At 41.7% G+C, this 72,089-nt stretch overlaps 2 protein-coding genes, 2 non-coding genes and 1 pseudogene across 4 annotated transcripts; 3 read left to right on the plus strand and 2 right to left on the minus strand.

The window, feature by feature from the left end:
• Window positions 1-10,702: 10,702 nt before the first annotated feature.
• On the minus strand, window positions 10,703-12,644 carry LOC127785017 (30S ribosomal protein S18, chloroplastic-like). The gene has a single exon (XM_052312441.1). The coding sequence runs from the start codon at window positions 11,361-11,363 to the stop codon at window positions 10,872-10,874; it is 492 nt and encodes a 163-aa protein (XP_052168401.1). The 5' UTR covers window positions 11,364-12,644; the 3' UTR covers window positions 10,703-10,871.
• A 68-nt stretch (window positions 12,645-12,712) lies between these two features.
• On the plus strand, window positions 12,713-12,786 carry TRNAP-UGG (transfer RNA proline (anticodon UGG)). The gene has a single exon. It is a non-coding gene; the product is annotated as a tRNA-Pro (tRNA).
• A 126-nt stretch (window positions 12,787-12,912) lies between these two features.
• On the plus strand, window positions 12,913-12,986 carry TRNAW-CCA (transfer RNA tryptophan (anticodon CCA)). Its single transcript has one exon. It is a non-coding gene; the product is annotated as a tRNA-Trp (tRNA).
• An 8,326-nt stretch (window positions 12,987-21,312) lies between these two features.
• LOC127784346 (ribulose bisphosphate carboxylase large chain-like) lies at window positions 21,313-23,238 on the minus strand. The gene is given in 2 exon segments (XM_052311575.1): window positions 21,313-22,552; window positions 22,554-23,238. Coding segments are annotated over 2 exon segments (1,464 nt in total). The 5' UTR covers window positions 22,929-23,238; the 3' UTR covers window positions 21,313-21,463.
• A 21,671-nt stretch (window positions 23,239-44,909) lies between these two features.
• LOC127784698 (uncharacterized) lies at window positions 44,910-45,757 on the plus strand (annotated as a pseudogene).
• Window positions 45,758-72,089: the final 26,332 nt, after the last annotated feature.

Raw genomic sequence — 72,089 nt, forward strand, 5'->3', positions numbered from 1 at the left:
TTAGGAGTGAGCTCAATATCTTAGACTCTCGTAACATTAGGTGATGGGTGGTTGGCTAATTTTGTGTCTTGAGATCACTTCTTGTGTAGAAGATGGTCTTGATACCAGGAATAAAGCTCAAACATTTCCCCTCTTATCCAAAAACCCTTTTGTGAAAATTTGCAAAAATTTTTGTATGTGTTTTTATTGCAAAAATTTGGTTTTTATCCCTTTCTTGTGATGTATTTTGACCATTGTTATGAAATGTTGTTTGTTGGCTGGTCATATGCATCATAAGTCTCTCCATGTCCTTAGTTCTCCAATTCCATTCGTTGTTTTCTCGTCTATTCCTTTGAACTTTGGCCTGACTGCCCTCTGTTCTGTCAGGCCGGAAGTTCCGGTCCCCCCAGTCCGGAACTTCTGGGGGTCGGGGGTATAAATACCCAGGGGGAGCCCGAGCCTGTTATCTCTCTCCTCACTTCTTCTCCTCCCCGATTCCCAAACCCTAGCCGCCACTACAGTGCTCCTCTCAGCGATTTCCACTTCCAACCGTGGAAATTTGATTCTTCTCCGTGGAATCAACCACATTGGTGGCTAGGAGGTTCATCCCGCGATCGTTTTGCGATTTCCTCACTCAAGGTAGCACTTTTGATCTTCTCTTTTGGTTCATCATGTTTTTGCCCCGATCTCTAAATATGTGAACCTAGGGAGAAACCTTTTGGATAGAATTGTTCCTGCTACCTTGTAGATTGCCGATCTATAGGATTTTATCACATGCACTACCCTGTTTGAATCCACTGTTCTTCAGCCTTGCAGGCCAGAAGTTCCGGTGTTCATGAGTCCGGAACTTCTGGTCTCTGTCCAGCCAGCCAGCAATCTTTGATTCTTCCAATTTTTCTCCTAACCATTGCACTCCAACCTTGTTGATTCTTGTTGCAGTGGTCAGTATGCCTCGTGAGAAGAGACAGAAGCTGTCACAGGATGTTCCCACTAACTCGAGTCCCCTTGTTCGTGGTCCTAGGGGGAGATTGGGCAAAGAAAAAGTTGGAGATTTTTACAGTGGGAGTCAGATTCCAATTCAGTCCAGGAGGGCTAGTAGCATTGTCATTCGTGATGCTCCCCGCTCTTCCTTTCGAGTTGCATCTGAGTCAGACGATGGTGGAAATAAGGATGAGCCTGGTTCTGAGAGCAATTCTTTGAGGCTTTACAATAAGAGGGCTGTTGATCCTGATCCTAGCGTCCAAGGGTGAACTATCTGAAGAATTTGCTAAGGTGTACAAAGGATAGAATGGTGAGTGCTAATACAATGACTACTGACTCTCAGGATGACAGATTCAGGACCTTGGTGCAGGTTGATTGATACAACTCTGTGATCATGGGAAGATCTCATCCAGTGGTAGAGATGAAGTGGCTAGACTGGCAGTACATGTCCTCAAAGAACAACTTGGTTTTCAATGAGGTGCGCAAGGTGTGTGTCACGCCCAGAAATTTAGCCCAAATTTCTAGACTATTTTGTGTATTAAATCCCTGTCCAGGACCAGCCAGGGTACACAAAACGACAAGTAATAAACAGTTCCAAACGTAAATAAAGCGTAAAATACTTACAGAAGAGACACTTAGTCCTCACACCGAACAAAAGCAGCGGCAGCGGAAAAGACGATCCTAGCGGGGCTTCAGCTCCACTCCACAGGCAAAAACTCAACTGGGGTCTGAGCCTTGGTCTTCTAACTTCGTCTTCAGCTCAGAAGCACTACACTTCTGAAAAGGGGGAATAATAGCAAGGCTGAGTACAACCACCGTACTCCGCTAGCCACACCAACGATGCAGACGTGCAAGGGGATACAAGGACGATTGGTGGCTATTTGCATAAAGGCGGTTGTAAAACATTTTATTTAGCAAAACAGTAAAACTGTTGAGTAATTTAAGTAACATTAAATCTCCACTGATCAACGCTACACCACGTTGAACAGACCCAACCAACCCACCTGAACTACAGTGCATTGGGTCGGTTTATTAAGTGTGAGACTAATCACGGTGAATCTGGTCGACCGCCCATAACCGCGGCACGGCTATTCGAATAGTTTTACTCTGATCAGAGGTGTACAACTGTACCCACAAGACACAACCCCACGACACGTTACCGTGCGCCGACATGTCACCACGACATACCGGAAAGAGGCCATGACAGGACCCTTCGCATAACCCCCTCTAACCGATCGCACCACACCTTAGGGTTCGCCCCCATCCCCAGCAGGCAACGGGCAACCCCCCTTTCATGCCGCGGTGAATCCGGAAGCCGATCAACCGGACACCCCGGCCGACCCAACTCCATCACGCCCACCCTCGCCTTGGTACGTCGGCTAGAGAAAAGCTACACTACAAGCCCAGCCATTGCCCACGCTGGCTTGTGGTAAGCACGATAAATTCTTCCAGGGTTTCCCGTGAATCGGTCCTTAATTGCCATGGGCACGACTAGCAAAACCATGCACCCACAGCCCACCATGTAGTCGCATTTTAGTTGGATAATTACGACCATGAAGCATGGCTAGATGTCTCGAGCACGCAGCTCATCATGTCATGATACTAAGAGATCTAATACTGTAATTATCCCATCAATTGAGCTAGTGGTAATTAAGCATGGCTAAGCATATAGTTCTAGCTAGGTCACATAAGTAACATGAGCTAGTCGATTTATTACCCAAGCTTGACAAAGGACATATATCAAGTAAACATGGCACAAGCGAGCAGATAGGTAAAACCCTGACCCCATGTAATTAGCAAAACATGCATATTTATTTGCAAACAGTAAAACATTTGTAAATTGGGATCAACATGCTCAAGGGGAATGTGTGGCTTCCCTTGCTTCTTCAAAACAATCTTCCGAACTCTTTTCCTCGCGACCGCGGACTTCTAAAACGACGGAATCTACTCGCTGGCACGCAAAACAAGGAAAAGCTCTAATAAAAACCAGGGAAACAATACATAAAAAGTAAACAAACATGTAGAGCTGAATTTTAGATGAATTTTGCAAGTTGAACGGCTCAATTCGGAGTTCGAATGAGTTAGATATGAATTTTAAAAGTTTTGACACATTTAAATGAATTTCTAGAATTATTAATGAATTATTGCACAATAATTATTTATTTTCTCAAAGGAAAAAGCTTAAGCGCCGACGTCATCAAAGAGGCCGGCACCGACAGCGGGTCAAGGGAATCGGTCCACCGTGGACCGGGACCACGGGGTGGCGCGGCTGAGCACGGGCACGGCTCAGGCCGGCCCGGCCGAGTGACGGCTCGCGGCGGTACGGCTTCCTGCGGCGACGGCCAGCGCACGCGAGAAAGCGGCGGTACGGCGCGGCAAGGGGATCCGGGCGGCCCAGGCGAGCGGGGCGGCGGCAAGCCGGCCGGCCGACCTAACGATGGCGGCGCACGGCCCGGTGGTCGCCGGCGGCGGCCACCGGCGCGGCAGCGCGCACGGGAGACAGAGGAGGGAGGCAAGGAGGGAGAAGAGGAGCTCACTAAGGATGCTGTGACGAGGGGCGGGTAAAGGCGGGGAGCTCGGCATCGGTGCTCCTCGGGACGAAGGCGGAACGACGGCCCGGCGGTGTTCCGCGAGCGGGAACCGGCGGACGGCGGCCGGAAGGACCTGGGGAGGATGGGCGAGAGGTTAGGAGGGGGAGAGAGGGCTCCCAGCGGCATGAATCGCTGGTCGGAGGTGAGAACGGGCGGCGGATGCTCACCGGCGCGAGGGGAACCGTGTTCCGGCGGGATCCCGGCCGTGAAAAGCGGCGGACGAGGTGCTCCTCGGTGCTGTGAAGCGAGCGGCGGCGACAGCGCGACTTGGGGTGGCTAGGAGTGGCGCCAAGTGGCGGCTGGAGTCGGCGGCGGCAGTGGAAGGAGGTGGTGCGCGTGGCAACGGTGCTTCGGAGGCGGGGAGGGGAAATGGAGCACATGCCGGGGTGCGGCACGACGCGGCGAAGCCGCTGGTGGCGGTCGCGCGGAACGGCAGTGGTGGGAGCGGTTGTGGCGACCGGCTGGAGGGTCGCCGGCGAGCGGCGGCGGGAGGTGCGACAGTGGCGGGGTGGTTTTCGTGCACGGGAGGGCTCGGGAGAGAGGGGAAAATGGAGAGGGAGGTGCGGGGAATGTTTTTATAGGGGAGGGGAGGCCGGACCGAGCCCGGGAGAGGCGGAGTTGGGGCAGCAACCGCCGGTGGCGTGGGCGGCATCGTGGGGTGTGGGTGGCGGTTTTGGAGGGGAGAGGTGGGGGAAAACGGTGCGGACGTGGGCGGCGAGGTCCCACGGACGAGCGCGCGCGCGCGGGGTGGAGGAGGTGGGCGGAAACAGCGGCGTCGTGGGGCGGCTCGGGCGGCCATGGTGGCAGTTGGGGCTGGAGGAAGGGGATGACAGGTGGGGTCCATGGGTCCCACCTGTCGGGAAGAGAGGGAGGGAGAGTTGGAAGGGGGACGTAAAACAAACTTCGCGAGGGAGAGGGGAAACGGGTCGACGGCCCAAGAGAGGGGAGGGAGGCCGGCCGGGAGATGGAGAGAGAGGGCACGGGCCGCGGGAGGGGAAGGGAATTGGGCCGGGGCGGCCCAAAGACAAAGAAAGGGAGATTTTAATTTCTTTTCTTTTTATTTGAATTGATAAAATGAACTTTGTATTGTTAAAATTATTTCTTGAGCTCCGAAAATTCATAGGAAATTTCAGAGAGTATTTTAGGGCACAAAGAATATTACAAAATATTCCCGGCCAATGATTTTTAAAGGAAATTTTTAATTCCCTCTAATTCACTTGATTAAATTGATTTAACTTTTATTTAATTTCTAGAAAATGCATTATGAAATGATTTTTAATCCCGAACGAAAGTCAGGGCGTTACAGTGTGTGAGCACAAGCACGTGGTAGATCTGTTGGCCTTGCAGTATTCCTGGATTAAGGAAGTTATTGGTCAGTTCTATTCCACCGCTTTCTTCGGCACCACCAAGAAGGGAATTGATTTTGTGAAGTGGCCCATTCAGGGGCAGCAGTATAGGGTCTCTATGGCACAATTTGCTGCAGCTTTGGAGTTAGATGATGATGACTTGAGTCGTTCACATCTCTTTGCAGAGGATGCTTTGTCAGTGACCAGCACTACTTTCTTGTATGAGAAGGATGCTCCCAAGGATTGTTTGGGGACTACTCATGGGTTGCGTCCATACTATAGAGTGCTCTACTCTATCTTCAGGTGGTCTTTGCTCCCCAAAGTGGGAGATGCTACAACGCTTCCTGGTAGGCATGCACTTCTCCTCAGTCGTATGCGCTACAACAAGCCTGACTTCAGTATCATGAAGCTTATCTGGAATGAGATCTATGAGACAGTGTGTGAGCCAAAGAGGGGTTGCATCTATGCTCCTTATTCCATGAAGATGATTGAGGCAAAGACTGGGATTTGTTACTTCAAGGACAATCAACACAAGTCTTTCCGTCCTCATGCTCTCTCTACCTCAGCTACTCCTTCTGCCAGGGCGACTCGTGCTTCTACCTCAGCTGCTCCTTCTTTCTCTGCTGCACCACAGCGCTCTGAGTCTTCCTCTCCCATAAAGAAGGCTCTCCGGGCTATCTTTTGCATATGTGCTAAGACAGCTAAGAAGGTGAAGAAGATAGAGAGGCGTTAGAAGGAAGATTGGATTGCAGCAGGCAAGGATGTCTCTGATATTTCTGATGATGAGGAGTTTGTTGATCCTTTTGATGCTTGTGAGGCTGCTCGAGACATTGCTAGTGGTGAGGGTCCCTCTGGCTCTGATCATTTCTTCAATGAGGAGTCCTCCCACTCTGAGGAGAGCAGTGATGATGATGATGGTGGTGATGGTATCCCTGACCAAGAGTCCGATGCTCCTAGTAAGAATGTGCCTACCGATCCAGATGAGGTAGTGGACGCCGCCGGGCAAAACATTGACTCACCTCACTCCGGCGACACCGAGATCATTCCTTCTGATGGAGATGATGACGAGGCTTGATCTTCTTCTTCCCTTGTGGTTTTGTCCCTTTTTGGTGCCTTGATGCCAAAGGGGAAAAAAATTGCAATCGAAGGGGGTCAATTTTCTGTTTTTGCTGCTTGCTGTTTGCTCTACCTGTTTGTCCGGAAGTTCCGGATATTTTTATCCGGAAGTTCCGGACCTGGCAGTCATTTGGCCTCTACTCTTATGGACTTGTGGACATGTAATATTTCTCTAGTTGTGTGGATGTAATGTTTGTTAGCTGCTCTGTTATCCTTTATGCATCTCCTTATGCTTTGAGCTGCTTATTTTTATGTTTGTGATGTGATGTTGATTTTAAAACCTCCAAATTCCACTTGCAAGATTGTGTTTTCGAGGAGAGAAGTTTTTTGGTGGAGCTTTGGAAAATTCCACAGGCCACGTATTTTGTCCATTTGAGTTTATTTTTTTTATGGTTGGTTCTTATGTGTTCCTATGCATGAAAAAAATATCAAAAAAATAAAATAAAAATAAAAAAGTTACAGATCTCTCTCCTCTGCACTAGTTCGGAGAGAGATGAGAGGTGAGGAAAAATTCTATAGGTCACATATTATGTCCATTTGAGTTCATTTTTTCTATGGTTGGTTCTTGTGTGTCGTCCCATTGGACGACGGTGCCAGTCTCCTTGGCGCCCCAAAAAGGACCATTTCTGGGATAAGTTTTTCCAGGGGTCTATTTGTGAAATAAGTTTTTTAAAAGGACTAAAATGTAAAAAAATCTAGGATAAAACGGCACCCTCCCTGGTCGGCTAGCTCCGAGGCCTGCAACCCTAGCACCACCATTACTCCATTGAACCCCTTGATCCCCGAAAGCTAAGAGTAGAGCTCTAGGCCGAGTCAACCTCGGATTCGCCCTTATCCCCTCGCCATTGTGAGCCATCTCAATCCTCTCCCCTATTTAAACCCTCCTCGAGTTCGTCCTCATATCCGTTCTCATCTTCACCTTAAAATCTCAATATGCCCTACTTTATCCGATTATATGTCCCATCTAGCATCAAGGAGACATTGCGATAAGTTGTCATCCATTTTTAGTAATGCCAAATAAAATCTAGATAATGAAATATCCACCAAATTTGTTATCATTAAGTTATTATAAAAATAGCAAGACAATATGCCACTAGTTCAAGATGTCTCTTTAAGACCTAGGATGACAACACAGTCATCCATTTTTAGCATTGGCCATAAAACAGAAATGATAAGGTTATCCACCAATTTTTTTTGCCATTGATTTATTAAAAAGATGACATTTAGGATAAGTCTGAAATTTGGATGATATTAATGCTGCCAATATTAAATTCAGCTATCTATTGCAATTGTGCAATATATATATCACCAAGCGGAAATAAGAAGATACACAAGCTACAACCTTGTACATATTAAGCAAATGGGCAAGCAAATAAAGCACTGTAGCCAAGGATTCTTGGTTATGTCCTTGATTCCACTGGGATGTTTTACCATTCCTGTTGTTCATTCTCAAGGTGAAATTCAGTGTTTATTTTGAGTTATTTAATCGATCTCAAGTAGTCACTGTATAGTAAGAAAACAAATTTCCCCATTCCATTTTTTTCAATTTCCATGCAGGCCTTCTTCAAACATCCATGCACTTTGTATTTTTTATGTTTTCATTATAAAATTGTTTGCTTTAATCTTTAACATACAAATATGGATTACACAGGGATTGCAACATGGAATGGGGAAAGCTACGGGATCGACATCAATAATGTGACAGCTTGCATCAGAAAACCTTTCTCATCACAATTCTGTTGTCAGAACAAAAACAGCTCGAATCTCGGCAGGTGCTACGGCAGCGTGTCAGATTGCCAATCCAATTGCCCTAATGTTCTTGACCCTCATGTGTGATCGACTGCTCCTGCTTGTAATCTCAAAGGCATTATAACAAGATAATAATATTATCCAATATTCATCTATTCAGAGATTAAACTGTGTTTACCGATAAACTTTGATTTCTTGCAACAATCGGGCAAAAATGTAGACCCCGTACATCTATTTGATGAGTTGCATAAACGTAGTTACGACCTTTTGGCCTTGATTTTTGAGTTATGGTTTAGCAAAATAATCTATCTTGCACACTGAAAACAAAAGTTGTTCATAGATTTTCAAAGTGGGCTATGTATCGCTATTTCTTTAACACATGTACAAGACTTAATCTGGTGCCATTGATCAACATAAGGAAAATTGATCTAACATGGTGCCCGTTCATGACATGGAATCTTAACGTACCACCATGCATATTTTGAACATCATATTTAGAATCCAAAGAAAAGAGAAATTAGCTATGAAACTGTCATTTTTCATGTATTTGAAAATATTCATCATGTATATATCTCGTTTAATGATGTTCGATGTTCATTTTTATGTTCATGACCAAGACAATTTATGTTAGGCAATTTTTTTTTCAGGACATCATGACTTTGTGGTTTTAGTTGTAAGATACAGCACGGAGTCACTTTTGGAGGAATGCATTGTGTAAATGTGGTTAAATGAGTGGTTTCGTGCTAACGAGGCTGGAGTGGCCCACTTATTTACATGGCATGACCAAATTGCCCCTCCTTCCTCTTCCTCTGTTCTTACTTATGAGTGCATCAACCGGTGCTCAAAGACGCTCTCTTATCACTATTTGTTTGTTGATATTGTTGATTCTAGAAATCAGCAATAAGAAAAAAGGGTAGCGCACGAGATCTAAAGTGGATATGATGAGGACAAACCAGCTACACTTGACGTAAACAAAGGTGATCGTTTACATCATACATCACATGAAAAAAATGAAGATGACGTAAACCAAGTAGATGGATTATGTCTCAGCAAGAACGATCAAACAAATCATGGTCCAATTACGTGCAGCCGTACTAGGAGAATACAACTAGAGGTGAACTCATTCTTTGTTCAACTTAACTGAAATTTTAATGAGAATTTTATACTCCCTCTGTCCCACTTTAGAATTTTCTCCAATACCAAGGCCAGCAAGTATTTATCATCTAGTTCCTGATTTCCCCCTAATTAAGGGCATGCAGAATCCTATCTTACTATAAAGTTATCCCCACTAACTCCTTAAGCTTAACATGCAAAGATGTCATATCATCATCCACTAATCCACTGATTAATAAGATGCCACATCATTATTCACTACTCAATCATCACATTTAAACATCATGCAAACATGCTATATCTTTATAGTTTTTATAATTTAAGAGCTTTTCAAATACAAACATGTTAAATTATCATCCAACATAATTCACATAATGTTTCAATGTATATCTTTATTATGTTTTATGATATCCTATATACTTATATAGTTCATCCTCACTTAGTTCTTAAATGATTACTCTATGGTTTAAATTATCTTTCTCCTTTTTTCCTCTAATGAAGTCATATCACATCAATTTTTGTAGCCTTTAAATGACTAATCTACGGTCCAAACTATCTCTCCCTACTTTTTTTCTTCTATGAAGTCATACCACCTTACTTTTTATGTTTGAATCACCATTCAACATACACTGGTGGAGAAACCCTTTGTAGACCCGGTTCGTAACCCCCCTTTAGTCCCGGTTTCCAAACCGGGACTAAAGATCGCTATCTTTAGTCCCGGGTGAAATAACCGGGACTAAAGATCGATCTTTAGTCCCGGTTGGTAACGTAGTTCCTATACCGGTCATGTTTCTTGGATTATGTACAAGCGGTATTCAAGCTCTTATTTTTGCAACGTTAGCCGCAGCCTATATAGGTAAATCCATGGAGGGTCATCATTAGAGCAGGGCAATATTTCAAACTTGCATTCGAATTGCGAAATATTTATACAAAGGAGGAGAGATCAAGATAATGCAGTAGGGTTGGTTATCTAATTGGCTAGTCAAACATGAGGTGGTTCATAGATCTCTTAGTCAGCTACTTAGCCAACTTTCATAATTAAATGCCGTCACTGTATGGATAACTCTTATTGTGAAAAGAGCTATTTACTCTATAATGGATAGGTAGAGCCAAAGAATGTGAACTATACAAGTTCACAATACCCTTTGATGAAATGAAAGAAAGGGCTCCGGTGTATAGAGAGGGCCTCGCCGTTTAACAGGGAACCATAGAAACGATGGAACCCACTATTTTTTAGTATCATGCAAAATAACTGAAGGGAGTGAAGAGAAAATTGTGGTTGGGAAGGTTACAGTAGCAAAAGCCATTGGAACTAATATTTTATATATGGGAATAATTCGTTTTGTTATTAATGGGAAAAAGGATGGCTAAAAGAAGAGAAATCATTAGTTATTCATTAAGGTTAATTTGATTCAATGACCAGAGTTCCGTGAGGATATATAGCTTGGAGACGACGGGCAAAAATGCGTTCATTTGCCTCAAACTTTAGAGGGGCTCATTTAAGACTTAATCGAATGATTACTCAACAGGTAAGAAGAGCGTTTGTTTCCTCTCATCGAGATAGAGTCAGGCAAAAGAGGGATTTTCGGCGTTTGTGTATCAGTCGGATAAACGCAGCAACGCGGATACATAAAGTATTCGATAATTATAGTAAATTAGTACACAATCTTTACAAGAAAGAATTGATTCTTAATCGTAAAATCCTTGCACAAGTAGCTGTATTAAATCCAAATAATCTTTACATGATTTCCAATAAAATAAAGATTATCAATGAAAGGGATAAAAAAGTAATATATAGGAATAATTAAAAAAGAATTCCCGGAGAGGTAACTCTGGGAAGATACAATAAATTAAGATTAAGTGGTAGGAATCAACGAGCATGTTGCAATAAATAAAAAAACTATTTTTCTTCCCCATTGTTCTTTCTTATAACAAACCCAAGAATCTAAATTGGATTACTTTCTTTATATATAGTCTGGCCCTTTCGAATAAAACATCAACAATCGGAACTTAAGTTCCGATTGTTGTTTCTTAAAGTCTGGTTGGAGTTTCTTAAGTTTCGATTGGAATTGAACTTTTGTGTTAATGGAGGAATATGTCTATTTTTTCTGGGTCTAGGATCTGTAATTATTGAAATTGACTGGGCTTGAAATTGTTTCTCATTCTCATAGTTACGAAATGGTAAGAAAGATAAAATATGAGCCTGTTTTATAGCAAGAGTAATTAATCGTTGTTGTTTCAAGGTTAACCTATTTATTCGTCTCGATAATATTTTTCCTTGTTCACTAATAAATCGATTAATTAAACTCATGTTTCTATAATCAATTCGATCCCCCGGGCCAATCCGAGGACACCTACGAAAAGGTTGTTTGGGTTTGCGAAAAGGTTGTTTGAATTTACGAAAAGTTTGCTTGGATTTACGAAAAGTTTGCTTGGATTTATGAAAAGTTTGTTTGGATTTATGAAAGGGTTGTTTAGATGTATACATGATTTATTCCTTATTTTAAAATTGAAAAAAATTGATTTGTTTATTTTATTAATTTTGGATCTAGAAGAAATAGTCTCTCTTTGGTCCATATATTAGATGAATACCCTCGATACATATGAAATAATATCTAATGGAAATCAGACAAGTTGATTTGTATTTTGTATTCTATCTATGCTCTATATATGAAATAGGAATATTAAATAGGAAGTTCTTATTCTTTTTGATCTTTGGAAAGATCGAACACAAGATGCTCCTATTTCTTTATTTCGGCATGAATCGTATGCTTACGACAATAACGACAAAATTTTCTTAATTCTAATTGTCCGGGTGTATTGTGGCGATTCTTTTGAGTACTATATCTAGAAATCCCTGCCGACTCCTCATTGGCCCCTTTTCGAACACAACTCACACATTGCAAAATAACTCTGATTCTAACATCTTTCCCCTTGGCCATGAACCTCCTTTCCTTTTTGGATTGACTTAACTTAATTCTTCTACTTATTCTTTTATTCCTCTATTTTGAAACCGAAGAGGAAGAAGAAAATCCATTAGAATAAAAATTTTTGGAAAATTTTCAACTAAGTAATAAAAAATAGAGAAATAATTAAGGAATACAATCCTTGTCAAATTAGCAAGGATTTTGAAGCAAAATCCTTTCATTTTAGTAGCCAACCCAGCCTCTTTCTATGCTCTGATTTCTGAGGCCTGACTTAGCTTGGATACTGCTTTTAATTGAATTTCTTTTTTCAAAAATGAGATTTACCAAATTTTTCATGACTCTAAGGTCCAACCCAATATATCTTTTCTTTCTTTTTCTTTCCTATACTAAAAAGGGATTGAAAAGTGGGAATTTTTTATCATGTCAGGAAGAACTCTATTCCTCACATAGCAACAACTAGAATGAAAAAAAGGGGAATGACAAAGCATCTGGAAATAAACGATTAATCTCTATCAATAAACCTGCTAAAGCCCCAAACCATAGAGTACTTAGCATGGGTGCTACAGAGAGATATGTTTTTATATCCCGCATTGAAAATCCTCCTTCCTTATTGGAATACGTATATGATCAGATATTATTGCCCAAGATCATTTGTATTTCTTTTGTTTAGGCGAAATTCCGAACTAAAAACGAAAAAGACAATCCCTTCCTATAGATTACCAAGGAATAGTAATCTTTCTTTTATAGGTGAAATTAGATTGGATTTAGATATATACCATTCCTTGATTATATGAGACCAAAAAGAAGAAATGACATGAGGATTCTCTGTAGATAGAAAAAGACAAGAAAATTAGGATGTGGAAAACAAGATAGGAATTGTGTACAATGACATTGTACAACAATTTTGAAAAGGGATGTAGCGCAGCTTGGTAGCGCGTTTGTTTTGGGTACAAAATGTCACAGGTTCAAATCCTGTCATCCCTACCTATTACTTCTTTCTTCTTTATAGGCAGTAGTGAGGAGGTTGATTAAAGCGGGTATAACTTTAATTTGTGGATACTATACGTATGTGAGACACATTAGGAGTAGAAAAGGATTTGATTTTTGAAAGCGCTCTTAGTTTAGTTTGGTAGAACGCGGGTCTCCAAAACCCGATGTCGTAGGTTCAAATCCTACAGAGCGTGATTCCATCTATCTTATGTCCAAGCAGGGCAAAATAACTTAACAAAACAAATTGCAATTCCAATTTGACCTCCTCCAGACCAGAGAGGAGGGCAATCAAAAAAGAAATATTATTCAATCAAAGATCCAACTGATCCCCACGTCTGTATTGCAAATACGCAGTCACGAATAATCCCGCTAAAGTAATAGGAATTAGGCCTAAGACGATTCCAAATAGAAAAACTTCAATCATTTCGATTTGTTCGAGGGGATAAAAAAAAGAGGTACGATTTATCCCTAAATAGTAGTCTAAATTATCCACGAATCTCAATGACCAAGAAAAAAAGAATTGGTAATTAGTGCGTAGAATACCAGGAATCCAAAAGAGAGATTTTTTCTTTTCTGCCTTATTCATTCAATTCATTTCAAATAAGACGTATCTTGTTCAAGCCAATAAATAGAGCTAGGGTTAGAGTTAAAGCAGCTAATAGAAAACCGAAATAACTCGTTATAGTAAGCATGAAAGGGTTAAATTCCATTTTTTTTACTACACTACATATGTTGGTAAAGCACTTACCTAAGTTATGGAAAATTCATAATTCATCGGTTATTTTAGATAATACTAAAAAACAAGATAGAGTGAGATACAGAAGTGTAAAAGAAAATGGATTCATCAGATGGGGCATGAGTCCCTAATTCCGAATCAAGAGATTTGCTGTGTAATCTGTCAATTGAGTAAAGTAATAATATTAAGAACTAGATCAGCTAACCCCAGTGAAAAATAAAGAATTGAATTTGAAAAAGTTCTTTCTATTTTGGTCTTTTTCAATAGGATGATTTAACCTTCTTTTTGGAGCGAACAGTCGAATATTCCCCTATTCCTTCTTATTTTAATTGATTGTATTCCATATGGAATAAGAGGAGAAGAAAAGCATTCCACGACCCCTCGAGGGTCTCCTTAAAAAAAGGAAATCTTTCCTGAATTTACTTTTTTTAATTCCTTTTTCGAACCCCAATCAAAGTCGATTCGAAGCACTTCTTTTTCCATTACACTATTTCGGAAACCTAAGAACTGGCAAAGTTCCACGCTTGCAGTTTGGTCAAGAAAGTTAGTAAACAAGGCAAGGGTTGATTACGAATCTTGATTCTTCAAAGAATGTTCTCTCTTTCATAACAGATTATCTACTATTTGATTTTCTATTTATTAGATATTATATTATGCTAACCAATTAAATTCTTTAAGGGGAAAGGTTGGATTCGAAGGGATAGCTTTCGCATCTACTTCTCTTTGTATTGTGTCAGCATAAGAATATCTTTCCTAAATTCTTTATCCAAACCTGTTGATCATTAACTTAGATTTTCCCAAGATCTTGAGCCCTATTCCGAATTATTCTACTATTCCGAAGCCGGTGAAAATTAAGTAGGACCCTCAAAATTGAGGTTTTCTATTGATGCCTTGAATACCATATAGCTTACCCTATAGACAAGGAATAAAGAAGAGAAAAAAAGAATTCTGTTTCGAGACCAAGCGAAACAGGATTGCTGTGCCATAGGAAGGATAGCTATACTAATTTGGTATACTCAAAATACACCTTTGGTACAAAATGGACAATCTCACAAGGATGAAGTATCAGTAATTTTCTATTTACTGGTTGATCCCATCTTTTACGGAATCAATTCCTTTTTTGAATGTACAAAAATTTGGGGAGCTCAGCATGTCTGGAAGCACGGGAGAACGTTCTTTTGCTGATATTATTACCAGTATTCAATACTGGGTTATTCATAGCATTACTATACCTTCCCTATTCATTGCGGGTTGGTTATTTGTCAGTACGGGTTTAGCTTATGACGTGTTTGGAAGTCCTCGGCCAAACGAGTATTTCACAAAAAGCCAACAAGGAATTCCGTTAATAACCGACCGTTTTGATTCTTTAGAACAACTCGATGAATTTAGTAGATCCTTTTAGGAGGCCCTCAATGACCATAGATCGAACCTATCCTATTTTTACAGTGCGATGGCTGGCTGTTCACGGACTAGCTGTACCTACTGTTTTTTTCTTGGGATCAATATCAGCAATGCAGTTCATCCAACGATAAACCAAATTCCAACTATAGAACTATGACACAATCAACCCCGAATGAACAAAATGTTGAATTGAATCGTACCAGTCTATACTGGGGTTTATTACTCATTTTTGTACTTGCTGTTTTATTTTCCAATTACTTCTTCAATTGAGAGAAACAAAGAGAGTAGTAAGAATTCTCTTATCCCCATTTGGAAGGATACCATCCTTATAACTATCCATGACTGTTTTTGTCTCTAGCATGACCACTTGATAAAATGTGGTGGAAAGTAGGGGAAATGGCCGATACTACTGGAAGAATTCCTCTTTGGCTGATAGGTACTGTAACCGGTATTGCTGTGGTTGGTTTAATAGGTGTTTTCTTTTACGGTTCATATTCTGGATTGGGTTCATCTCTATAGTAATTGGAGGGACCAGGTTGTAAACATGAAAAAATAGGAACTTAGCGGGTCCTTACCCCCATTTATCTGATTAGAGCGGAAAGGACCCGTGGAATTCTTACTCTTATAACCTGACTTTTTTAATCTATTCCATAACCTACAAACGGGTTTCCTATTTTGATTTGTAAAAATAACAAAGAGAAAGCCTTTGCTCTGATGGTCAGAATCCCTCTATTTATTCGTTTTGTTTGTTAATTTTGTTTGTTAATAATGTTAGTGAAGTAATCCATCAGTTGATTTATAACCCCCTCGCCAATGAAATTAATTCACTTTTATGAAGCGAGGAGAAAGAAAGGATCAATCGAGGATCCAATATTTTATTCCCCGGAGGAAGTCTCCTGTAAATCATTGATTTAATTTAGAGTAATAAACTAATAAAACCTTAATTAAAACTACTCAACTAGCCTAAAAATAAAAAAAGCCTTCAATGGAAGAGTATCCGTTTTTTTTTGCAAAATTTCTGTAAGTTCTAAATTGAACTTAATTGAACAAGTCAAGCAATTCTATTTGGTCACAAAAAATTTGTCCCCCGCCATATTTTCTTTCCCTCTTTTTGTCCACTACATCGCCTGAACCTAAGCAAAAGAGGTTCAAGAGACAGACCCAAATAAAGAAGAAATAGTAATCTTTGCCGAATAGGAAGAAAAAAGATTCATATTTCGATACAAGAAGAATCGACACAAGAAAAAGGCAAAAAATTGCCTTTTTCTTGTGCCCAATAGAGGATTAAGAAGACCAGCAATCCCTCCTAAAAGGATTTGTTCCTTTTATTGTTCTCGCCCTTGCCTTGCATTCTCCTCGTTTTGCATGAGATGATAGAAATAAGGAATTGCAGACAAGACATCTCGCAAACAAAAAATAGTCTAAACAAAAAAAAGATTTCCAAAATGGATCATAGAGAATTCTAGCAATCGCCAATAAATCGCGGCTTTTTACCAACTTGATGGTAAGAAATCCCAGGACCTAGAAATTCATTTCGTACAATTGAACCTTTTCAAACTGTTTCTTTTTGAGAACCAAAAAAACTTGTGCCAAAATAACGGATGCGAAGAAGAACAAAAGGCCTTGAACGCATAATGGATCCTGAAGCACTATTTCTGCATCCCCCTGACCAAACCCTCCCACATTAGGATTACTTGTTAATGGTTGATCAAGCTTGATCGATTCCCCCTCTGAAACAAGAAGTTCTGGACCGGGAGGTATAAGATCAATCACTTGGCGTCCATCCGATGCATCGACTATGGATATTTCATATCCCCCCTTTTCTTTACGCAGTATTTTTCTTACTACACCTGTTGACGTTGCATTATAGACCGTATTGTTACTCTTGCTATCAGGATAGATCTGTCCCCTTCCTCGGTTTCCCCCCACATATATGGGATATTTTAAGAAATGAACGTCTTTCTTCATAGCAGGGTCGGGGGAAAGAATGGGAAAGACGATTTCACTATATTTCTTACCGGGAACAGGGCCTATCACAAGAATATTTTTTTATTGGGACGATAACTCTGAAAAGAGAGATTTCCTATCTTTTCTTTCAACTCAGGAGAAATACGGTCGGGCAGCGCTAATTCGAACCCCTCGGGCAAAATAAGAACAACACCCACATTCAATCCTCCCTTTTTCCCATTAGCAAGAACTTGTTTCAGTTGCATATCATAAGGAATTCGAAGAACTGCTTCAAATACAGTATCGGGAAGCACTGCTTGGGGAACTTCAATATCCACAGGCTTATTCGCTAAATGGCAATTGGCACATACAATTCATCCAGTTGCTTCTCGTGGGTTTTCATAACCTTGCTGCGCAAAAATGGGATATGCATTTGAAATAGATGTCCGAGTTATTACGTATATCATGATCGATACAGAAATCGATCGAGTCATCTTTTCCTTTACCCAAGAAAAAGTATTTCTATTTTCCATGTCCAATCACAGATCCCGGAATTTCTACAATAAATTAGATAGGTAGCTAAGCTAATCTAGTTCCCTATACATGAATCTGTTGTCATTCTACTGCAACAGTTGTACTGGAATGATGAATACCTTGAGCAGGTAGAAATAGAAAAAAAGAATTTTGCTAAAATGGAAAAAGGCTTTCTTTCTAAAGGAAAAAGGATGCTAATTTTGATTAATATCAGGAGATCAAATGAGTTTATGCTTCACTAATTGAATGATAAATGACTACAAGCGAAGGAGATAGGCGGTTTAAACAAAAAAAAGACCCAAAATTTCAAACATGTATCTAGAATCACAAGAAAACTACAAACAAAAATAGTGAAAATTAGCTCGTTAGGAACCCATCCAAGATCGTTATAGACCCAACGAATTAGTAGTTCCCAACCGCGGGTGGAGTGAAATCCAACAAAAAAATCAGTAACTAAAAGAATAAAAAAAGCTTTTACTGAGTCATTTAAGTTATAGAAGAATTCCTGAACCCAAGAATTCAAAATAACAAGTTCCTCTTTACCCAGAAAAAAAGAACCACTTAGAATAGCCAAACAGATTATATTTGTCGAGAAATGCAAAATGATATGGAGATGACCCTCATTATCTATTTTGGCCAATTGTATTATTTCCTTGCGTATTCCTATAGGGGGGTTTTGTACATGTGTATTCGGTTTCTCTTTTATCATTTCGTTCAAGATAAAAAGTTCTTCTAATTCCATGAATCTTTCTAGAACTCTTTTCTCTTGAATAGCAGTTAAGAGAGTTTGGGATTGCCTGGTATTCCACCAATTCTTAATCCAAAGTTCCAGACATTTGTTAAAAGAGAAAGAGACTCCCCAAGGCAAAAGTACGATAAATACAAGATATAGGAAAGAAGGCAATGCTTTCTTTTTTTTCATTTTTGATCTGTAAATTGAGTTGTTAATGAATCCTCTTTATTCGCTGACTCTATATGATATTTCTTTTTCTTTGAAGGAAAAATTCTATAACAAGGTTTGAGACCTTGTATCTATTCCTCTTTTTTCTATACTAGTAGAATTTCATTGCATTGAGTTCTTTCTTAGATCTAGATGGAGTGGAATAGAGAAATAGAAAAAAGTCCTTTCGGATGAAAATGGAAGAATATTACGCCATATATCCCACTTGGACAAATTAGAAGCAATTTTCTCTTATCCTCATTTGTTCCTTCCTTTAGATAAATACTCTAAATCCCCTTACAATAATGCAATTTCGAAGGGACCTTTTCCCTCATGTTGAGAAAACTTTTCTTCTTCCAATTCTTCTTCATTCAATTCATTTCAAAAAATTCAATTGGTACTCAAAATACTTCCATTGGTATGCGCAAGAAATAAGCCAATTCGGCAGCTTTTTGTTCAATTTCTCGTGGAGTAAAAAACTTCTCATCAGTACGAGTCATGGGAATGGCCCCCTGGCCCCGGATTTCCATATAAAGGATACGACGAGGAAAAAGACCTTCTTTAACCTGAATTCTAATTGATTGGATATCCCGCATAAGGAATCGAAGGAAGACGCGACGTTTTATTCGAGGGAATCCCCAACGAAAAATGCACACTACTCCCTCTTTTCTATCGAATCGGTCATAACCACTACCTACATTCCACAAAATAGTGCACCACAAGTAAGCGCTAATGAATAGGCCTGCGATTCCATAGAAAGACATCACGACCCCCTGTGGAAAAAAAAGAATTTGTTGAGATGGAAGTACAGATATAATATTCTTACCAAGATAACTGGAAGCCCCAACCACTAAGAATCCTAGTGAACCTAGAAAAAGAATACAGGCCCAGAAAAAATTACCTCTTTTTCGAGAACCTTTTAGAAGTTCTATCCATATGTGTTCTGATCGCCAATTCATATTAGATATACTAACAGCGGTCGATTGAAATTGAGAGAATAAGCTAAATGATTTTGACTTTACTTTTTTTGATTCTGAAATCGCCTACGCCAACTAGATACTCCTGTAAAATAATTGGTTAGATACATTGACTTTCTATTCAAAAAATATTTGTTGATCCACTTAAAAAAACTCGCTATACCCGGTTCCGCATATGCATGCATTTATGCTCGTAGCCTATATCCGCATCCATAATCCCCATCCATAGCGGGTTTGCATTTGTGTGTAGAAAGAGCCACATAACATACCATTTTATATTACTTACACTACAAAAGATCCGTATTATGATCCTGTGTGGAAATACATTGAGAAAATTCGGTCCCGTCGGTTCTAGACAATCTTATTTTTCTGCACATAAAGAAATAAAGAAGCCATTGCAATTGCTGGAAATACTAAGCCTACTAAAGGCACGAAAATAGAGGGTAAGTTAAAATCCATCATAGAATAGGTGTCTCCATTCAAATTTACTATTTCTATCTATTCGATTTGATCTATTCAAAAAATATCTTAAGATTCTTATGATACAATTAAGTATATCTATTATAACGAATATTGACTATTGTATTTTTGAGTTTGCAAAAAAAGATTTTTTATAGAATACTTTTTTTAGAATACTAAAGTATTCTAAAAAAAGAATCGAATGGATTATATAAATAATAAGAAAATAGCAAAAAAGGAGAAGCAATTAAAAAGATTTGATTTTTCTTTTCCGATCCTCGCGGCCTTTCTATCCTTCTAATCAAACTTCAAATTGGATTCAAAGTACGACTTAGTCGAATGCGTCTATTTCGAATCCAAAATCTTTTTCGTCTACTTCCTTCCACATGCAATACTTATTCAACCACTCTCGGACCCCACAAATCCGCTGTAAGGATTGATACATAGGACTTTTAGTTGATTGATATTGCCGTAAAGTTGAAACTTTTTTAGGCTTTTTTATTAAACTGTAATTTCCTCTCTGCATACGTGCTCTTCTAGAAGCATATACAATAATGCGCGGTAAAGGAGGGAAAATAGCATACTCAATCAAGGGACAAATTCTTTTACCTACTACAGATCTCATACTACCCCTTAGACTTTGTAAGGCCATATACCACCCCCAAAGGGTATGAAAATACCGGATGACCTTAGCTTTTCGACGAATCCTCGTCTCGTGCAGCGAAGTCCTGTTAGTAAGACCCCGCGCAAAAATGGATTATATAAGAATATAATTCCGAATATTCCTCCAGGTGCGTATAGTAGCATTGCGATTCCGAATCTTTTTTCTTTGTGAATAGAAAAAAATCATTGTATCGTTGGGTCGGAGGTTTGCTCCAGAAAAATTCGGAACAAAACGTCTACCGCGTTGAAGCCCATAGCCCCATGGAGTTCCGCGAAAGTATGATTCTTATCATCAGGAGCCTTTTGAACGTCTCTACGATGGGTCCAGATTCTATAGCAGTCCAATCTGAAATGAAAGACTTCTCGCTCTTGATTGGAGTCGTAAACTAAAACTACCTCTTCATCAAGGTTATAGAAAACTTCGTCATCTAGTTCTACCATCTTGAAAATCAATTCTCTTTTCTTACGAGCATTTCGAGTCACTTGTTGACTCACGATTGTGCCTGTTAAAAGTTTCAAAATGTCCTCTTTTTTGAAAGAGAGTCTTAGAAAGGGGTCTAACTTCCAAACTCTGTCTTTTTTCATTCATTCTCCTTTAGTTTTTTTCTCTATCTAGAAGTGGAATAGAATAACCCGGTTAAAGGGTAATGATCATACGTCTGTAATGCATTGTATGTCATTGATTCTTTCCCAATAAATGAAAACTTTTTCTGTAAATACTGCGTATTTGATTCCATTATCATATGATAATACTATATTTGTATTTATTTGTTGTATTATACCTTTATATCTTCTAAATATATAGAATAGAGGAATCCCGATTTGTCAAGTCTCATAATCGTATCAAAATCTATTTAAACTCAGCTCAATCTTTTTTCAGATTGAGCCGAGTTTAATTGCAATCAATTAGAAGAAAAAAGAAGAATTACTGCATTTTCGTAACTGATTTTTGATCTTTCTATTTCTCTTCTTTTTTATTTAGACCTTTTTTCTATCTAATTTTATCCACTTAGTCTAGCTATCTAGTTTATCTACCGGCTCGAATTCGAATTTGATCGCTTTCCATATTTCACAAGCTGTGGCTAGTTCAGGACTCCATTTGCAAGCTGATCGGATAATTTCATTACCTTCACGAGCTAGATCGCGCCCTTCGTTACGAGCTTGTACACAGGCTTCTAAAGCCACCCGATTAGCTGCTGCACCAGGTGCATTACCCCAAGGATGTCCTAAAGTTCCTCCACCAAATTGCAATACAAAATCATCTCCAAAGATTTCGGTCAGAGCTGGCATATGCCAAACATGAATACCCCCTGAAGCCACCGGTATAACACCTGGCATGAATACCCAGTCCTGAGTGAAAAAGATACTGCGAGCACGATCTTTTTCAATAAAATCATCGCGCAATAAATCAACAAAACCTAAAGTCATTTCGCGTTCCCCTTCTAACTTACCTACTACTGTACCAGCGTGGATATGATCTCTCCCAGACATACGCAATGCTTTAGCTAATACACGGAAATGCATACCATGATTTTTCTGTCTATCAATAATTGCATGCATTGCTCGGTGAAGGTGAAGAAGTAGGCCATTGTCGCGGCAATAATGAGCCAAACTAGTATTTGCGGTGAATCCCCCGGTTAAGTAGTCATGCATTACAATAGGAACCCCTAATTCCCTTGCAAATACAGCTCTTTTAATCATTTCTTCGCATGTACCTGCAGTCGCATTCAAGTAATGCCCCTTAATTTCACTGGTTTCGGCCTGTGATTTATAAATAGCTTCGGCACAAAAGACAAAACGGTCCCTCCAACGCATAAATGGTTGTGAGTTTACGTTTTCATCATCTTTGGTAAAATCAAGTCCACCGCGTAGACACTCATAACATGCTCTACCATAATTTTTTGCAGATAATCCCAATTTTGGTTTAATAGTACATCCCAATAAAGGACGACCGTATTTGTTCAACTTATCCCTTTCAACTTGGATACCATGAGGCGGACCTTGGAAAGTTTTTGAATAAGTAGGGGGAATTCGCAGATCCTCCAGACGTAGAGCGCGTAGGGCTTTGAAACCAAATACGTTACCCACAATGGATGTAAAAGGATGTAAACATGTTAGTAACATAACCCTCTTCAAATAGGTCTAATGGATAAGCTACATAAGCGATATATTGATTATCCTCCCCAACAACGGGCTCGATGTGATAGCATCGGCCTTTGTAACGATCAAGACTGATAAGTCCATCAGTCCAAACAGTTGTCCATGTACCAGTAGAAGATTCGGCAGCTACTGCAGCCCCTGCTTCTTCGGGCAGAACCCCCGGCTGAGGAGTTACTCGGAATGCTGCCAAGATATCAGTGTCCTTGGTTTCGTACTCCGGGGTGTAGTAAGTCAATTTATAATCCTTAACACCAGCTTTAAATCCAACACTTGCTTTAGTTTCTGTTTGTGGTGACATACGTCCCTCCCTACAACTCATGAATTAAGAATTCTCACAACGACAAGGTCTACTCGATATGGATTAGGCGTAAATGAAACCTTTGCAAAAATCTTAAAAAAAAGATATTCAATTAATATCAACTCATTAAAGAAAATGGGGGGCATGCTTAAGTTAATGAATATGTTTCATTCATATAATATGTTTCATTCATATATAACGGATACACCCTGTGTACATTCTATGCTATAGGAATTCTACTATAGGAATTCGATAAGAATTGAGTTGTTGTTATGGTAAGTTAACATGCTTCGTTATTAAACCATGGATTTGATTAACCAAATCCATCTTTATTGTATACTCTTTAATAGATATAGCACAACCCCAAATCAACTTCTAATCCTTATTAAGTTCTTAATAGACCCCCTTTTCTTATTTTGAGTGGAAATACCTAAATACTACGAAAATTCTCTGTTGATAGCAATCTATGCTTCACACTAGTATATATTTTGTATATCGAAGTCCTAGATAAGAAAGTAGAATAGGCACAAATCGTTCACAAAAGGCAAAATGTATATGAAAAAAAGATTGATTGAACTTTCCGACGGACTCATTCCATGAGTAAACGATTGAATGGGATTCGTTTGGGCAACGAAATCAAGTGCTGGTCCCCTTTTCTCTCTTATTGAATTAACTAATTCATTTCCTTTTGACTTTTGGATTTTTGGATATTTTTTTGGTGTTGATTTGGCATTATTCAACAAGAAAAAAAATCAAAATTTCGATAAATTCCTTTTTTTTGAAAATTATTTATGAGAACCAATCCTACTACTTCTCGTCTCGGGGTTTCTATAATTGAAGAAAAAAGTACAGGGCGTATCGATCAAATTATTGGACCCGTGCTGGATGTCACTTTTCCCTCGGGCAAGTTACCTTATATTTATAATGCTTTGGTAGTCAAGAGTCGAGACACTGATGGTAAGCAAATTAATGTAACTTGTGAGGTACAACAATTATTAGGAAATAATCGAGTTAGAGCTGTAGTATGAGTGCTACAGATGGGTTGATGAGAGGAATGGAAGTGATTGACACGGGAGCTCCTCTCAGTGTTCCTGTCAGTGGAGCTACTCTTGGACGAATTTTCAACGTTCTTGGGGAGCCTGTTGACAATTTGGGTCCTGTAGATACTAGTGCAACATTCCCTATTCATAGATCCGCGCCCGCCTTTATCGAGTTAGATACGAAACTATCCATCTTTGAAACTGGTATTAAGGTGGTCGATCTTTTAGCTCCTTATCGGCGTGGAGGAAAAATCGGACTATTTGGGGGAGCTGGAGTAGGTAAAACAGTACTCATCATAACACCAACTGGGACTAAAGATCGATCTTTAGTCCCGGTTGGTGTTACCAACCGGGACTAAAGATCGAGTTGACCTTTTTTTTTTTGCATGGCCCTGTTGCTGCATGGTTTATATATATATAAACCATGCATATATATGTTTCAGTACATATATGCATATATAATATATGCATATATATATATATATATTATATTATATTTATATATGTTTCAATACATATGTACATGCATAATATATAAGTATTTATACATATATATGTTATGCAAATGCATATGTATATATATATATATATATATGACCAAAATATATTTACATTATAGAAAATGTGTACACATGCATATAGAAACATATGTAGTCATGTATTAATTACAATCCATTATATATCCTAGCTAGCTACGATTTCGACATAGTAGTAGTTGCTAGCTCAGAAGCTAAGGACCTATGAATTGTGTTTCCGTCGTAGTAGAATTCACCCTTGGGATCAAGGATTTGTTCGTTGATGAATCCCATGAGTTGTTCTTGAACCGCCGCGATAAATTCCTTGTGCGTGGTCAGGTTATCCCTCATGCGAATAAACTATATGAATGTATGAAATTGATTAGTAATTAAACAAGAAATCGATACGTAATGAAATTTTGAATTTATTTGTACGTACATTGAGCTCTCTTGTGGTGATGATTTGGTCTGCAAGGTAGTGGCAATACTCGCACACGTAATAGCCGCACAAGTTAGTTCCCTTCTTTTACTTTGCCCACTACAAATAAATGACAAACAACGAGAGATCTAATTAATATACACTTGTATGTATTTGAATCGGAGAAATATAAATGTAGAGCATGTGTACTCACAGGAAATTTGAACTTCCGCCTAAGTCTTTCTCTCCATTTGCCGCGGACCAAATGACGGAACCGATACCAAGCCCTACATGGAGTTTAAAGCTATGATTCGTAGTAGCAACTAACATAACAAGAATTTCTTAATTAACAGAGGAACTTATGACGGTACCTGTCTATAAGTTCGAAAACCTTGTCAAACGTAGACTCTTTTTTATCCATTGAGTCATATACGTTGACGGTGCAGGCCGACAGGTCGAAGAATAAAAGCACCCAGTGGAATCTGCAATGTCCGTAGGATGCATTACATATGAAACACTTAGCAAGTTCATACGGGAATGAAATTTGGTATAGGAAGACAGTAAAATTAAACTAACTCTGTGTTGTATGGCAACAGTATGAACGTCTTGTAATGCTGCGCCTTCAGGAGATGGACGAGATTGTCCTCTGAGGCTTGCGGATATTGGTCGAGCATTGCGACGTTTACTTTCCGAGGGTCGATGAATCCAGTATCGGAAACCCCCCGCTGTCGGGCCCTTTGAATCTCAATTCTACAACGATAAAAGGGAGTATATTATTTTTTATAGTCTACTTATATACAAGGACCTAATTAACTAAAGGAGACGTAGTAAGAAATCTAACTGAACGATATACTTACAAAATCCAGCAACTCATAATAGAGACGTCGAGGGCGTCCAGCTGGTATAGTTCGTAGATTCCACTGAAATTGATCCAGAGAATGTCATCTCCTTGCAAGAAGTCCGTGTCCCTGATCCTCGCTCCGATCATCTCTCTACCGGTGGCGCTCATCTCCATGTACAGCTGATGGAACTTGTACATTTGTGTGGATAGGGACTGCAGCAACTCAGGCTTGACAAGCGGTTTACTGAGTTCGTACATGTATTTCACTTCCGCCTTTTCGATTGGTGCGACTCCTAGCAATTGATCCATAGTTAGACCGGTGTCAGTAATAAATTCTTCTATCGTCATTTCTTTATCGGTCACCAACGGCTCGATCTCCTGGTTTGGTTGCTCTCCAAGCTGAGGGACTGGTTTGGACTTTCTAGAAGATGCTTTCTTCAGCGTTCGCTCATAGTCCGATAGCTTAATGGCCTCCTTGGCAGGTGCAGACATACCCCTGAAGAAGTTTATGACACTCGGGTCTATAGGAATCTTCTTTTCTAGACTTCGAGGCTTGAATTTTCTCTTGACTTCTGATGCCACGTAAGCGTCAAGCTCCTCTTGCGTGCAATCGTACCCCGGGTCCTTGTTCTTGGCAGCGTCAACTTTCGCCTTCTTCGTTGCCCTTGTGTGGGCAGGCGGTGGAGCTTGGGGGGCCCTTGACTTTGAAGGTGCCGGAAGAGGAGCTTGCGGAGGAGTCGGTGTAGGAGCCCGAGGAGGAGTCGGTGCAGGAGCCTGAGGAGGAGTCGGTGCAGGAGCCTGAGGTAGAGACGGTGCTGGAGCATGAGGAGGAGACGGTGCAGGATCCTGAGGAGGAGATGGCGGAGCCGGAGGAGATGGTGCACGAGACGCCGCTTGTCGCCTAGGGAGGATGATGTACCGCCTGCGCCATAGAATAATGGCATGGCTTGTGTCTCGTAGATGCGTCTCACCGTCTCCTCCAGGGTAATCCAGCTCGAGGTCCTCGTACGCGCCTTCGACCAACTCAACTTTGACCTTGGAGTATCCTGCTGGAATCGACCTGCAGTGGTAAGTACCTGAAGGGTCCGTTGGGATGGCCATGCCCGACGCCACCTTCATGTGGTGAGAGGTTATTTATTAGTAATCAACATATATAAGCAGCAACTAGCCGAATGGGCAAATCTAAAATATATAAACTACGAGCCTACCTTTATTGATAAGTTCTTGAAAGGAATATGCAGCTCACATGGTGTCCGCTGAGTGATGTCATCAACGGGGCAGGTGGATTCGTCCTGGGTTTGCATGGCGTCCATGCTCTGTGATCCTACCTGCCCTGTTGAGGCGCAGCTGCTACGGTTTCCTGACGGGCTCACCATTGCAGGAGGAATGGTCGGCTGAGGATCATTGGACTGATGTGCGGCCATGCGTTCATCAACCTTCCTTGCCACCTCCTCTTGCATGCTGAGCTCGTAGCTCGATACCCTGAACTCAAGATCTGCAATCTTCGCCTCGGTATCTCTCTTGCTCCTCATCCGACTCCTGTACGTGTGGATGTCCTCCTTGAACCCAATCTTCCAAGGAATCACCCCTTTCCCTCATGTTCGTCCTGGATGCTCTGGAGTCTGCAGGGCAAGTGACAGCTCGTCCCTCTCTCTATCCGGTCGGAACGTGCCCTAAGAAGAGGCTTCCGCTGCGTCTGTTAGTCGACGCGCAGCCTCTCGTATCCGATCGCCGAAGACCAGTGAGCCATCAGCTGGGTTGAGCGCTCCACCGTGAGCATAGTACCAGAACTTCGATCGTTCCGACCAATTAGCGGTGGCTGGTTCGATACCCCTCTCAAGCAAGCTAGCCTCCATCTCCTCCCACTTCGGCATCGCGATGCTATAGCCGCCTGATCCCAAGTGGTGATGGTACTTCTTCTTGGCGGCATTTTCTTTGTTTCTTTCCATCATCGCCTGCCCTTGTTCACCTGTCTTATATGCAACGAACTCGTCCCAATGATCCCTTAGCTTTGGGAATGTGTCGTAGTTCGGTGTCTGCCCCTTTAGGATATATTTCTTGTACAGCTCTCCCTTGAAGCTCTGAAACTGTTCTGCCATTTTCTTCAGAGTCCACATTTTCACTTTGTCCTCTGTACCCGCGGGAAGGGTGAATGTCTCAAGCATTGTAGTCCACAACATCTCTTTCTCCGAATCTGGGACAAAGCTCTCATGATCTCCGCGTGCCCTTGTTCTTCGCCAGTACACCGTACTGACAGACACGTTATCCTGCACAACCCAACCGCTGTGACGTACATAGTTCTTGGCGACTTCTGCTAGGGCACTAGGTCGTCCATCTTCTTCCACTTCCGTTATAATGTGCCGACCCTCAAGCTTCTTCGCGGCACCTCATTGCCCGCGTGCCCTCTTCTGTCCAACGGAGGGTTGACTTCCACTAGCCTCCTCCTCCTGGTTGCCCTCCACATCCCTTTCCACATGCCCCTCCTGGTTCCCCTCCGCATCCCTCTCCACGTTCCCTTCCTCGTTCAAATACTGGTTTGGATCCTCGTTCCCCTCTTCTTCGTTCCAGTACTGGCTGCTTCCCTCCGCGATTGAATCGTACAATATCTGTTCCTCATCGCGATCAGCCATCTGTTCATACAGGAAACATCTGCTAAGTCATGAGACATTTATGTTTTAACAATCTTATATTAAAACTCAAATAATCTTATATGCTAAGACTAAATGAACAGTCATGTATGCTAAGTGTAACTGTCGTATATTAGAACCCTATACAATCTTACATGCTAAGTCTAATTACAAATCTAATAATCTTATACTAAAACTCAAATAGTGATATATATGCTAAGTCTAGGTGACGTATATTATAGGACCCTAGCTAGTCAATAATTATATACTAAGTCTAATTACAAATATAATAATCTTATATTAAAACTCCAATACTCTTATACTAAAACTCAAATAGTCATGTATTCTAAGTGTAACTGTCGTATATTAGAACACTACACAATCTTATATGCTAATTAAGTCTAATTACAAATCTAATAATCTTAATTGCATTACAAATATAACAATCATATATATATAATTACGTCACTTGCCTGGGCGAATTCCTTCGAGGGCTAGCTCTACCACTCCGGCTTGAGGGACGACTCCGACAACGTCTTTTCTACAAGATAAAAAAGATGTATTAGGATAAACGCGAAGTAACATATATTGCATTTGACGTTCACGTTTTGTTCACGATATCGTTCACGTTCGCGTTCTCGTTAAGGTCACGTTTCATTCACCTACGTTTGTTCGTTCACGTTCATTAACCTGCCTATAATTGCATTTCACGTTCACGTTCGTTGGCTCATTCACGTTCGTCCGACAACATTCTCGTTCACGTTCATTCACCTTGTTCTCGTTCACGTTCGTTGTCTCGTTCTCATTCACGTTCGTTGGCTCGTTCACGTTCGTTTGCTCGTTCTCGTTCACGTTCATTCACCTTGTTCTCGTTCACGTTCGTTCGCTCGTTCTCATTCACGTTCGTTGGCTCGTTCACGTTCGTTCGCTCGTTCTCGTTCACGTTCATTTACCGTGTTCTCGTTCACGTTCGTTCGCTCGTTCACGTTCTCGGTGTGGCCGCAACGGAGCGGCGGCGGGGCGGCGCGGCGGCGGCGTGGCGCCGCGCGCGGCATCGGCGTGGCGCGGCGGCGGCGTGCGGCGTCGTGGCGTCTCGTAGCGCGGCCTCGTGTCATGACGAGGTCGGCGTCGGCGTCTGAAACTCGGCGGCCAGCGGCAACCGAGAGGGAGAGAGAGAGAGATCGAGATCGGAGAGAGAGATCGAGAGGGAGGTGGTGCGCGGCAGCTCTCACCCCAGAGATGCGGCGGCGGCGGAGGAGGCGGAGGCGGTGGCGACGACGACGAGCGCGAGACGACGGCGAGATACGGCGGCGGCGTCGGCGCGGGGATGCCCTAGGCAGTGGCGGCGAAGGAGAAGCCGAGAGAGATCGTTCGGGCAAAAACTTCTAAGTGTTGGTGGAGAAGACGAGGGCGCGCATCGGGAATATATATAGCCCTAGATCTTTAGTCCCGGTTGATGAGAACAACCGGGAGTAAAGATATCTTTACTCCCGGTTGTTGAGAACAACCGGGACTAAAGACTTTTCTTTAGTCCTGGTTGTTCTCAACAATCGGGAGTAATCTTTACTCCCGGTTGTTCTCATCAACCGGGACTAAAGATATTTTCCCGCTATTTCCAAATTCTTTTTAAACCCGGTTAGGGTTAAGAACCGGGACTACTGATAAGCGCACTGAATATTATTTTCCATTACATATGTGTTTCTAAAATAGAAGATAATGCATTACAATTATTTAAAGTACAAAGATTAATGACAATTACTTCGAAAAATTATTGTTGTCTATAATAAATTAAGTGGATAAAACGTAATAAGCAAATATATGATTTAAAATTAATAAAAATTCTAATAATCATATATACTTAGCATATGAATGATATTATTAAATTGGTAAAAACTCTAATTAACATATGTATATACATACGGCATGATTTAAAATTAATAAAAATTGTAATCATCATATATACTTAGCATAGGAATTATATTAAATTAAATTGTGAAAAACTCTAATTAACATATGTAAATGCCACATGCATGATTTAAAAATTTTAAAAATTCGAATAGTCATATATAATTAGCATATGAATGATAGTAAATTAAATTGTGAAAAATTCTAATTAACATACGTAAATGCCACATGCATAATTTGAGACTTTTAAAAATTCTCTAGTCAATTATAATTAGCATATGAATGATAGTAAATTAAATATTAAAAACTCTAATTAACATATGAAATTGCCACCTGTGTGATTTAAAACTTTTAAAAATTGCAAGTATCGCATATAACTAGCATATACATGATTTAAACTTGTTAAAACCTCTAATAATCGTGTGTAATTAACATATGCCATACATCAATTGATTTATTTGGATAATCAATAGATCCAAAATAGTTTACATCGTGTACACAATAATTACGGCAATACATCGGCGGTGACGGTTGACCGCACGTACTTTCTCCTCACTATTGTTCCCTCCTTGTGATCGCTACATGAGTAAGGGGTGTCTTCATTTGATACGAGGATGCTAGGGTCAATCGTCACCGTGAAAGGGGGTTGCCCATCCAATTGATCGTAATCCTCGTCAGTCTTGTCCTCAACTCCGACGATTTTTCTTTTGCCAGGGAGAACCACGTCACGCTTAGGCTCGTCAGGCCCTCTACCCTTCTTTCCTTTGCTAGACATATCCTTCACGAAAAAGACTTGCGTGACATCATTGGCAAGGACAAAAGGTTCGTCTGAGTATCAAACCTTGTTAAGGTCAACCGTTGTCATCCCACTGTCATCAATCATTATGCCTCCACCAGTCAACGTAACCCATTGGCACCGGAACAGAGGGACCTTGAGAGGACCATAGTCAAGTTCCCATATGTCCTCGATGGCACCGTAATACGTGCCAGTTGTTCCATCGTGTCCCATGGCATCAACACGAACAGCGCTGTTTTGGTTCGTGCTCATCATGTCTCGGGCTCTCGTGTAGAATGTGTACCCATTGATCTCATATCCCTGGAATGTCGCGATCGACCCAGACGGTTCCCTCGCTAGGAAGGCAAGTTGTTGGTTGATCGACTCGTTACCCATGAGATGTTGTCGTATCCACGCGGGGAAAGTGTCACGCCCGGAATTTCTATCCAAAATTCCAAACACTTACATGTGTGTGAACCCTCGTCCAGGAATCAGCCGAGGCACACAATAACAAATTGATAATAGAGTACAATTATTACTCTAATTAATAAGCGAATAAAATGTCATTACAGAGGTAGATAGTTCCTCTCAATCAATAAAGATCTAAGCAGCGGAAAAAAAAAAAGATAAACGGCGCAGACGACTCCACTCCACAGACAGCTTGACCAGGGCTACACCTAATCCTCCACACCATCAGCATCACTGTAGAATTCCTCCTCTGATGAATGATTGCAAGGTGAGTATATGACATACTCAGCAAGCCACGCAGCAAATATGCAAATGCACAGGATAACAAAGGATGGCATAGTAGGGTTTCATTTGCATAAACAGCATTTAATAAACATTTCAGAATTTAATAAAACAGTTAAGTAATAATTAAATAGTATTAATCCAACGCTATACAACATTCCCTGTTGCATAGGCCCAACCATTCTGAACAACCAATCCCGGCTGCACAGTTCTATCTCCAAACCAGGAATATACCATTCCAAACCAGGAGCTAATCAAATTATTACCAGTTATAGCATCTTTTATTATGATGAGAGGTGTGAGACTAATCACGAAAGACATTGTTAGACCCGCCCATAACCGCGGGCACGGCTATTCGAATAGTTTTACTCTGACCAGAGGTGTACCACTGTACCCACAAGACACAGCCCCACGACATGTCACCATGCGCCTTGATACCACCACGGTACCTCAGAAAGGAGCTGTGACAGTACCCTTCGCACAACACAATCCACCACAGCGCACCGTTCCTGGATCATAATCACCCCCTTATAAACAAGGCATGGACTCCCCAACGACCGCCGTGGGCTTATCTTCGCCACTTCTCAGTCTGGTGCCCCGCAATGAACTATGCTATACAAAAGGTAAAGCCGTTGCCCACGCTGGCTTGTGGTTGGCACGGTTAATGTTTCACAACCGAAACTCGTGAACCGGTCCTTAATTGTCATGAGCACGACCATCAAAACCATGTGCTCACAACCCACCATTATCAGGTTTTAGTTGGCAAATTAATTAATTAACCAATCATGATTAACCATCATGAGTCATCATTAAGCCATCATTAAATAATAGTGAGTCATAAGTTATCCCAATAGTGTGCTAAAGTTTCTAAGCATGGCTAAGCAATCACATCTAATATCTAGCTGAACCAATATATAAAGCTCAACTAGTCAATTTATAAGAACGCAAGGTATCAAGGAATAAAGTAATCAAGAACAAAAGGGCTATAACAAACAATAGGTTAATTCCACCCAATGACATTCGAAAATAAATGCAATAGTTGAATAGAAACAATAGCTTTAAATGGGATCAACATGCTCAAAGGGGTTGTTTGGGATCTGTGTGACTTGCCTTGCTGGCCTTGGAACTCTTCAAATTCTTCTCCTGCGAAAACGGACTCTCCGGAAACGTCGGAATCTAAACAGAAAAGAGCAAAACACCAAAACAGCACATAAACAAGCATGAACAGTACATGTGGATATTTTTAACATGTAGATCTCAATTTTAGAAAAATTTAGAGACTTGAACCAACTAAATCCGAGCTAAGATGAATTAGTTATGAATTTTTAAAGATTAAATCGGATTAAAACACTTATATGGATTTTAATAGAATTATGACGCAATAATGAATTATTTTTGAAAAGGAAAAGAGGATTTATTGCGTCAGCGGCTAGGGTTAGCGGTGGACCGGGTGCACGGCGACGGTTCACGGGAACGGACGGCCGAGATCGATCCATCCAAAACGAACGGTCGAGATCAACCGGTCCACGGCCGGACCACAGCGGACGGCATCGATGACGTCGGCGATGACGTCACCACCGGCGGCGACCGAACCGCGCGAGCTCGCCGGCAAACCACGGCACGACAACACGAACGGAAAGCCTCTACGGGTTGCGGGCGACACGGCGAACTCACCGGCGACCAAAGCGACGGCGGACGACGACTGGACGACGTCGGCGACGAGGAAGAAGCGGCGGCAACCTTCGGCTTGACGACGGCGACGGAGTTCCGGCGGTCGACAACGACGACGGAGGGGCGGACGAGGACGGCGACGCGATGGCGACCACGACGGCGGCCTCCCCGAGCGACGGCGACGACTGGAGCGACGGCGGCGCACGGCTGGAGCGGCGGCGACGACGGCGGCGCGAGGGCTCACGGCGCTAGGGCTCTACGGAAGACGAGAGGCAAAGGTGAGGGTGGCGACGGGTAGCGGAGACACCGGGGATCCTTTTAAAGGGGCAAGGAGGCGGCGGCGAAGGCCCACGGCGACTAGCGACGCGAAGGAAAGGTTAGGGTTCGGGAGAGAGAGACGAATCCGATTCGAGATCGAATCCTCCGCTTTCTAAACGATTTTAGCCGAAGATTCCAAAAGAGAAAAGGTAGAGGAGATCGAGAAGATCATTTCCCCTCTATTGATTTCATCGGAAATGGAAAGGATCGGCCGGATTTGGAAAGAGACGGCGGCGGCGCGACGCTAGGGTTTCGGGCGGCAGCGGCGCGAGGAAGACGACGACCCTGACAGGCGGGCCCCACCTGTCAGCGGGCGGACGCGCGCGAACGGCGGCTGCGGACTGGGCCGACTTGGGCCGAGGAGGAGAGAGAGAGGGTTTTGGGCCGACTTTCGGCCCAAAGCCAAAAGAGACTTTTTAAAACTTTTTCCAATTTAAATTATTCATGAAATGCAATTCCATTTATTAAAAATACTTCCTTAGCTCAAATAAATCCCAGAAAAATCTAGGAATTATAGAATTAAGCAAAGTATTTAATAAAATTTTATCTGGCCCCATTTTATATTGGAATTTATTATTTAAAATTAGATCTTCTCTTCTAGGCTTTTAAAATCAATTCTAATAATTCCAATTAAACAACAATTTATATATTTGAAATTTTTAGGGTGTGACAGAAAGTATCAATGTGATGCCGTGTAATCCATGCATCGGACTTACCGATGTTCCTGGCGCGAACTAGAGCCAAGTGCTCCTTGATGTAAGGAGCTACCAATGAAGATTACTGCAGAACCGTGGAATGGGCTTTACGGAATAAATTGTTGTCTACCGTCATTATTGCTTTCCTTCCGAGAGTTCTCTTTCCCCGTAGTCTCCCTTCATGGCGTGATTCAGGTACCCCGATTGGGCGAAGATCTTCAATAAATTCTACGCAAAATTCGATGACCTCCTCTGTTCCATAACCCTTGGCGATGCTTGCCTCTGGACGAGCACGGTTATGAACATACTTCTTCAGAACGCCCATGTACCTCTCGAAAGGAAACATGTTGTGTAGGTACACAGGCCCGAGAATACTGATCTCTTTCACAAGGTGACAAAGCAGATGCGTCATTATATTGAAAAATGAAGGTGGAAATATCAACTCAAAACTGATGAGACATTGCACCACATCATTCTGAAGGGCTTCTAATCTATCCGGATCGATGACCTTCTGCGAAATTGCGTTCATGAATGCACATAGCTTTGTTATTGTTGCCCGGACATTGTTTGGAAGGATACCCCTTATTACAACTGGTAGCAGTTGTGTCATCAACACGTGACAGTCATGAGACTTTAGGTTTGTGAACTTCTTCTCCTTCGTGCTTATTATTCGCTTGATATTCGTGGAGTATCCAGACGGTACCTTTATGCTCTCTAAGCATTCAAACATACTTTCCTTCTCTGCCTTGCTAAGAGTGTAGCTGGCTGGACTCAAGTAATGGCTTCCTTTCTCCTTTGGTTCCGGGTGAAGGTTGCCGCGTTGTTCCATATGCTTCAGATCATTACGTGCTTCCAGTGTATCTTTCGACTTTCCGTATACACCTAGGAAGCCAAGATGGTTTACGCAAAGGTTCTTAGTGAGGTGCATCACGTCGATTGCGTGGCGTACGTCCAAGAATTACCAATAGGGTAACTCCTAAAATATAGAGTTCTTTTTCCACATCGCCGCGTGACCATCTTTGCTCTCTATAGGCTGGCTTCCAGGCCCCTTTCCGAACACTACTTTAAGATCTTTAACCATAGCAAACACTGTTTTCCCGTTGCGAAGTTTAGGCTTCGTACGATGGTCAGCCTTATGTTCGAAGTGCTTGCCTTTCTTCCGTACCGGGTGGTTTGCTGCAAGGAATCGACGATGACCCATGTATACAACCTTCCTACAGTGCTTAAGATACGTACTTTCTGTTTCATCCATACAGTGAGTGCAAGTCTTGTACCCCTTGTTGGACTGTCCGGATAGGTTGCAAAGTGTAGGCCAATCGTTGATGGTTACGAATAGCAGCGCTCGTATGTTAAACTCCTCCTGTTTGTCCTCGTCCCACATGGGGACACCTTCCTTCTTCCACAACAGCTTAAGATCTTCGACCAGTGGTCTTAGGTACATATCGATGTCGTTACCAGGTTGCTTGGGGCTTTGAATAATAATCGGCATCATTATGTACTTCCTCTTCATGCATAGCCACGGGGGAAGGTTATAGATACACATCGTAACGGGCCAAGTGCTATGGCCGCTGCTCATCTCTCCAAAAGGATTCATGCCATCCGTACTCAAACCAAACCGTATGTTTCGTGCGTCCTTTCCAAATTCTTTAAATTTTCTGTCTATGTTTCACCACTGCGAACCATCGGTGGGGTGTCTCAGCATCCCGTCCTGTTGACGCTCTTCAGCGTGCCATCGCATCATTCTAGCATTCCCCTTGTTCCTAAACAAACGCCTTATCCGTGGTATTATAGGGAAATACCACATCGCCTTAGCAGGAATTCTCTTCTTTGTTAGCTGCCCGTCAACTTCTCCTGGATCGTCTCGTCTAATCTTGTATCATAGTGCTTTGCAAACAGGGCATGCTTCTAGGTTCTTATACTCCTCACCGCGATATAGGATACAATCATTCGGACATGCGTGAATCTTCTGAACTTCCAGTCCTAGCGGGCAGACTATCTTCTTAGCCTCATATGTTGTCTCGGGCAATTTGTTTCCTCCGGAAGAATGTTCTTGACGAGTTTCAATAAATCGCCAAATGCCTTGTCACTAACCTCATTTTTTGCCTTCCATTGCAAGAACTCCAGAGTGGTATCCAACTTTTTGTGCCCCTGCTCGCAACCTGGGTACAACGAAGTTCTGTGGTCCTCTAACATCTTGTCCAATTTATGGGCTCCCTTTTCACTTTCGCAGTCCTCCTTAGCGTCCTGCAACATCTGACCAAGATCATCCGCAACGTCGTTACCATCAGCATCCCTTTCATCCTCGCCCGTTTGATTTCCTTCAAATCCAACGTACTGAGCAAAGTCCGAAATATTGTCGTCTTCCACTTCATCTTCTTCCATTTCAACACCTTGCTCTCCGTGGAATGTCCAACAATTATAGCTTGGCATGAACCCCGACTCAAACAAGTGGAAATGAATAGTCCTGGATGCAAAATACTCCTTCTGATTCTTACACTTATTGCATGAACAACAAATAAAACCCCTTTGCCTGTTAGCTTCGGCCACTCTCAAAAAATAGTGCACGCCGTCAATAAACTCTTTGGACCGCCGGTCAGCGTACATCCATTGCCGATCCATCTACATGAGTCGAAAAAAAATCGTACAAAAATAATTATTCTTACAATAATGACAGTCATACAATAATTATAAGATAATTACAAACTGTTTCAACAGTCATACAATAATGACATATCTTTATTCATACAAAAATCATAAAATATTACACCAAATAATTCTTATTTACTATTTCTAAAGTTTTAAACTAATTTTAATATGTTTTACTTCTTTTAATTTTCATTTTAGTTTGTTTTCTAGTATTCAAGATTAACTTTCACTATAGTTTTCCTTCTCAACTATTTTATAAAACCTTCTTTAGCAAATCAACTAAATTTCTATATATTCTTTCTTCCCCACACAAATTTTCTCCCTCATCAACTTACAACTAAATTTTGGAGACAAAAAAGTGTGCAAAACATAGCTGCAAATGTAATATGACAAAAAAAACATTGGAGGATGAAGTTGCAAACCTTTTAGGCACCTCCGATTTGTATGTAATCACCAAAATAAATTCACTAGAAATTTTGGCATGACCTCCTCTCTTTTTTGAAGAAATTTTGAAGCTTGCTCGGGCAGCTGGAGGAGGAAGAAGACATATATATATAGGGGTGGGACTTTAGTCCCGGTTGGTACACCAACCGGGGCTAAAGATCCCCGAGATCTTTAGTCCCGGTTGGTATAAAGTTACGATCTTCCCGGGAGGCCTGACAGGCCCTGACAGCATTTGAACCGGGACTAAAGATGATTTCTTTAGTCACCAACCGGGACTAAAGATCAAATATACCCGTTACCCTTTTTAACCGGGACTAAAGATCATCTTTAGCCCCGGTTTTTATTCCATCCGGAACTATTGTGGAATTCGGCCGACCGATGAAAGATGGTTTCTCCACCAGTGATACTATTTAAATTTAAATTATCATAAACCACATTAATTTACTTAATATAATATTATCTAGCTATCTTACACGTTATTTTTTTATTGTTATCATACTAAATTCCCACAACAATACGCGGGGTTTCACCTAGTGATATCACTAGATACGCGAGAACCCGATGGCCGCGGCACTACAATCTTTCCCATCATCGCCCAGTGCGACATGGCCATGCGAGCCAATGCTAGGAACTGATGGGACACGACCGAGCACTCTGCTTCGCCTCGACGTATCCTAGCTTCATGCGTGAGCCCTGGATGATTAGATCCCTTTGGGTTGGGGCGTCACGATCCAGACTCTCTAATGCATGATCAGTTTTCTCTTATGTAAGTATTGTTTCATTCCACCAGTTGAAGTTTCTTTCAGATTGTCACTTTGCTTTTCTTACTGTCAGCGATTCATTTTGCACCAGGTTATGGAACTTATTCTCAATATTGTATTGTATGCGAAAACGATCGTGCATATACATGTTTGATGGATCCAACCATCAGCCTCAAATCCTATTCATTAATCCTGTTTTTTTTTTTTTGCGGGGATTAATCCTGTATTAATCCTGTATTGCTGATTGGATTGCAGTCATCTTAATTATAATCCTATAAGGTCTTTCCCTGTTTGGTTCGATCGCTTCTTTATCTTCTTGCCCTGTCTGGAGTTCCGTTCTATACAAGGCCAAACAGATGCATAGAATCCACTTAACAAACTGGATTGCTAATGACCGATCTGCGTTTAGTAGTTTCAGCAATTGATGCAAAATCAGAATTAACTTCTCAGGTATGGATTAAGTTGGCAGTATATGATTGGTTTGGTTTGGTTTACTAAACAGGAGATAATTGGAGCAATACGAGTGGATTACTGAAATGTTAGGAGTATTCCCTAAATCCTGACACAAATGTACGAAATTGCAATTTCGATCAACCACTCTAGGACCATCACCATTAACTGATGTTTTGCACATCTCGACAACATATGTAGTACTGAAGATATTAAATATTATGTCTCAATTATTATTTTTTATGAACTTCTAAATAGTATTTGTTGGATTTGTCGTTATATGTAGAGCTGCACACTGAATTTGAAATCCTCGTCTCGATCAGATGCAGCATGTGGACAGTTGATCTTCTAAGTTCGCTATCCATCGAACAATATATATCGTCCCTTACTAAATAATTAGGGTCCCTTTGAATCAAAGGATTGAGGAAATATAGGAATAGGAAAAAGATAGGATTTAGATAGGAATACAAGTGTAAAACAGAGGATTGTCAAACACAGAAAAAACACAGGAATGGCCGTTTGATTAAACCGCAGGAAAAACGCAGGAATTGGATGAGAGAGATAGACTCAAAGGAAAGTTACCATGAGGTTGGAGCTCTTGCTAAATTTCCTTCAAAATATATATAGGATTATCCATTCCATAGGAATTTCAAAGGATTGGATAGAATTCAATCCTTTGTTTCAAATGGCTTTATAGGAAATTTTCCTATAGGATTGAAATTCTCCAAAATTTCTATTTTTTTCCTCCAATTCAAAAGGGGCCTTTAGGGCAAGCCACCATGCGTTAACATTTAAATGAACTGTATACAGTATTGTTCGTTAGTTTACAAGCTCAAATGATGTCGCATCTTTTAGGGCCCCTTCCATTGCTGTAATGCTGAAATATATGCCACCTCTTTTTTTTTCCTTTACAATTTGGGTAGCGCTACTGTTCACAAAACTATTTATCCCATGAAGAAATTAAATTTGTATCTCTTTTCTTTTCTTGCTTTAGAGTTTAGAATGCACTATGTTTTCTCTTTTTTTTCCCATTAAAATGCACACCGTTATCCTGCAGCAATACGCGGGGAATCGCCTGGTTAATTAGGTTGCATAACCCACCCCTCCCACATGCAGATGATCTACTCGCATGCAGATTTTTCCTCCTATCCTCACGTGCAACTGCATGGTGGTGCAGTTAATCTCAGCGTGCATATCGAAGCAGCACGCTGCTTTCGCATTGGTAGATTGGGGAAAAAATGCAACAAACGTATTTGTGCGCCTTATATGACATTTCCAACCCAAAACACTAAACATAGTTTCCATAAAGTCTACATCATCAAGAAACTAGTACTAGACACTACTCTTCCAATGCAAATACCACTATTCCATACTTAAATTTGATGCTACTTATCTCACATGATATCTTAGATATTGTGTAGAAACCATGTCTTGCATGAGACATGGTTTCCTTCTCTTTCCTCATTTATTTACTTGCCACATCATTTTTCATCCTAGGTGGCAACTTATTTAATGCTATGGACACCATCTTAGTCATTGGGTTAGGAATGGCCTTAAGCTCTGGGACAAGGAGCGAAAACTTTCACGTCCTCTAAACTGGGATAGAGGGAGTACTATCTAAATGTTCTACCTTTGTATTGCTAAGGTTTACACCCGAAGACACCATCACTACGCCAAGAAGGATGTGTTATGTTGAGGATGACAAGGGTTATGCTCAGCAGAAATCAGCCCATGCACTACCAGCAGCTATCTACACCAACAAGAAGATGGTTTACGCTGCAAAGGCTCAACTTCTAAGACTTGTGTGACCCAGCTCGTCAAGAGATGGGTTGGATGGCATACATGGTTGGAATAAGGGACAAGTCTAGTTTCCATTGCATCAAACACCACCTCAATTCCATTTTCTTATAAGAAGTTAGAGCATTTTTACTTAAGACTGCGCAGGAGCCGAAGGGCTGTGCGCGAACCCGAGAAAACTCTTTTCTTTTTTTTTGTTTTCTTCTCATTCTTCTTTTTCCTTTATTCTGCTTGGGTCACAGAGAAAGGATAAGAAAGGAAAAAAAGAGAAGGATAAGAAAAAGAGAAGAAATGAAGATAAAAAGGAAATGGAAAATTTTAAAATGTCCGTGTGGCATGCCACATCAGCACCATAAAAGAGAAGGAGAAGAAAAGAAGAAGAACAGATAAAAAAATGAAAAGGAAAATTTTTACATGTCCGTGTGGCATGTCACATCAACAACACGTAGGATCCTGAAGGGGATGTGATGATTTGGGACCTAGATGACACACTATGACAAGTTATGGGACTTTGATATGCATTTTGAGAGTTTAGAGACCTAGATGACACACCCCCTACAAGTTTAAGGACTGTTCATGCACTTTACTCTTCCTAATATAAATACCCCTCTACTTCATCATTAGACAACTTTTGTTTAATTGAAAACCTCATGTATAAGAGATTGCTAAAGATTGCATAAGTGTCTTACCCACTTTGTTCTTATGAGTTCTTTTGGACTTGTGAGAAGGCTCCTCTGGTGCCCCCTAGTTCGTGCTTTTGGCTCTTGGCCTCTTGTGTAGATTAATCCTGGATTATGGTTCCGTGATGGCTCGGTTTGACGGATCAGAGTCCAGGAGGCTCCGGATCGTTCTCACCCTCACCACTTGGTCGTATCCAACCTTGGCAGGTATAAAACTAATTATTCTCTTACTGCTTGTAGCTAGTTACCCTCTTGTGCACGGTTTATGCCGGTACTCTTTGCTCCAAACCTACTGCCGTGACCATCGGGCCACCCCTCACGAGTTTGTTTGCATCAAGATAAGTAATGGAACTAGATTTAGATAGGTGCAGGCCTTCTTGATGAGAAGTAATACTCTACTCCTATTTCCGGGATTGTATCCATCGAGTATTGTATTGATATGACAATCGAGATGTGGTTATGACCTTTGGGGGTGCTTCATGCTGTCCATATATAGCTTTGGGGGCAGGTTTACAAGGATAAAATCACAGTCAGACATAACATAAATTTCCTTATACAGTTATACAATCTTATATGACTAAGACTACGAACTATGCATTGGAACACAAGGCATCATAATGTCAAAGCTTAATCTATTTATATAAAGTACAGATACCGCTCACCTCCTATCTCTAATCAGATCGATAAGCTGTTTGTATGGGTATATGATATCCATAATGTCCACAGCAGCCCTTGAAAAGGTAATCTTCTCTTGAGTAATTCATCAAAAAGCCGAGTGTTTCAATATCCGTGTCATAATTTTTCGAGTTCTTTTATCCCAAATATGAGGATGTGAATAGCTGAAAATTTTTGAAAAATAATTAATAAAATGTATACTTAGGTCCATCAACTAACTAGATGCACCTAATTAGATATATCCTCCGACTATATAATTAGTTGAATAAACTAAACATATAGCCAAAGAGTAAATAAATCAACCAGCTGAATGGTTTTATTAAAAAATTAAAGCGTGCGTGGTGTCAAATCTGAGTAACACTCAAAATGGATTGACCAATCGCATGTGAACGACGAAAAAAATTATGAATAGCCAAGAGCCAAACATATTGGTCTTAAAAAATCATGCACACAAGTGGCTTTGAGAAAAATTAATGGCATCGCACAAACAATGCTGAACTTCAATATGAAAAGTTAAAGTATAAGCTATAAAGCTCACCATTTGCCACCTCTTTAAATTGCATTGTACAAACTCTTATTAAAAAGGTTGTGTAGTAGCCGAAAAAGAGGATTTTAAAGGTATTTGGCACTTATCCACACACACATTGCAAAAAACAAATGCACTTAAGTCCCTAGAGACACGTGGCAGGCCGCACCTGAGAATGGGTTGTAAAAGCTTAAAGGGTTGTTGTGGCTGTTAAATGCCATTTTTACTTGGCCAATAATTTGTCACACCCGGAGTTTTCCCCTTTTCTGTAGTTCTAATTCACTAATAAATCGTCTAAAGAAAATACTTTGGTTAACCAGGAGAAAATCCAAGTTAACAATGTATTTAATAATCGAAATTGTCAGGGAGAATTTTTTTTGAATTCTCTTTGCTTTAAAATCACTAACACGACTTAAATTGGAATTTACAGAGCATAGGAGTTAATATGGTTAATTAAATTTGTCAAGTTTTGAAGTAATAATAATTCTCTCCCGCCTTTGGTCGTGAGCGTGCCCGATTAACTCCCCTCTCTATCCGCGGTTTCGTTTTGCATGGCGAACCATGTTCGTTTTCCTTCGCGGGACTGTTTCTGTTCTTATCCTAAAACGGCACGCATCTGTTTTCCTTTTTAGGAAAGTCCTCATCCTAACCTCCTATTCCTATTTTCCCTCCCCCTCTCTCTCCCTCTGCTTTTCGACCGCCGCCCCTCCCCCTCTCCTGCGCATGCACCACCTCCCCTACCCGAAGCCGAGTTGGCCTCCCTCCCTATGCGTCGTTATCGTCATCCTCGCCAAGTTGTTGTCACCGCCGTTTCCCTCGCCATTGCCATTGTTCTCTCGGTGAGGAATCCATTCCGTCTCCCCTGTGTTTTAGTTTGTCGTATACTTGTTTAGCTTAACCCTAGTTTAGTCGCGCTGCCGCTTTAGCCGAGTCGCCGCCAGTCGCCTTAGCCGCCGCCGGCGGCCGAGCCCTAGCGCCACCGCCGCCGCCGTGCCGATGTCGTCGCTGCCACTACTACCGCCGGCCGAGCCCAAGCCGAGTTGAGCCGCCGCCGTTCTATCCACCACCGCCGCTCTCCCATGCTGTCGTCGTGGTTTGCCGTTATGTCATAGCTCGGTAGCCGAGTTGCAAAGCCATAGGTGCAGCCCTAAACTTGTACCGCCCTACCGTTTGCCGTACCGAGTCTCTGCCGTAACCGTGTCTAGTCTAGCTGTTGTCGTTCGGAGCAGCCGGTTCCGTTCGCCGGTTCGGTTGACCGTTTGGATGGTCTCATGACACGATGAGTTGACTCGTTGAGTCACTAATTCATGAGGCTTGCTTACCAGAGGTTTAATTCCATTGATCTATTTATCTATGGGCAATAATGTGTAAAAATTGACTAAGGTCTTTTGGTTATTAGTAATAACACAGCTCATCTTGTAAAATTCATAACTAAATAATCCGAGCTCCGTTTTAATCCATTCAAATTGCAGTTAATCCATTCAAATTGCAGTTCTGGTGATCCAGTTTATTTTGAAGTGGTTGCTAAAGTCCAATCAGCTCAAGAGCAAGGCAAGTCATACATACATCATTGATCATATTGAGCCTATTTTACAAAATCCCCTGCTTTCTATTAAATTGCATTGGTTTAGAATGTCATGTGGAATGGATGCCTATTATTCTCAGCCTGTTGAATACCTTTTGCCATTGATAACTTGGGTTATAATTGACTAGATGATTGGTTTAGGAATGCTTAGCCATGCTTAGACCAAATAGTTCACAATGTGATTCATTATAATTTTAGTCCTTAATTGCTTTATGATACACCACCGTGGTTATGGTTTAATTAAACTAAAATTTGCTTTAATGGTGGGTCGTGGGTACATGCATGATTTTCTGGAAGTCGTGCCCATGACAATTAAGGACCGGTTTTCGGGAATCTCTGAAAGATATACTCATACTCACCACAGGCTAGATGGCCTCCAAGCTGAATCTAGAGTATAACTTAAACTAGCTGACATACCATGGCAAAGGTAGAGGAGATGGTGCAGTTCGGACCTGGCTTTGGTCTCTGATGTAGCCGGATTTACCTAGGCATGAGAGGGGACTGCCAGACTTGGAATAAGGAGGGGGTGAAACCTGAGGTGGGTATGTTCGGTTAGGGAGAGTTATATGACAGGTTTTGTCACGATTTCCCCCTTTGCAGTATCTCGGTGGTACTTCGGGGCATGGTAACATGTGTGGAATCGTGCCTTGTGGGTAAAGTTGTACACCTCTGACGCGCAGCAGACAACGGTATGGGTCACGGTCAATGAAGCCGACCACGGCGCGTGTGACTGTTCCAACGACATCATCCGCAACGTCATGCCGCTGCTGGTCGGCGACGCCGGGCTCTTCAGGTCATCTTTCTCATCCCACTGGGTATTCTTCTCCAACGTCGAGTTCCATCCCACTTCCGCAGCTACAACTCGGTCCCTGCTTTGGCCGCCATGTCCACACTCCGCTGGATCTGTCACGGGGTGGTGATGTTTGCCGTCCATGCCTTGCTCTTCGCGTCCCACAAAGACCTCCGTGTTCACCACTTGTCGCGCTTGCTGAGGAGCGCGTTCTTCGCCGACGGTGCCGTGGCAGCGCCCTTTAGGCGAAGACGCTGTGGCGGCGGACTCACAGGAGGTGCCTCCAAGCCAGCAGCGGCAGCGGAGGCGAGCGGCGTCTCTCCCTCCCCCGAGAATCTGGCGGTGAGAGTGATGAGGACATCAACACCAACGATACATCCACGCCTCCACAAGTACAACTTCATGGTCCTATTACCTGCGCTCGTGCACATCAACTCAACTATCAGGTGCGTTCATTCTTAAATTCATCTTATTCTTATTTATACCCCGGAGACACGTGCACTCCTGTTTTACACAGGAACAATGGAGAAGATCAAACAGGGAGAGGATTCGCGTAGGATGGATTCGGACTGCAGCACAGCACCAACTTCTGATGGCTGCCACGACTTCATGCGAACTCCGATTTGGTCGCGCAAATACTTCATAGAAAGCTTGTCAAGTCTACTTTCAAATGGATCCAGCCTCATGTCCATATCAGTTCTGGAGCGGCCGCAATCTTCGTTTTACTACCGAGTCCTTTTTTGTCCATGGTGTTGTGTCACCTCTTTGGGCCCAATGGGCCGTGTATCAAGTTGGGTCCATTAGGGACGCATCCTAGGGTTAGAGAACGACCCCAGCACACCTGTTGTCATCCTCTTCCTCTTCTTTTAGCATTCTCCGCCGCCAAGAATAATCGGGTTTTGTTTAGATCAAAGTATAGCGTCGCTACTTTGCCGAGTTGATCCCGTGATCGATTAGACCACTGGATTGCTTGTTACTGAACCCCACTTGTTACTTCTTTTAATTCAATCCAACATCTTTGATTCGCAAATTTAGTTGCTTGTTCATCTTGTTATTGCTGGTTCTCAATTACCTGTAGGAACAAATACCCTCGTGGTTGGGCTGATCGTGCATCGTCGAGATTCACGACCGCCTCTGGAGTTAGTGTAACGATTGCTAAGGCGCAACAGCCCTGGATAGTTGTAGACCGATCGCCAATGTCACTCCATCCAATCAACTTATCCCTCTCATCGAAAGATCGGGACACCCTCGAGCACATCAAAGAGGTCACGCCGTCGGCAAGGGAGCGAGGACCCGCGATTGCGGCCCGGAGCACTAGCGGATGGGGTCGGGGACGAGCGCGGCGAGGGCTTGACAACAAGCCTACTGAGAGGGGCGTGAGCGAGGGAAGGTAGCGGCGGCTACGGCAGCGCGGCGTCGGCATCGGTCTCGGACTCCGGCTCCTGCTCCGGCTCCGGCGCGCTCTAATGGGACGTGTAGTCCACCTCCTCCTGCTCGTCGACGTCGTCTCCTCTGCCACGGGTCGCATCTTCTCTGCTTGGGTGGCCGCTCCTCTGAGAATGGAATGCGATGGGGAGAGAAGAGGAAGAAGAGGGGTGAGAATGACATGTGGGGTACACAGGGCCCCACCAATTTTATTAATATTTTTTGTGTAACAGACATGTGGGGGGTCACAATTTTTATTATTTTCCAAGTTAAATTGCCACGTATGCACCATGTCAAAGCCACGTCAGATAAAGACCGAGTCAAATTAGCCACGTAGGCATCATCATGTCAGCTAATACCGTCATCTAAATCGTCTTGGGATCTATATTACACCTATTTTAGTAGTTGAGGTATTTCGTTGTGTCTGCTTTTACAGTTTAATGATGAAAATCAGATTCGTCGATAAGTTAAGTGAACTCGGATGAGCATATTCAAAAAAAAGAAAGACTTCAGAGACGTGGAAAATATCGTCGGGTGAGAATGACATATAGGGCCCACGTGGGGCCCACCGTTTTTTATTAATTTGTGTGAAACTGACATGTGGGTCCCACAGGGTTTATTATTTTTCCAAATCGAATTGCCACGTCAGCGGCACGTCATTGCCATATCAGATGAAGACCGAGTCAAATTAGCCACGTAAGCGCCACGTCAGCCAAAACCGCCCTCAAAACCGCCGAGGGACCTAATCTGCACCGGTTTTGATAGTTGAGGGACCCATTGTGTCTGGTTTTTCGGTTGATGGACAAAAATCGGATTTGTTGACAGTTTTTCGGTTGATGGACGAAAATCGGATTTGTTGACAGTTTTTCGGTTGATGGACGAAAATCGGATTTGTTGACAAGTTAAGGGACCTCAGATGAACTTATTCCTAAAAGAAACCAGATCACGGCTGCACAGGGGATGGATCATTTTGAAGAAAACTGATGGCTGCTGCCTCTATCTCCTTCTCCTGCTCCTCCTGATCCCCTACTTCTGTTTCTCTAATTTTCCATCTATTTTCTCTAATCCCCAACCTGTATTGCTTATCCCCAATCTCATAATTCCATTCTGCTACTTTGTATCCAAGTACTTGTGCTAAAATGCTATGAATTGTTGGCTTCTCTTGGCTGTTTTGGTGATGAGTTGAGGAGATGAACTTGGATCGTAACAGCGCTTGTGCGTCCCGTTCCCTTCCGCCAACCGCAGAACTCTCCGGCGCCCCCTCTCCTTCCGTTCCCCTTCTCCGCTGGTGTCTACCCGCTTCCACACCGGCGTGCGCGCAGGAGCTTCTGCTGTGGGATGTTTTCCTGTTCATGAATTTGTATGGGTTGCGTTTTGCCTGAATTCTGGTGTGAACTGAACAGAGAAGGAAAAACGTTAGTTGGAAATTTATCTGAAATGCTGCAGTTCGTTTCATAGATATATGGACTGATCCATGTTAGTGCTGAAGACCAACAGATCATCAATTGCTTGGTTTAGTTTTCAACAGTAACTGATCCTTCTGTTTTGTCTCTGTCTGTTTGGTCAATTGACCCTACTCCCTTCCCTGCATGTATCTGAATTCTTCTGGATATAAAGCAATTCGTTTCAGATATGGATGTGGATTTAATACCCTAGTATGTCACAATGTGTTGCATTCTTCTGCATCTGTGGCATTTCGTTTCAGAGATGAATGGGCTTATCTGAAGAATCATGCTTTTAACTTGCAGGGCTAGTTGAACTGTTGGATCGCTTGCATAAAGTAAATATTTTGCCCCCAAGCTGCCACTCTTATATATTTAAGTGAAATCCCATGCTGCTAAGCTGCCATTCTTATATATTTAATTGAAATCCCACTCTTATGTACTCTTATATAGCAAAATCGTTTTACAGTAGACTTGTTCGATGGTCGCGAAATGCACTGACAGTGATATGGTATCAACCATATACTCTGGACAGAAAGTTAATTAGGGTTGATCAAAGAATAGGTTGTCAGGTTTTGCTGCTATCATGCTTCTTCAGCAAGCTCTCCCTTGGTCTGTTCAATGGTATATGCAACCAGCTTCGTATGTGTCAGAAAAGATGCAAAGCAAAATGCTCAATTCAATAGATTGTCGACAAGATTTTTGACGACATCGAGCAGTGGAGCAACTGCGGGCAAATGTGCTGGTGCATTTCTCTCAGAGAGCTAGATAAACGTTGGAGGCGGCGGAGGCGAGTGCATCGGAGGCGGCGGACAAGGGCGAGGGTGGCGGTGGCGGAGCAGGCGAGGCCGGCTGAGGTGGCGGAAGGGAGGAGTTGCGAGGGAGGTTCTCTCGGCATAGGCTCCAGATGCACGATTTGGGGGTAAGTGAGGGCGTCGGCTCCAGAACGAAAGAAGAGAGGATAGCTATAGTTACAGAGTGAAACTGATGATTATAGATCTGAAGCCTTCGATTAAATGAGATCAACGGTTCAGATTTTTTTCTACTACCAGTAGAGAGCACCGGAGTGAGGCTCTTGCTTAGCTAGTTTTTATTGCTCTATCAGCAGAAACTATATTAATCCCATCTGCTGCTCGAATGACATTGTATCATGCCTGCCAACAGGGGCGGATCCAGGAACAAAAAATTGAGGGGGGCTCGATTACACAATTTCTTTAACCTCCAGCCATCTAAGGAACTTTAGTTTATCAATAATGGTGAGAAAATTGAAGGGGTGCTCCGGGGATAACTCGAGTCCCCCTGCGCCCACGTTGGATCCGCCCCTGCCTGCCAAGCTAGCAATTTTTATTTTCATGAACGGAGTAAGGTGTATATTTATTTACCCCTTGCCATGTAAAATATTCACTTCTTTTATGGTCTGAGTCACGTTTATATCTGATTTTCATGGAAAAATGCTCGAGGTTACTGAAACACAATCCACCCTACAATGTATGAAGCTAGCTGCCTCTTGAAGATTATCACATTCCACCCTAATGTGTGAAGCTAGCTGCCTCTTGAAGATTACTGAATCACAATCCACCCTTGGCTGCGTTGTTTAGCAGGGTTCCCAACTCTTTTCGTGCACACGCTTTTCAAACTGTTAAATAGTGTGTTTTTTACAAATAGTTTATATATAAAAGTTGCTTTAAAAATCATATTAATCCATTTTTAAAAGATAAAATTAGCAAATACTTAATTAATCACGTGCTAATCGCTGCTTCGTTTTCCGTGCCGGGGACCCTCACTCCCAAACACAGCCTAATGTATGAAGCTGCTCTAGAAAACAATTTGTGCAGCATAGTTAAAACACTATCCACCTATAGAATATATGGTGCGCAAATTGCTTTCTTTTCCAATATGCTCATCATGCACGTCAAATATTAAGTTTGATCGTTTCGGATCCTTCCATAGAGAATGTTTGCTATGCTGTCACTAATTAATGACCCCATTTGAACAAGGATAATAACAACGTTATTTTATGCATGTGATAATTTAATTAATAACATAATAACTATATATCCATCGATCTTAATTTTTATTTGTGAATGTCGCCGTGCTAGCTGGTGACCAAAATAAATAAAAATTTACGGCACATAGCCAGCCAACGTTGCCTTGTGCCGCCACACTGCCGTAGTGCCATGGAGTGTGGAGGGCCAGCCAAACTGCTTGTTGTGTTGCGGTTGCTGTGGCAATAACGGCAGATTGTCCAAATCGACGAGCAGCCAAGCACCGAGCAGGAGCGGGCGAGCGGCGCGTAGATCAGCTAGCACAGGGCTCGATCTTAGAACGAAACGACACACGCGCTTAAAACTAATTGAGACGCGCTGCGCCTGTGCTCCCTCCTCGACTTCAGCTAATGTTTCTGCTGCGACACGTACTTACCAAGCCTATCAGGGCATTCCCATCTCAATGATAAGACCATAGCATTAAATAAGCTGTCACCTAAAATAAAAAATGATATGGCAAGTGAATAAATGAGGAAAGAGAAGAAAACCATGTCTTACATGAGACATGATTTCTACACAACATCCAAGACATCACGTGAGATAAGTAGCATTAAATTGAAGTATGGAATATTAGTGTTTGTATTGAAAGAGTAGTGTCTAGTACTAGTTTCTTAATGATGTGGAGTTTATGGAAACCATGTCTAGTGTCTTGGGTTGGGAATGGCCTCATCAACCTGTTCCAATATATATTAATTGTAGATTATATTCTGTGACAATCTTAAACAGCATAGGGCTTCAATAATTTTGTGACAATAATTTGTGACATACCCAGATTATTTTGTGACATACCCAGATTATTTGACTTCAACCAGCTCTGCACTATTTCTTCGTCTCGATGCTGACGCGGTCATGCCGCGCGCATTTTTTGTCTGTAAAATCCGTTCCAATCCAAGTTCGGGATTCTGGATGTGGAGCATAATATCCAATGTAATCCATCCTTTCCCTAAACAGTTACACGCCTCACCACCGGCCACCTTCACAGCAATCCTATACATTTGTGTACCCGGGAGTCGATATATATTCTCCTGTGAACAATAGCTAGCTTTCCTCTCTTTCTAGATGACAAGTTGTGGCGATCTAGAGTGAAAGAAGTGGGAGCCTTGGCCCCCACTAAAGTTTATAGCGAATGGGGGCAAATGTCCCCTTAACACTTTTTACTTCTAAGCCTATATGAGTGGTAGATACTTCGCCTCCACTCATGCTACTTTTACTTTGTGCAACCGCCTCTGCTAACAGCATAATCGAATTTTACTTGCTCTCATTATCGTAGTTGTAACATTGGTTGATCAATTCTACTCAAAAGAAAGATGTAATTAGCTAGTACAGTAATTACATTCTCTAGCTCTTTTATTCCTGGTAAAATCATCCATGTTAACTCTTCTAGCTTTTCTTTCTTTAATTTTATTTCTGGGCAATTAAGATTCGTGTTAATTTTTTCTTCACCATTAATCTCATGTCAAATTTAGACGGATGCATCACTCATTCATTTAGACGGTTGGCCAGGATTGTATAATTGATAGAACTAGTAATATATGCCCGTACTAAACGCATGCAATTTTATTTTTCTTTAAAGAATTTTAAAATATCATGTTAAATGCTACGTTGCAATTTTATTTTTCATTCAAGAATTTTAAAATATCATGTTAGCAAAAACTATTTCTTATATGATCTATACAGTTGAGTCTTAATTCAATTTATGTCGTCTTTCAAATATATCCCTGGCAAGAATAATATACTGTGTGGGTTTAATAGAACGGGCTATCGCCAATATTTATTTAAAAGATGCATTTTCAAGCCTAATTTAAATATTTGCCAAACAAAAATCAAAAGGTTGAAAGTTTTGAAAATTCAAATGAAATTTCAAAATTTTCAAGTACAATTTTTCATAATTGGAGTAAACAATTTGAACTTAAAAAGTAGATTAAAAAATTTTATGTGCAGGAAGATGAGCGGCAAGTGGTGATGGGATAGATAAGGCATACGTTGGCCGCTATCCTTTGAGCACATAGCACGAGGGCATGAATATAAACCCAAATAACAGTTTGACATTTGGAGCAACAACTACTATAACCACAAATTCATAAGTAGGAGTGACACAGGAGACAAAGACATCCATCAAAATGGCAGTAAACCACAGAAGCCGCAAACAACCATTTATAACACAAGAAGTTCATTAAAAAAATCATATCGATGGTGTTCAAATCCATACAAAGATTATTACAAATTTGGTCATTGACTCATTGCTACATTTCATCAAAGCTACTTGGAAAAAAATATCATCTTCCAGGAATTAAGACAGGGATGAACGATTTCATATCACTGGAACTATAAACCTAGGTCTCACCCTTTTGCCAATACTTCATTTCACTTTTCACAACATAGCACAACTACTGCACTTTAGCTAAAAAGACCTTCTCAGCCACTTCACAAGACTGCATGAACAGAACACCATGTTATAACGAAGCAGCCATTTAATAAAACACCATGTAAATGTTATAACCCACAATTATTGATCAATTTGTAATATATACTGCAGGAAACTCTGGTATGGTGTTAAAAAAAATAGATACGCAAAGTTTCTAGCAGCAAATTACCTAGTTGCAATTTACAGGGAGAAAATGATAATACTCATGGCAATACCTCAGATTGAGGGCAAAGTACCCCTCAACAGGCATTGGTATTCCATCAAATTTTATGACTGCAAAAGAATAAAAAAAACTTAGCTTTGATACTGAATACCATCTTGTTTCGTTTGCTGCCCCTCAAATCATTTGATCTGAGGCCAAGTAGAGGGAGGAGAAGAACAACATTTGCAGGAACAAAGAATCATGCAGGAGAAATTATGCAGTAATTATGAACATCTTTACATTTGATTTGAGAATAAAATTATAAGCAAATTATGGAGCGGCCAGAATCATGTATGAATGATCCGCAGTTATCAACTGATCTATGATACAATAAAGATGCAAAATGTATGATCAGGGATTTGCTATTAAGAAAATAAAGTGGAACCGGATTCATTGTTTTGAAGCAATGCATTTGCTGCTGAAATGGAGAGGATTCCGAACATGAGGTGCTTTTATGTTTCGTGAAAATTATAAGATGTCAAGTGCGTCGGCTCCAAGGGTAGCAGGCCCACGACTACGCAGTTCGTACCCGGGTTGGGTACTCGCGCCGGAGTTCTTCTCCTGACGCTCAATGGTGAAGAAGACAAGATTAAGAGAGAAAGAGAGGGATTAGAGAAATTGGTTGTAATTGCTTAATTCTCATATGGTTCGATACAAGATTCATATAGCTCCCTGAGCTGCTAATAAAAGGAAACACTTTATTGAATCCTCTAATCCGTGATTTCCTTGTTTGACGATTGGCTCTTTCCTTGTACGGTGATCAGCTTCCTTGCATGTTTTTGTTTCTAAGTTTGCACCCTTGACTCATGCTGCTTGCTGCATTTGCGCCTCCGGCTTGCTCCTGCAGTGGTAGTGGCGTCCCCACATGACATCTCTCCCCCCCCCCCCCCCCCCCTCGACGAGCAGCTTGTCCTCAAGCTGGAAAGACGGATATCGGTCAAGGAAACCGTCGATGTCTTCCCATGTGGCGGAGGCAGCCGGTTCGCCCTTCCACTGTACAAGGATTTGTCGAACGCCTCGGGTGAGGCGAGAGCGCACAGCTCGTGCTGGCTCGGAAACCACAGCCCCATGGTGTGTGTTTGGCAGTGGTGGCGGTACAGCTGGTGGCGTGCCGACGAACTTCTTGAATGGGCCGACATGAAACACGTCATGGAGACGCGTGCGCGGAGGAAGCTCAAGGAGATAGGCGACGTCGTTGACGACTGCTAGGATGCGGTACGGGCCGTAGAACCTGGGCTTCAGCTTGCCCTTGGTTGTGACGTTGAGGGAGGCTGGGGCGCGATGGCAAAGGCAAAGCCACACCGAGTCGTCGACCTTGAAGCTGATGTCGTAGTGATTCTTGTCGTATTACCTCTTGTAAATGGCCTGAGCTTGTTCAAGACGATAGCGGACGTCTACGAGGAACTCGTCCCGTTCCGCCATGCTCTTGGCGATGGCTGCCACCCGAGTCTCGCCGGGCTCATATGAGCGAATGGTGGGGGGGTCTCGGCCGTAGACGACCCGGAATGGTGTGTCCTTGAGTGCCGATTGGAACACCGTGTTGTAAATGTACTCCGCCCATGGGAGCCAACGTAGCCACTACCGAGGACGATCGCCGGTGAGGCAGCGAAGGAACATGACGATGACTTTGTTGGCGGTCTCGATCTGCCCGTCGAACTGCGGGTGGAAGGCTGACGTCATGTGTAACTTGGCACCGATGAGACGCATGAGCTCCTTCCAAAACAGGGAGGTGAACACCGGGTCCTTGTCTGAGACCATGGACTGCGGCATGCCATGGAGGCGAACGATCTCGGTGAAGAATGGTTGGGCCACCGATTCCGCCGAGTACGGGTGCACCATTGGGATGAAGTGGCAATACACGCTGAAGCGATCCACCACCGTTAGGATCACCGACTTGTCGCCGATGCGGGGCAGCGCCTCAATGAAATCAAGGCTGATGTCCGCCCAAACTACCGTGGGTACCGGGAGCGGAAGAAGGAGGCCCGCCGGGTGAAGATGTTCAGACTTGTAGCATTGGCACGTGATGCACGCGCGGACATGGTCCTGGACGACCGTGCGGAGGTATGGCGAGTGGAAGTCGATGGAGAATGTGCTATACACCTTGATGGCCATCACCATGTATTGCGGCGAGTATTTCCTGGAGAAGTGATGAAGCCAGCGGAATGTAAAGGCGGCCGTCGAACGTTACCATGTCGTCGGTCAAGGCCCACGGGGCCCTGCGCTGGTTGGACCGCAGCTTATCCCTGAATGCCATCAGTGCGGGATCGCAGTCATGGGCTTGGCGCAAACGGTCAATGAAGTCGAACCGAGGCCTAGAGATGGCGAGGAGCATGGTCTCGTCGGTGTCGCATCGCGAGAGGGCGTCTGCCACCGTGTTGTTGGCGCTGGCTTTGTACTCCACCGTGAAATCGAATCCCAGGAGCTTTCCCACCCAATGATGTTGGGGGATGGTTGCCAAGCGCTGATCAAGCAAGAATTTAAGACTGAAATGATCAGTTCTTACAAGAAAACGACGGCCCCATAGGTATGGTCTCCAATGGCGGATGGCGAGGACGAGGCCAATTAATTCCCTCTCATATGCCGCCAAGGAACTGTGGCGTGGTACCACTGGCCGGCTGAAGAAAGCCACGGGATGGTGGTCTTGCAGGAGTACTGCACTGAACCCATGGGTGGAAGCGTCGCACTCGACGACGAATTGCTTGGCGAAAAGTCGTGGAGGGCAAGGACCGGTGTGGTAGTGATGGCTGTCTTGAGGACGTTGAAGGCAGCACCTGCCTCCTCGGACCATGAGAAACCCTCCTTATGAAACAGAGCGGTGAAAGGCGCCACGATCGTGCCGAAATCTTTGACGAACTTGCTGTAGTAGCCCGCCAAGCCGAGGAACCCGCACACCGCTCAGGCCGAGCGTGGCTGCGGCCAGTCGGAGACAGCTTGAACCTTGGCCGGATCCATGGTGATGCCGGTGGCTAAGATGACGTGGCCGAGGTAGCTTATGGAGGTGATGCCGAAATTGCGCTTGGAGCGCTTGACGAAGAGACGGTGCTGACGGAGGACGGTGCGCACATGCCCGAGATGAGCCGCCCATGAGTCGCTATAGATGAGGATGTCGTCGAAGAAGACGAGGACGAAGCGGCATAGGAACGGTCAGAGAACATCGTTCATGAGGGAAACAATCTGCTCATGGAAACAATATGCATCCGGAATTCAGAATTAAAATAAGTGCAGGTATGCCGCGTGATGTAAAATTGGTATATATACCAGTGATCCTTGCACCATGAATTGTCTTCTTTAGCGAAGTGTATATACTAAATAAATCTCAATCCTATTTGAACAGTGATGGTAGAAACCTGAAGTACAGCCGAAATAAAACCAATCCATCCTTTCTTGAAGAATCTGAGGCATAACAGAAACAAATCAATCTAGCGTGACCGAAAGCAGAAGCCAATTTATTGGATGAAAAATATATAACTCAAGAAGTGGAGGAAGCATACCTTTGGGAGGTTTGTTCAAAGTGAAGGGGCGGTTGAAGATTTCATGGGAGGAAGAAACTAAGAAAACAAATCGAACGACGTTTCATAGTGAGGTGCTCGACAGGCATGAAATCTGCTCGGTTTTTAACGTCAGCCATAAAGACCGCTCATTGGTGGGCATCGGCAGTTTCCTTTTTTCGTGATAGGCCGAGGAGGCGAACAGCCTAGGAGGGTGGGGAGATGGCGCGGCTGGTGGGCTAGTTGCGTGCGCGCGTGGAGGTTGGGGGAGGCGGCTCAACGGAGACACGTGAATCGTCGGGGAGGGGGAGGAGGAAGTGGAGACACGTGGCTGAGACGGGCTCGCCTCTCGCGTGCGTGTAGGGGAATGCGGTGCGGCTGGCGGGCCCGTCGTATGCGCGCGCGCCCAGGGGGAAGCCGGCGCGGCGGAGACCGCGGATGGCGGCGATGGAAAGAGCGATCTCAAGCACAACGCTAGAGTACGATCGATTGCCCTGGCTCTGGAGTGGTTAAGGTTCATGAGACGAAACATGTTGGGCTATTGGACTTTCCCACACGTCAATGTGGGCTGTGGATAGCGTCCATCGAGGCGATGCGCAGGACCATCCATATCTTCCCTGATCAAATAGCTATCGATCAACTTGATGTAAGCAATACCGAGGACCATCGAAATCTGATCGAACGGGTGTTGATCAAACTTGATGACGTGGAGCAATCATAGGGTATGAAATTGGTAATAATAACTACACTAAATAGGGATTAGTTGTATAGGTATATAGGATAAGTTCTGTTACAGGTCAAAACGTCAAAATCTCGGTAGTTTATGGCTTGGTGTCTGAATTAGATTCCGTACGCCAGCAAAGCCCTGTATGCTGGGAGTGACTCGTTTTTGTTTTGTGCTGGTTACGGTTAAGCCCGGTAAAAGTCCGCCCTCCAAAACCGTGTAGCCTGCTTATTTGATGGGCGGACCCACTTATACATACCACCTCACTTACATTTTCGTTTTCGCTTCATGTAAAAGGGTTAACCCGTAAGTGATATGGTTGGTAAGTTGGTTCCACCCTTGCTAAACTAGTAAGGATGTACTAAACATGCACACACGGCTCTCATAGGTTACACATGCCAAATCATAATTGGGCTAGGATGTCACCCCCTCAAAGGACCTAACGTCCCCGTCGGTCCAACTCACCCGCATAGCCACACATGCAAATGCCCAAGAACACACATCCTCTTGACGCACGTCCGTACGTCTAGTGCCGGCACCATATGCCATGCCATGTGCCTCACACAGAGCTCACATGCACAACCGTGAGGGTCGACTATGATACCATTTGTAATAGCTCGCCCTCTAGAACTGCGTAGCCTCGCCCATCCGATGGGCAGGCCCAGTTACACATACCACCCCACTTACAATTTCGTCATCGTTTCGTGTAAAAGGATTAACTAGGAGTGATATGGTTGGTAAGTTGGTTCCACCCTTGCTAAACTAGTAAGGTGGTACTAAACATGCACACATAGTTCTCATGGGCCACACATGCCAAATCATAATTGGGCCAGGATATCACACCCCCTCCCAAAGGATCCGACATCTCCATCGGTCCAACTCACCCGTATAGCCACACGGGCAAATGCCCAAGAACACGTCTCCTCTTGGCGCACGTCCGTACTTCCCGTGCCGGCGCCATATGACATACCATGTGCCTGGCGTAGAGCCCACATGTGCAACCGTGAGGGTTGGCTCTCATACCATTTGTAACAGCCTGCCCAACCGCGTAGCCTAGCCCATCTGACGGATAAGCCCACTTATACTTCCGTCCTCGCTTTGTGTAAAAGGGTAAACTCGGGAGTGATATGGTAGGAGGGATAAGCTCTTATAAGTTGGTTCCACCCTTGCTAAGCTATAAAGGTACTAAATATGCACACACAATTCTCATGGACCATACAGCCCAATTCCTAATTGGATCAGGATGTCACAAGCCCATCATCTTCAAACTGATGAAGCTGCTTCATAGAATCTGGTATAGTAATTTGGCCTAGTAGTATGCTATATAGGTTGATTGCCTGTATTATTTTGTTTGTGTGCACTAGAAAAGAGTTAAACCTGTTCACTACTAAGAAAACGATATTAGTGTCGATACGTAACCCCTCATCAGAATCGCAAATCGCACCGGCGCTAAACTTTCGGCACGGATGAGGAGAGGTTATCATTGCCGGATTTAGACCTGGCATTGATGTATTCCCCCTCTCCCCCCCCAAAAAAAAAATAAAAAGAGGGGGGGGTTCTCAAAGCATCGGCTTGATTCGAGCCGATGCTTCTAGCGGCCCCCAAAAATGTACAACCCATCAAATAATTCCCCATCCATATTGCAGATCAAAACAAGAACACAAACACATACACACATCAATAATAAAAAAAATTCCCCATCCATATTGCAGATAAAAAAGAACACGAATGCATAAATACATCAAGAATAACAAACACATCACAAATGAAGAAGAAGCTAATCACATCACTAATCAAGAACATCATGTTCAACATCACAGATCAGCATCTTCCACCATAGACAACCATTACACGATCTAACAGATCGGACTCAGCATCCTATTGGAGCTGCCACCGCTGTCATCCCTTCCAGCTGCACCGCACCTGCCTTCGAGAGTGTTGGAGTTGATGAAGGGCTTCTTCTTGGTGTGGACTTTGAGGACAACATCAATAGCGGCGAGATGCACTGCGGAGGTTGGAGGCGGCCGGATATGGTGACCCCCGACCTCTAGGTGGCCGGACCCAGCAAGGAGGAGCGGCAGTTGCGAGGAGATGGCAAGGAGCAGCTGCACCAGCGCCACGGGGGAGAGAGGTGGGAGGTGGCGAGGAGAAGTGGCGGCTGCGAGGAGACAGCAAGGAGGAGCGAGGAGAGAGGTGGCCGGGATGCGGCGAGGAGCAGGGAGAGAGGTGGGATGCGGCGAGAAAGATGAGACAGGTGGGATGCGGCGAGAAAGATGAGACAGGGAGAGCGAGGGAGAGAGGAGAGCAAGGGAGAGAGTCACATCGGTTTTAGAGTGGGGACTTTGATTTTTTTTTTCATAATCGGCTCCTGTGGGCCTCCTGCTTTTGGTGGCCTTTTCTCTTCATCCCGCACTGATGGTTAACTCATCAGTACTGGATTTTTATTTGAGTAAATTTCAGAAAATTATAACTTTAGTGACAAAACTATCAGTTTGCTGCAATATTTAGCGACATGCTTCAGTTTGCTGCAACAATAGTGTGGAAAATTATCACAAAACTGCAACTTTTATGTTATATGCTGCTACAGTACATATATGTGACAACTGTCGCTACATAAATATAACATAGAAGTTGCAGTTTTGTGATAATTTCTCACATTATTATTGCAACAAGAAACATGTCGCTAATATTGCAGCAAACTGATAATTTTGTCATTAAAGTTGCAGTTTTCTGAAATTTACTCTTTTTATTTTAACTGGTACACTGATGGACCAACTCACCAGTGCCTTAACAAACCAGCGCTGATTATATCAGTACCGGATTTTTAGACGTGCACAAGTAAGGGGGGAGAGTGTCACCCTTATCAGTGCCAGGTTTATTCTAACCGATACTGATTGGGGGGGGGGGGGGGGGGGGGGGGGCGGCATTGATAAACTGTCCTGTTTAACACTAAAAATTAAACATGAGACTTATTTGCGTCTCACTGTCTCCTCTTTGGCACCGAAAGCTAATAAACTGATGCCCTTGACCAGGAAATTAAACAGGAGAGTATTGGTGTTAATATTCTATAATCTTGCAATAAGATATTTGAGGTCGTTTTTTTAGAAAAAAAATAAAAGGGAGAGAAAAAGGGCATAAAGGTGCATAAAAAGAAAAAGAAAAACTGCAAAAAAAAAGAAAAAAAGGGAAAAAAAAGAAAAACAACAACAATAAAATTTTGTTTCCCCTAAGTGGAAAAAAAAACCCTAGATCCGATTCCTATAAAAGGCAAAAAAAAAAGTGGTGAAAAATAAAGACTAGATCCGATTTCTTTAAAAACGGAAAAATAAAATCTGATTCCTATACAGACGAAAAAAATCTGAAAAAACATTTAAAAAAGTTCGTCTGATTCCTACAAAATAAATAAATGGTTCGTAAAAAATAAAAAGCTGGTTCGTACAAAATAAAAAATGCATGCGAGAAAAAAATGGAAAGGGCGAAACAAATTCCGATTTCTAATCGGTATATATCTCTTCTCTATCTCTAATCTAATCTAACTATTTAAAAAGAGAAAATGCACGAGAAAAATAAAAACAGTTAAAAAAATGCGTGAGAAAAAAGCACAAAACGATGCTAAAAAGGTTTTCCATCTTCCTAAAAAAACGTGCGAGAAATATTATTTCCATCGTCGATAAAATTTTTTAAAAAAACATGCAAGGAAAAACTGTAAGAAAAAATGCGCCATTTCTAAAAACTGATTTGAAAAAACCGCACAAGAAAAAGACACCGTCTATTAAAAAACAAATCCATCTGAAAAAACTGTCAGAAAAAAAGCTAAATTGAAGGACGCTTAAGTCGGATAGGATCCATCGATTTTTTGCCATCTATTACACGGCTTTTATTTCGTCATATATTCTCCTGTATTGGAAAAAAAGCAAAAAAGAACATTAAAAAAACAAGCAAAAAACATGTGAGAAAAGAAAAGCAAAAAAGGGAGAAAAATATGCTTTTCGTCGTCAGTAAAAAAAATAAAAAAACATGCTAGAAAGAAACTGTTAGAAAGAAATGAGCCATTTCTGAAAAATGGTTTGAGAAAATCACACAAGAAAAAATACACCGTTTATAAAAAAACAAGCCCCTCATTAAAATACAAACATTATCATCATTGACATGATTATGCATAAAAAACATATATTATTATTAGAATTTATTCACTCGTTGCAACGCACAGGCATTTTTGCTAGTATTAATAAAAAATAGTCTTCTGATGCCCTTGACTAATAGTCTCCTGTTTAATTATTTTTCGAAATACAGTACTGATGTCTACAAATCTCAAATTTACTACAAATGTGAGACTATTGATGAGTAGATGTGTGCATGGCAAATTCATTAGTTTTCTTGACCTGAGTCCGGTCCGGTTATCTGGTCAGAAAAATTGCAAGTCAACTGGCCTTGTTGATTACAGTTAACAGTCCAAGATCCAAGGACAGCATGACGACCAAGATTATCAATTTTTTTGTACAAGCACGCATGATACATCAGGGAGCGTTTAATACCAACGCTTGCCGTCTTGCCGAATGCCGACAGACAAAAAGGAAGCTTCGCAATATAAAACAAATTTTACATATTAGCCCTTCATGTATTACTATTCCATAATGAAAAGCCCTTTATGTATTAGTATCTATAATGAGAAAATTGTACTTTGCTCCCAGTAAAGTGTAGCTTGTTTCGTTTTGCATTAGGTTTAGTGAATACTTTCATCTTAAACCATGGTTCATTGATTTAAGTTTCACTTAACACCAAGATAAATCAACAAATATATAAGCCGGGAATCAAGCACAACCAACTTTGGAGCTTCAGGATCTTGCTCCACGTGTCAGCAGATGGGAAGGGGAGGCAAAGGCAGTTCGGCTGACCTTGGGTTCGGCCGACCCCTTTGCCCCACCTCCCGGCCACTCCTTCCGCTAGGAGGCTACCTGGTGGGCCCTTTGCATGTTGTATCTTGGATGGGCTCAATTGTAAGCAGTTTTGATTGACATGTGGGGTCTCCAATCTATGTACTCATGTCCAATTGACCAAAGGAGTATTTTATTGCATGGCGAGTGGTTTTCATCCATAATTCACCTGCATACAAATATACATCAACTCGTGTGGAAATGATTAGTAATAATCAGTAGCACTAGGTTTGATGTTTTATTCCAATTGGTTTTATGTAGTAATAGATGGTCGGACTTGGTACTTAAGGACTGTCAACACTTGCTCTGACAGTGGTGTATCACTTAAACATAGACTATAGCATCGGCTTCTAACACCATGGAATGTATAAATATAATCAACAACAGATTCATCTGATCAGTGCCTAACCGACGTCAAATATGTCAGCCTCATCACTTAAATACCATCAAAGAAATACTTATGGAATTGTTTTTCTAAATCAGCCTAACCTCTAATAGAATTTGGTGGCAAAGATGAAAACTAAATAAAGGTTGATTAGATAATGAAAGAGGGAAAAACCTAACCTTCAAAGCTTCTTTAGCTGATGCCTCCCCACATTGATGCAAGAATCGGCTGGTATGCTCAATTGTAGAAATATTATTTTATCCTGAAAATTTGGAGATATCTAAAACTCTGTATCGGTGAGGCAATGAAGCTCTATCAAACCACTCAGGGTATGGTCACTGATACATATAAGTCTGCTCTTTGGGTTTAACTCCAAATTATTCCCTTATGATCTCAATAACTTTATCGGCCCATTCATCATTCCTCATGTTGTCCACATTATACTGTTGCGGCATTGCTCGTTATGCATACTAATTTCTCTAATACTGATACTGATGCCCGACACTATGCCGATATTGAAGGTCCTTCTGGCCGATATTGTTTTGGATGTTCATGTCTATACTAATGGGGTTCTTCTGGTCGATGCTGTTGTGGTTGACCCCCATACTAAGAAAGATTAAGGAAATTTAGGCCCTGTTTCTTTCAACTTGGGATTATTATAATCCAGATTATTACGAGTAAACTGAAAGAAACAGCCAACTTATTGAAGTAGCTTATTATAATCTAGAGCCCAGTTTATTATAATCTGATAAGCTCATTTAGGTGAGCTTTTTTCATATTATTGGGTGAAAAATTACCCACCATGCCACCCCACTCCATCTTTAGACTTGCAAACCCAATAATTTAGGCTCTAATAATCTAGGAAAGAAACAACTAACCGCTTATTCTACTACAGATTGTAACAATCTAGCTTATAGTAATCTGACTCAATAATCTAGATTATAATAATCTTAAGTTGAAAGAAACAGGGCCTTAGAAGTCTCATTAAACTGCCCTTTTCCTAGGGAAACTAAATTAGGAACTTTATCCCTCACCAATCCATATGTCCTATGGCGAGCTTCCGTTTTGACTAGCTTCAATGGTGGTGTTCCTCCTAGAAAATAGCTAGGTCCTCATGCACATTCTAGATGAGCTGCTCCATCCACTACCTTCTTCATCAACCCCTGTAATGTATCAAAACTCCAAACTGGTTGATCAAAGCATGATGAACTGTTTCATTGACTGTATCTTGAAAATTCTTATTGCGAGGACTTGGAATAGTTCCTGAACTTCCTTCTCATATTGTCATCAGCCATGGAAGTTGATATTTCTATATTGGTCCCTACCGAGTCATGCTAAAAGATTTGAAGCATAGCTATGTATAATCTTGAATTGTTTGCTCATCTGTCAATTTCTCCATGGTTACTGGAATTATCGCATTCTTGATTAAGATCTTTAGACATGTTGATGAAGAAAATGTTCCACCGGTGTGCTAATAGTGTGTTGATGCAAAATGCGTCGTGACGCACGAAGGCCTAAGAGATCTGCTTAGCTCTAGTGCAGGTCCTATCAATCGGGGCCAGGGGTGACAGTTAGTTTGATCCAGAAACTAATAAGATAGAAAAGCTAAATCACATGGCTAATATAGAACCGTGTGTCCCGCCGATGCCGATAGAATTTTGGATCAACGACCATAACAGATGAAGTTTGGATATAAAAGCAAATTAAGTGAAACATCGGTAGAGACTTAGATGTAATATAATTGTTAATAATCTGTCTTTACTAAACCAATCTTGATAGATCGGACCAAACCAAGACAGTATAACATTGAAGAAAATAAAGATAGAAAATAGATAATTATAAAATCTTAAATATTAGCCAATGAATCAAGTTGATTGTAACTTATCATTGACTAGTATAAAACAAAATAAACTATCAACGGCTAAAACTAGATATAGTATAATTACTAACAATCTTCCCTTATTGATCACAATCTTGATAGATCGGACCTAACCGAGACAGTATAAGATTGACGACAATAAAAGTAGGAACTGGATAATTATATTGTATCTTGAATGCCAACCGATGTTGCAAATTAATTGATGACAAGTAGATAACTCATCAGCTAGAACTCTGATGAAACAATGAACAAAATCTATTAGATTGAACAAGTTTATCTAGCAAATCAAAACCTAGTAAATCAGACATAACTGAGATAGTGCAAGATTTATGATAAGTTTGACAGATTTAAACAAGCCGATAGATCCCATGCAGAGTGATTGATATATTCAATCTAACTAAGACAGCAAAGTAATCAAAGAAAGAGCTGGTATATTTGATAAGCAACGCAAGTAAGAACCTAACTAGTATATCGGACTTAACTAAGAAAGTACTAACTGGGACGATACAAATGAAATTGACGGAACTTACTTTCTTGGCGGAGATCGAAACTGATGCAGCTCATACTCGAAAATAAGAACTCGTAGGAAAACTAGTACTAGGTTGGCTAGTTTGTCATTGATTATCACAAATTAATTTCAAATTAGTTCTCTGCCTGTTGCTCAACGGCAGTGATAGGCCAAGACTATTACCGTTCCCTGTGCAGTTTGGAGCCGGTAGTGAAGGTTGTTTATGAGATAGTGTTGTTAACATCGAAATTTGATAGAGTTCTATAGTGGATTCAGTTAAGCAAAGAAGCCGATTAGTATATGGAAGTTTATCAATATCAAGCTGAATTCAAATAAGAACCGTGAAGACCATGGCAAAGTAGTTCCATATTTTTAGTATAAATAGGCATGATTAGTTATTTTTCCTTTCTTATTAGGAGTCTTATCTAGTGTCCTGTTAGGACTTGTATCAACCCAAGGGTATAAATATGTACACCTAGATCTTTGTAATATATCTCCACATATCAATACAACTACTTTAGGCACATCGCTATCTTTTATTCTGGCGAGTTCTTAGTTTCGAGTGGGGTTGCATCGTTTCAATCTCTAGCAAGGAAGTAGGTTCCGTCAACTTTCTCGGTTACTTCTGATATTCTATTCAAATTAAAGCAAGTGTTGCCTATCGTATATATTGATTTTCTTTTTAATTGCATATCACTGTTTAGAGTTGTATTGGCTTAGTTAGGACTTTCTCGGTTAGGTCCGATATTTTGACTAAGCTGGTATTTATCTAATCATATTGTTGCTTTAGATTCATCAATATATTCATCACAGTTGTGTAGATCTATTGGCTAAATAGGTCTTATTACACTACTGGAGAAACCATCTTTGCTCGGTCGGCCAAAAACCACAATATATAGTCCCGATTGCAATAAAAACAGGGACTAAAGATGGTTTTTAGTCCTGGTTTATAAGCAGAACGGGACTATGTGATCTTTAGTCCTGGTTGGTGGGATTAAAGATCTTTAGTCCCGGTTCACATGCTGTCAGGGCCCTCCGGGATCTTTAGTCCCGGTTGGTAAGTTCGGATCATTAGTTCTGGTTTGTATTATCAACCGGGACTAAGCTTTAGTCCCGGTTGGTGTTACTAACAGGGACTAAAGATCAAAACACACTATATAATCCCTAGTACTTATCCTCTTCTCCAGTCCACACAAACTCCTCTCTATTTTCCTCTCTAACTCCTTATCTCTTTCCTTCCTTCACAGCCTTATCTCTTTTCTCTTCGCTGAGCGAGCGCAGGAGGAGGGCGGGCCGGCTGAGCGCCGGCTTGCGTGGCGGTGTGGTGGCGGCCGGCGTGGAGGGGAGGAGGGGAGGCGGCGAGCGCACAAGAGGACGACACGCCGGCCGGGCGGCGGCCTGTACGGAGGGGATGGCAGCGGCAGGCGGATGGGAGGGCGGCGGCGGCGGCCGGCAGCGCCCTCTCCTGCCAGGATATTTGTCCTTTCTTTTTTTTAAGAATTTATGATTCATTGTATGTATTGAGATTAATAATTTGTGATTCATTGTATGGATTGAGATGTATAATTTCTTTTTTGAGAATCTGTCATTCATTGCATGGATCTGAGATGTATAATCTGTGATGTATTTGATTTGTGGTATTTGGGATGTTACTTTCATTTGGGGTTTGATTTGGGGATATGCATCCCACTCGATTTGGGAGAAAATCAGTTAGGGATTGAGTAGTAAGTAGCAATAAAAACAATGAAAAAAAAAGAAAAGGAAACTAACCGGGACTGCCGCTGCCCTCTTTAGTCCCGGTTGGTAACGATCGATCTTTAGTCCCGGGTATTTAAATCGGGACTAATGATAACGATCTTTAGTTCCGGATTCGTAGAACCGGTTGGAAAACTGGGACTACAGGGGGTTACAAACCGGGAGTAAAAACGATTTCTCCACCAGTGTTATCTTCACTCTTATACTGTCTTGGTTAGGTCGGATCTATTATATTGATGCTAACAAGTTTACTAAGTCGATGGGTTTTTATACAATGTTTCATCGGAGTTCTAACCGATGAGTTATCATTGTTATGAGTTTTAGCTCTCATATGTATTGGTTAGTTAGCCGATATGCATTTTAATTCACTTACATCGGGCCTCCAGCTGATATATACTTTAACAATCAGACTTACATCTATCATGCTATATTAGTTTTGGCCAATCGGTTCACATTATATCACCTCGTTGCAATCTCTGAGTTACATTGGCTCATAACCAAATTTGTATATTCACTAGTTAAATATCTCTTTATCATCTTCAATCTTATATTATCTTGGTTCGGTCCGACCTATCAAGATTTTCTTTGATAAAGAATAGTTTATTGATGATTATGCGTAGTTTAGATCTAGCCGATGATAGCATAAATCTCATTGTTCATCCGACTCTTTGAATTTATATTGAATTTATAGCCGATTGATTTAGACCATATCGACATCAGCTGACCTCGCTAAAATACATCGGCTAATTGGTCGATCAACTCTTTGATTTTATACGATCTTATACTACATGATGCGCCTTGAACCCAATTGATAGAATCTACACTAAAGTTCAGCGGATCTCCTAGGCTTTGTGTGTCGCGACATATTTTTATGTAAACAAGTGTACTGTTTTATTTGTGTGCGCTAGAAAAGAGTTGATTCTATTGGTTTCATTAATTTTCTGGCAAAGGACACCCGTTTACTTTTTAGCTTTCGCCTTTCAGGATCTGAGCCAATTGAATTAACACTAGCTCATAGGCCCCTGTTTAATTATTTTTCCAAATGCAGTATTGAAACTAGTGATGTCTATGGTGTGTTTAGTTCACGTCAAAATTGAAAGTTTAGTTGAAATTGAAACGATGTGATAGAAAAGTTGGAAGTTTACGTGTGTAGAAAAGTTTTGATGTGATGAAAAAGTTAAAAGTTTTAAAAAAAAAGTTTGGAACTAAACTCGGCCTTTAGACAAATCTGAAATCTGTGCGCATGGCAAATCCATTTGTTTTCTTGACTTGAGTCCGGTCTTGTCCAAAAAAAATTGCAGGTCAACTGGCGTTGTTGATTGCCATTAATAATCCAGCTAGACGTTACTAGTTTCAATACTGCATTTGGAAAATTTGGAGGAAATAGGCTACAACATGATCGAGGAGCTCTAGATCCAATGCAAGGACATCATTCATTACAGCAAGATTATCAAATTTGTACAAGCACGGACGTACGATACATCAAGAAGCTTGCCAATATACAACAAATTTTACTTCTTGGCCCTTCTTATATAATTCTTATACTACAAATATATATACTCTCCAACAATGCAGTACCACTCACCACAAGCCGTTGGATCCACTAAAAATAGATGGCTAGCTAGCTAGTAGGAACACTCGAATAGATAAGACCGTCTAGTCCGAGAAAGAAAGCTACTACCTCCGTCTAGAATAAGTACAGTCGTGGGTATCCATATCCAACGGTTGACCGCCCATCTTATTTAAAAAAATTATAAAAAATTTAAAAAAATTAGTCACACATAGAGTAGTATTCATGTTTTATTATCTAATAACAATAAAAATATTAATCATAAAATTATTTTAAATAAGATGAACGGTCAAACGTTGGATATGAATAGTGTAAAACTACACCTATTTTGGACGGAGAGAGTATATCGGTGGAGCTGACGTATGAGTTCACAGTTTAAATTAGGGAGCCCGGTCTTATTCTTTTGTGTGGTATTCATTCTAGTTTGGCTCTTCGAATCACATCCCAGAATCTCATAATAATATAAAAAATCTCAAACAGCACACCTTCAAGCTAATTAATTAAGTGCTAATAGGTCGACGAGGAGGCCCAGGGCCACTGGATCCGATGACCCTGGCATCCCTGTCGACGGATCTGGCCGGCCAAAGGCGAGCGAGGACACTACCCGTTGGCGGGTGGTGCTGGAGACGGCAGCGGCCATTGCTAAGCAACAACTACGGGTACGGCATACGGATGATGGTGGTGGCTCGATGGCAGATTGGTCCATCCTATAGTGCCTTTTCTTTTCAATTTATATTTGTTCCAAGTAGAGGCATCATTGCTGGATGAGCACCCGACAGTCATAGTCGACGACTATCACCACCGATTGCCCAATTGCTGGTACGAAACAAATATGGTGCGCTGCGATGTACTTTGGCTCCTTAATTGACAGCATTGTGACAATGATTATTTTGTCAAACTAGGGAGGTAGCCTATGCACATTTACGGGTGTCTTATTTAATTTGTTTAAAATTTTATTATCAAAGTTTACTTGTGGGTAAGTTTTTATTGAAACATTTTTTTATTCTATTATAATTTGTTTGGGATTGCTTCAAAGGTTGCTTATATTTTCTTCTAATGATTGTGCTTATATTTTTTTGCACAATAATTTTAATACTATTGAATAATGTTTTCTTCTTTTTGAAGTATATGCATGCCATTTCATAAAATTATCCGGTCAAAGTTATAAACTCTTTTAATGCAAACATACATGAACATAGTATGCATTAGTTTTATCACATGAAAAATACTCTATACCATTGCATTTATAGAGACAATAATTTATAAGACTGAGGCGCAACCGCATAGGCCAGGTGCCATGAAGCACAAGTGTACGTGGGTGGTAAGGAAGAACAAATGAAAAAAAAAAGAGAAAATTGGCTATGAGAATAACTCGCACAGAGAGGATCTATGAGAAAATAGAGAAGCATATATACCATCTTTTTATATAGGAAACCAATCAACTTAAAAATAACATGTCCAGACTCGTAGTACTACGATGTGTCACATCCACCCAAAATCATTTTAGAATGAGGATATTATTTTTGGGAGTGTTAATTGAATTTTATTTTATGATATTATAGATCTAATCTAATTATCCATATTTTTAAAGTGATATATATTGATCTACATTATCCATTTGTTTGTAATTCACTTAAACTAATATGTGTTGTGGGAGGGGCGCATTTTTGGAATGTTACTCGCATCTAATTTATTTATGCATATTTTCTGAAGTGATATATGATTGTATAATCTACATTATCAATTTTTTTCCTATTTTACATAACAATTTTCGAAATATTTGACCACAACAAATAATGATAAAAGAATTTTGTGTTCTTATAAGAAAATTATGGTTAACATTTATTATTATTTAAAAGTTTTAATAACTAAAGAAAAAAAAAAGGAGAGACTGGATAGGAGGGGAGGGATGAAGCACGTATATACATGTATGTGAGTGATATGTGCCGCGTGAAAGGATGGGCCTATGGGGCGATGACATGGGAGTTCGTGGGTTTCTTTTGGTTTAGAAAAATATAGCAGATAAAAATAATGTATCCATCGGTTTATTAATTAATGTGTCACGTGATAGTTTAAGAGTATTTGTAAGAGTACATGCGGTGGCTTCGTAGCATTGGTAGGAAGTTCAATGAAGTTTTAATATATAATACTCCCTCTGTTTCACAATATAAGTCATTTTAGCATGTCCCACATTCATATTGGTGTTAATGAATCTAAACATATATATCTATCTAGATTCATTAACATCAATATGAATGTGAGAAATGCTAGAATGACTCACATTATGAAACGGAGGAAGTAATAGATAAAATTATAAGAGGATCTATTGATATAATAAGAATAAAAAGGAGGGCTAAGACGGTAGAAGTTTCAGTCCAATTGAAGGCTGCTTTATGCCCAGCCAGCCAGTCTCGTATTTAGACGGCAGCGGGGATGGAGATCGAGCTGCCTGCTAGCTTAGTAACTTCCTACTTGCCGGCAAATTAAAAGAACACGCTTGCATTAGTATCACCAAGCGTTGGTGTGGCAATGGAGGTGGCGTTGAGCTTGGCCAGCACGACGCTGAGCATGGTGGTGGGCAGCCTCCAGGACACCATCAGGAGCGAGATCGTGCTGCGAAAGGGCCTACGGGCTGACCTGGCATCTATCAAGGAGGAGCTGGAGATGATGCAGGCCTTCCTCACGGCCGCCGGCGGCGACGGCGACAGCGGCGGGCGTGGGGAGGTGACGAAGGTGTGGGTGAAGCAGGTCAGCAATCTGGCGTACGACGTGCAGTACTACCTGGGCCGGTTCGACGTCCGCCAGGAGTGCTCGTTCCGGGCACGGTATCTGGGGATGATGCCGGCGAGGCACGAGGTTGGGCACGAGATCGTGGACCTCAAATCCAGGGTCCAAGATGTCAGCTCTCGGTTCCTGCGCTACTGCCAGTTGGACGTACACGCCAAATCCAACAACACCGGGGGTGAATCCACGCTCGCCGTCGACCACCGCAAGCAGCCGAGCCCGATCAGCAAAGATCAGAGCGTGGACCTCCTCCAGCTCATCATCGCCAGCGCTGGCTGCCAAAGCCTTCGTGTGGTCGCAATGAGCGGCGGCGGCGACGACGACGGCACTGAGCTACTTGCCGCCAAGACAGCCATCATACGGGATGCCTACGTCCATGAAGACGCACGCAGGATGTTCGCGTGCCGCGCGTGGATCAGATTGCCCCGCCCTTTCAGCGAGAACGGCTTCCTGCAGAGCATGCTCATGCAGTTCAGCGCCAACTCTACCTATCAAGATCTGAAGAAGGCAGCGGAGAAGTGCAAAGGTGGCGATTACCTATCCTATTATGCAGATCATGTGGATGTGAATAGACCGTACCTGATTGTCATAGAGCTGTCAACATTGGCGGAGTGGGAGCTGATCAAGCCCTACTTGCCAGACCACTGTAACGGGAGCCGCATCATATTATCTACGCAGCACACACAAACTGCAGCCTTGTGTGTTGGGAAGCCATTCAAGGTGGTCAATCTATGCTCCTTTAACCGAGCCATCTGTCTTGTTTTCAGGGAGGTAATTAAGCGCCATTCCAAAATCCTAATACATATTCATACATACTCCCACCGTCTCAGAAAAACCAACTTTTAAGAACGAATGACAAATGCATATCTCAGATTCATCTCTAAAAATTGCTAATTAATTGTTGGCTGACTATGCCTTATTGATCTAATCTATTTTAACTAAATGAGCTGTTCAGATTTCAGTGCATAAGAGCAAGTTCAATAGTATATATAGTCACCTACTATTTATAAACTCATGCTACTATTTATAACATATGAGTTACTCCCTCCGTTTCAGGTTATAAGACGTTTTGACTTTGGTCAAAGTCAAACTGTTTCAACTTTAACTAAGTTTATAAACAAATATAATAATATTTATCATACTAAATTAGTTTTATCAAATCAATAATTGAATATATTTTCATAATAAACTAGGCAGAGGTAGCCCGCGCATACGCGCGGGCATGTTGTTTAATCTTGTTTGAACTTTTATTACAAATGTTTATGTGTAGATGATATTTTTGAAATATTTTTTGACTATATTTTAAATTTATGTTCGTTAATAACTGGTTTGGGTGTATTACTTCAAACTGTATATCCTCAAATTTATTAGAAAAAATGTCACAATATTGAAGTTCTATTTGTATTATGTGTGATTCTTTTTTTAAATTTTTGGAGTTTCCAATCTTTATATGGCATTTTTTTTTATGCTATAGATGACTTTAAGTACATTTTCTCTTTATTAATGAAAGATATTTTCTATTAAAAATATAGCTAATGATACTACTTCATCTAATCAAAGATAGACTAATATTACTTATATTCCCTCCGTCGCATAAATCGAAGGAATTAAATTTTATCCCAAAACAATAGAAGAGTTTATATATGTAACCGAGATAAAGTGATTTTTTTAAATACTACCACGATAATCTCTAAATTACCGTATCAT

The sequence above is a fragment of the Oryza glaberrima genome, chromosome 9, assembly GCF_000147395.1.
Source record: "Oryza glaberrima chromosome 9, OglaRS2, whole genome shotgun sequence".
NCBI lineage: Eukaryota > Viridiplantae > Streptophyta > Magnoliopsida > Poales > Poaceae > Oryza > Oryza glaberrima.

Coding starts and splice junctions, on each gene's coding strand:
- LOC127785017 (XM_052312441.1), bottom strand. CDS start 11,363: ATGTATACATCTAAACAACCCTTTCATAAATCCAAACAAACTTTTCAT.